The 72089-nt window shown below is 43.0% G+C and overlaps 1 protein-coding gene across 2 annotated transcripts; it reads left to right on the top strand.

Moving 5' to 3' along the window:
- Nucleotides 1-24240: 24240 nt before the first annotated feature.
- On the top strand, nt 24241-69963 carry LOC129838587 (titin homolog). Of its 2 annotated transcripts, none has more exons than XR_008756870.1 (2): nt 24241-24873; nt 69779-69963. XR_008756870.1 is itself a non-coding variant. In XM_055905661.1 (2 exons), the coding sequence occupies exon 2, from the start codon at nt 26342-26344 to the stop codon at nt 26954-26956; it is 615 nt and encodes a 204-aa protein (XP_055761636.1). In that variant the 5' UTR covers nt 24241-24873; nt 25625-26341; the 3' UTR covers nt 26957-27194. The 2 variants fall into 2 exon arrangements, 1 of the variants encoding a protein (XP_055761636.1); XM_055905661.1 differs by lacking the exon at nt 69779-69963 and adding an exon at nt 25625-27194.
- The last annotated feature ends 2126 nt before the right edge of the window (nt 69964-72089 follow it).

Genomic DNA, 72089 nt, shown 5'->3' with positions numbered 1-72089 from the left:
GTTTCAGGAGCTATGGTGTGTTGGGGGGGCTGTCTGCATAGCTGGTGAAGATGTTTCAGGAGATATGGTGTGTTGGGGGGGCTGTCTGCAAAGCTGGTGAAGATGTTCCAGGAGATATGGTGTGTTGGGGGGCTGTCTGTATAGCTGGGGAAGATGTTTCAGGAGATATGGTGTGTTGGGGGGGCTGTCTGTAAAGCTGGTAAAGATGTTTCAGGAGATATGGTGTGTTGGGGGGCTGTCTGCATAGCTGGTGAAGATGTTTCAGGAGATATGGTGTGTTGGGGGGGCTGTCTGTATAGCTGGTGGAGATGTTTCAGGAGATATGGTGTGTTGGGGGGCTGTCTGTACAGCTGGGGAAGATGTTTCAGGAGATATGGTGTGTTGGGGGGGCTGTCTGCATAGCTGGGGAAGATGTTTCAGGAGATATGGTGTGTTGGGGGACTGTCTATATAGCTGGGGAAGATGTTTCAGGAGATATGGTGTGTTGGGGGGTGCTGTCTGTACAGCTGGGGAAGATGTTTCAGGAGCTATGTTGTGTTGGGGGGGCTGTCTGTATAGCTGGGGAAGATGTTTCAGGAGATTTGGTGTGCTGGGGGGCTGTCTGCATAGCTGGGGAAGATGTTTCAGGAGATATGGTGTGTTGGGGGGGCTGTCTGCATAGCTGGGGAAGATGTTTCAGGAGCTATGGTGTGTTGGGGGGGCTGTCTGTATAGCTGGGGAAGATGTTTCAGGAGATATGGTGTGCTGGGGGGCTGTCTGCATAGCTGGGGAAGATGTTTCAGGAGATATGGTGTGTTGGGGGGCTGCCTGTATAGCTAGGGAAGATGTTTCAGGAGATATGGTGTGTTGGGGGACTGCCTGTATAGCTAGGGAAGATGTTTCAGGAGATATGGTGTGTTGGGGGACTGTCTGTACAGCTGGGGAAGATGTTTCAGGAGATATGGTGTGTTGGGGGGTCTGTCTGTACAGCTGGGGAAGATGTTTCAGGAGATATGGTGTGTTGGGGGGCTGTCTGTATAGCTAGGTAAGATGTTTCAGGAGCTATGGTGTGTTGGGGGGGCTGTCTGCATAGCTGGGGAAGATGTTCTGGATATACGGTTGTAATTTCTTTTTGCTTTTTGTGATGAGTGGTGTTGTTTTGTATCGTGTGGTAAAGGGAAAGGTGAGTATGGTACATGTATGCAGTACAGGATATATTTTGGTGTTTTATTTTAAGGGGGGATGAGGTTTTAATGAAATGAGAATGTTGAAAGAAAGTCAAAAAGTCTCTCTCTCTCTTTTCTATTCCAAAATAAACTGACCAACTGTGCTTTTCTTACGTGTGTATTTACAGTCGGACGTCTAAGGACGAGTCCATATAGAGGATAGTTTTTGGCCAGAAACTCAGACGTATACTCTGGGCCACACCTCATGCACACTTTCCTACAGGCCAATGCAGTGAATGTTTGAATACCGCCCGGCCCAGACTTGACTGAAACAAGCTTCTGTTGTAAAAACTCTGAAAGAAGAGTACTGCCTGGATGCTTAGTATCTTTACTGGTGTAACGATCGTCTTGAGGACAATGAGTGGACCAAGACGCAGCGGGTGATGAATACATAATGAATTTAATAAATGAAAGACGAAACACGAAGAACACTTGAATTGATTACAAAATAACAAACGACATAGACTGACCTGAACAAGAACTTACATAAACACGAAGAACGCATGAAACAGGAACAGACTACCAAAACGAACGAACAAACGAAACAGTCCCGTGTGGTGCACACAGACACAGACACAGGAACAATCACCCACAAACAAACAGTGAGAACAGCCTACCTTAATATGGTTCTCAATCAGAGGAAACGTCAAACACCTGCCTCTAATTGAGAACCATATCAGGCAACACATTTAACCCAACATAGAAACATATAACATAGAATGCCCACCCCAACTCACGCCCTGACTAACTAAACACATACAAAAACAACAGAAAACAGGTCAGGAACGTGACAACTGGATCTGAAATAGGCTAACAAATCGAATAAACTGGATGAAACGTGTTTTGGGTTAGTTGGCGGTCACAAGGCAAATGCATTGGTTCCCACTAACGCACCTTTCTATAATCCTGAAAAAAATACCTTTGTAATCCTTTCAGCTTTTTATAATGAATCGCCCTTTCTTTTTTATTAAAATAATAACTCTGAAACTGATCTGGGCCCAGTTATCACCTCGGTTGACAGAATCAGGGAGCATCAAAGGGAGTCTCCAGTGAGGCCACAACACCATTCCAACACTGCTGAGACACAGAGCATGGGGCCTTTCAAAGCGCAACACCAAAAGAGGTGCCGGTGCGCCTGCAAATGGTTTCCCCGCCTGGTGTTTTACAAACTAGCAAACTGGAAGCAGGAGCAGCAAACGCCTGCCTGATAACACACACACACATAAATACACACACACACCACTCTAAAAACCGGGAGCGAGGCCAAGAGTGATCGAGGGTAAATAAATGAAACGCTTCTCATAAATCTTTCCCAACTCTTCCGCCTGCGTGATTCGTTCACACAGCCCAAACGGCAAAGATGAGGACGTTAACAAATTGCCGCTTAAAATCGTGTCCCAATTACATCTAACTACCTGTACTACTCTGCTGAGTAGTGTGCTAGCTATGCTATTAGCAATATAGCAACACTTATGCTGGCCTGAAAGGATGGAAAGAGAAACTAAACTTCCCTTTTATTCTCTTCCTCCTCTCCCTGCACTCAGAAAGGCTTCCAACACTTTTCCAACACTACTTTAACTAACTACCCCCATTATCTTATTTTGAAGCATGTACGTTAACTGTATCGTTTGAGCTTGCACTAAAAAAGTTAACTTATCATGCTGTTTTTTCTCTCCCCGGAAGTGCAAATGCTGCAATATTTCTCAAGCGTTTCATGAGGTTTTCAATTTGGGGCTGCTTGGCCCCCACGGCTACATTCATCATCAGTCCTCTCTTCTCTTCCTCCTGATGAACTTAGATGATGTGACAGATCATAGGGCCCCTCTTCCTCCTCCTCCTCTTCTACTCATCTTTTAATGGAGAAAAGACATTTATCAGGGGATTTAAGTCACGCTCCAAGAAATCAATCAAAGCCACACTTCCCGGGACAACATACTTAATACGGCGCTGCCGAAAGATGAGGGGAAAATGTTTAACCTTTTACTGCAGTGGACTAAATCAGTGTCACAGAGAGTGTTTCTTGGTAGTTTTAAACAAATCTACTTTGAAACAAAAGTGTACACCTCACACACATTGTTATGGGCTTAGAAAAAAGAAGACACCTCGTCACGCCCTGACCTTAGTTATCTTTGTTTTCTTTATTCTTTTGGTTAGGTCAGGGTGTGACATGGGGGATGTATGTGTTTTGTCTTGTCTAGGGGTTTTGTATGTTTATGGGGTGTTCATTTGTCTAGGTGTTTGTAACTTGTCTAGGTGTTTGTATGTCTATGGTTGCCTAGATTGGTTCTCAATTAGAGGCAGCTGTTTATCGTTGTCTCTGATTGGGAACCATATTTAGTCCGGTAGTGTTCTTTGTTTTGGTTAGATAAATAAGAAGAATGTATTTATATCACGCTGTGCCTTGGTCCTCCTCTCTTCCACATTACGACGAACGTGACAGAATAACCCACCACAACCGGACCAAGCAGCGTGAAAGGAAGGAACAGCGCTTTGTGGAGCAATGGACTTGGGAGGAAATATTAGACGGCAAGGGACCATCGGAACAGCCGGGTGAATATCGCCGCCCCAAGGCAGAGCTGGAGGCAGCGAAAGCCGAGAGGAGGCATTATGAGGAGCTAGCTCGGCAGCGCGGCTGGAAGCCTGAGAGGCAGCCCCAAAACTTTCTTGGGGGATGCACAGTTCAGGTAGTGGCGAGTTCAGGTAGGAGACCTGCGCCAACTGATCGTGCTTACCGTGAGGAGCCTAAGATGGAACCAGAGCCAGTCGGGGTGGAATTGGAGGTGAGCAGGGGGAGTGAAACAGAGACTGTGAAGGAATTAATGGGGAAATTGGAGGAGAGTGAAATTAGGGAGTTGCTGTGTTGGTGCATGAGGCACGAAATCCGCCCGACAGAGCGTGTCCGGGATTTGATGTTACCTGAGTCAGCTCTCCATACTCGTCCTGAGGTGCGTGCTAACCATCTGGTAATGACAGTGCCAGTCCCACGCACCAGGCCTCTTGTGCACCTCCCTAGTCCTGCACCGCCTGTGGCAGCCCCACGTACTAGCTCTCCTGTGGCAGCCCCACGCACCAGCTCTCCTGTGGCAGACCCTCGCACCAGTCCTCCGGTGCCGGCGCCACGAACCAGGCCTCCAGTTCCAGCACCCCGCACTCGCCTTGAGGTGCGTGTCCCCAGCACAGTACTACCAGTGCCAACACCACGCACTAGGCTTCCTGTGTGTCTCCAGAGCCCGGTACGCTCTGTTTCTCCTCCCCGCACTCGCCCTGAGGTGCGTGTCCTCAGCCCGGTACCACCAGTGCCGGTACCACGCACCAGGCATCCAGTGCGTCTCCAGGGTCCAGTACTCCCTGTCCCTGCTCCTCGCACTCGCCTTGAGGTGCGTGTCCCCAGCCCGGTACCACCAGTTCCGGCACCACGCACCAGGCTTATAGTGCGCCCCGGCAGTCCAGTATGCCCTGTTCCTTCTCCCCTCACTTGCCTTGAGGTGCGTGTTCCCAGCCCAGTACCACCAGTTCCGGCACCGCCTGAGCTGCCAGTCTGTCCAGCGCCGCCTGAGCTGTCCGTCTGTCCAGCACCGCCTGAGCTGCCTGTCTGTCCAGCGCCGCCTGAGCCGCCCGTCTGTCCAGCACCGCCTGAGCCACCCGTCTGTCCAGCGCCGCCTGAGCCACCCGTCTGTCCAGCTCCGCCTGAGCCGCCCGTCTGTCCAGCGCCGCTTGACCCGCCCTTCTGTTCAGCGCCGCCTGAGCCGCCCATCTGTCCTGAGCCGTCGGAGCCGCCCGTCAGTCAGGATCCGCCAGAGCCGTCCATCAGTCAGGAACCGCCAGAGTCGCCCGCCAGTCAGGAGCCGCCAGAGCCGCCCGCCAGTCCGGAGCTGCCCTTCAGTCCGGAGCTGCCTTTCAGTCCGGAGCTGCCTTTCAGTCCGGAGCTGTCTTTCAGTCCGGAGCTGCCCGTCAGTCCGGAGCTGCCCCTCAGTCCTGAGCTACCCCTCAGTCCTGAGCTACCCCTCAGTCCTGAGCTGCCCCTCAGTCCGGAGCTGCCCCTCAGTCCAGAGCTGCCCCTCAGTCCGGAGCTACCACTCAGTCCGGAGCTGCCCCTCCGTCCAGTGGCGCCCTCTACGATGGTCTTCAGTCTGGGACTCGCTGCAAGGGTCCCCGCTCCAGAGGCGCCACCAAAGCGGGTAATGACTACGGTGGAGTGGGGTCCACGTCCCGAACCCGAGCCGCCGCCGTAAGAAGGCCCACCCGGACCCTCCCCTTCTGTGTCAGGTTTTGCGGCCAGAGTCCGCACCTTTGGGAAGGGGGGTACTGTCACGCCCTGACCTTAGTTATCTTTGTTTTCTTTATTATTTTGGTTAGGTCAGGTTGTGACATGGGGGATGTATGTGTTTAGCCTTGTCTAGGGGTTTTGTATGTTTATGGGGTGTTTACTTGTCTAGGTGTTTGTATGTCTATGGTTGCCTAGATTGGTTCTCAATTAGAGGCAGCTGTTTATTGTTGTCTCTGATTGGGAACCATATTTAGGCAGCCATATTCCGTTGGGTCTTTCGTGGGTTATTGTCTATGTGTAAGTTGCCTGTGTCTGCACTTATTGATTATATAGCGTTACGTTCGTTTGTTATTTTGATAGTGTGTTTAGTGTTCTTCGTTTCGTTAAATAAATAAGAAGAATGTATTTATATTACGCTGCTCCTTGGTCCTCCTCTCTTCCACATTACGACGAACGTGACACACCTGAACCATGTCAGATATAGAGTTGAAATGTATTACATTTTAAGTTTGCCTCCCAATATTACATTTTATATACATCACAGAAGACTGAAATATAACAAAACTGACATAGAAACACTGGATTTTTGGCGTAATTATAAAAAAATATTTTTTATTAATTATGAAATTATGAAAAACATGAATACCATTACACCACTAAAGGGAGCTTTGGTCATTTGACTTCAGAAAAGGGCTTCAATGCGGACATTCTAAATACTCAAACGTGTGTGTGTGTGTTCATGGGTGTTTGTGCATGTGTGTGTGTGTGCGTGTACGTGCATGTCACTGTGTCTCTGTGCATGTCAGTGTGTCTCTGTTGGCGCGTCGATGTGTGAGTTTCTTCGTGCATGCCTATCTGCGTGCTTGCATTCGTGTGTGCGAAGAATCCAGAAGAATTGTTAGAACTCAGTTGGTTAGAGCAAGGTGCTTGCAATGCCAGGGTTGTGGGTTCGATTCCCACGGGGGACCAGTACAAAAAAGGGTACAAAAAGGCATCCATTCTGTTGTGGAAATTCTAATCAATAATGAGGAGAGACAAGGTCAATCGCCAATCAGGACGATACTTTAAATGTATTAATAAGGAAAGCAGGACACACCACACACACAAGTGAGTGACGTGAGTGCTCTGCAATAACAATGGCTGGTCGACGAACCACCTTTAAATGATTCGTTGAGAGCCCCGACACAAAGAACACAAAGATCTTACATAGCAAAGATACACCCCTTTAGTCTACATGACAAACAAAAGATGTGTGGAATGGGTCACAAGGTTAGGATTCGTGTGAAATAAATAAATAATTTGCAGCAGACAGTATCTGCTGTAAAGACTGTTCTCAGTGTGTAGAAAGCAGGATCTGGCCCCCAAAACAAGGTTCCCCTCATCATTATCCATACCCGACCCATCTCCACCCTGCTACCTCCAGTACACAAACACCAGCTCATCCTATGGAATGCGGGTTCTGAGAGAGGACAAGACCGCCATAAATCAGTTGCTAGAGTTACGTCTCAGAAGTTCCTCTCAGTTCACACAGGCACAATAGAGTTCTAAGAACCCCCTATTCTGTTGCATAAAACAACCATTGATGCAATAACAGTATTAAAACATAATCTTGCAAGTTCCCCACCATAATTCACTACTGTAAGGCGCTCTGATACAGGCGTCTGCTAAATTACTCAAATGTGAATGTAAACTAGAATGACATTATTTACTGAGCATCTAAGAAAGAGAAACAGGGATACAGTACTAAATGTTTCTGAAGGGTGGACTGCAAGGACATAGGAGGGACAATCTATAGTTAGGCAGCTCATTCATGCTATGGTTGACAGATTAGACGATCATAACTGGCTGTACTGTAGTTAGCCTTTAGCGTAGCTCCTGTTGTCATGGACGGGAATAATGGAAAGATGAAAGGGACATCATATTATGTTGTATTTGGTTATTGTTCTATAGATATGAATAATGTGGACTGTTCTTTTATTATGTAAAGTAAGTGTTCCGTCTCCATCTCTTTTCCTCCATCTCTCACAATAAAGAATTTCAAGACTCATAGGGGGGTGGGGCGACGACATCTATAGGCTCACAACAGGACAGTAATTGGCGTCTGCAGCCAGTGTCCCCTGTGGTCATCACAGTCCCAGAGGGCCTCCCAAAACCTCCACACACACCCACGTCATCTCCCACAATGAGCTCCACAACAAAGGTACACGCCCCACAGCACCTGTAGAAAACACACCTGCCCTTCCTGTGTCAAATCACATTCTTCAAACTAATAATCTATTTCCTGAAAAACAGCCTAATATGATGACTGATCCACTGCCAACCAACCAGTGTCTCTTTGGTGTGATTGTAGTGGTCATATTTATCCTACATGTTTTCCCGTAAGGACGGTTTAGGATATGCTGTCGTTGTTTCATTACTAACAAAGTGAATTTATTCCCATGTCCCCCCGGGCAGTAACTGTGGTATACTGTACATAATGAAAAAGTCGGGAGACAGATGTGCTGACGCTGTTGTTATTATTGTGTCATATCCTGTCAGAAAACTCATGTTTCTTTTAATCTCTGTTCCGTTAGCGAAAGGTCAAGTTAAATCTTCTCTCCTCCAGGGAAGTCTTTTTGCATTTATTTAATTTCTCTCCCCTGAGGCATGGGAAATACAAAAGGAGGAAAGGAAGAGAGAGCGAGGGAAGGGAGAATAAGAAAGAGAGAGTGGGAGAGGAGAGAGAGAGATGGAGAGGGAGAGGGGAGATGGGAAAGAGGGAGGGATAGAGAGTGGGAAGGGAGCGGGAGGGAAGGGAGGGGAGAGAGGGAGGGAGAATAAGAAGGAGAGAGATGGAGAGGGGAGATGGGGAACCGTCACCACTCACACAAAGGTCAGGGGTCACAGCTACTTATATGCAATACCCCTGTCTAAAAATACTGCTGCCTAGCTGTTTGTGTGTTTGTGTGTGTGTGTGTGTGTGCGTGCGTGCGTGCGTGCGTGGGTGGGTGTGTGCGTGCATGTGATGTGTGTGTGTGTGTGCATTCATGCGTTTGTGTCCTTGCGTGCGAGAGACAGAATGACAGAAAGTTTTCTGGAGCTCCAATCCACCATCATGATGTGCTTGACTTACTTTTCTCATTGTTTTGGAGTAGAGGTTCTGTATTTGGGAAATCTGTCAAACATACAGACACCCAGGTCTCAGCGTTCAGTAAAAAAAACTTTAGCAGAGACTCTGAAAAGGCGTTTTTTTCCCTCAAATGACTCAGTATTTACCTGAGTGGTTTGACAGCGTGGAATGGAGCAGCAGCGGTTTCATCGTGTTTTCCAATACACCCTTGCCATCTCACAATAAAGCAGTGTTATTTCCCACCACGGTCAATGCCGGGCTCCTGTCTGAAATATAAAAACTCTGACAACTCACACAGTTTGAAGTAAAGACATGCTGGGTGTTACAGTACAAACATATATTTGTCCACAGTGGGCTCAGGGACAACAGATCAACAGATTTTCTACAGATTGAAAAGGGCCAGTGTGTATTGGGGACACTGCTTGTGCATGGGGACGATAATTGGAAAACATGTTTTGTGGGGCTGTCACCAGGTCAAAATAAGTACTGACTTCCAAACAGAGTGCTTTGCAAAGTGATTTAGTTCATGAAACAAATTAGTGCATTTTTTAAGAGACAAATTACATTGTATTCTGTGTATACAACTGTATAAGTGTGGAAGTGCTGTTTGGTGTTGGTTGCTGAAAATATAAGTGTTTACAATTTACTCATCCACAATAATGTTTTGTTGAGTTCCGGGAAATTGATGTAGTCATTAATAATCTTTTCATGTATTGACCTATTGAATGACAGGAGTGCTGGTTAGTGGCCGAGCTGAATCACTACAGAGTTCATGTGTTTGACACTTTGTTGCAGAGAGACAGAGAGAGGAAAAGAGCGTAAATAAAGGAACGTAACACTTGATTTGGATCGTCAACTCCGTGTCTGATGGAAAACATGCTTGGAGAGAGGAGAACTGGGGCAAGCAGGGAGGGAGGCAGGATGTTTGAGGTGCTGGTCAGGCACTGGGGGAGATTGGAAGCCTTTATTGGGGCTTTATGAAGGCTTTGACACAGAGCCAGGGATGGACCGGTCAGAGGGGGGAGGAGAGGATGAGGGGCTTAGGAGGACGAGGCAGATAACGTGGCAGGAGTGAGAGGAGGAGAGATCAGTAAGGGAGTGGAGGGAGGAAAGGGAGAGAGAGGAAGGGAGTGAGGGTGTGGTGAGGAGTGATGGGGTGGGGTGGGGGGGTGGAGGGGGGGAGACAACACTACAAAGAGTTCCACCAGGACTCCAAATCAAATTCAGCTCACATTCCATCCCTTTCTACATCTATCCATCTATCTCCCCCCCTGGCTCTATCCTTTCCTTTCATACATATCTCATGAATCCTCCTTCATTCCCCTCTTTACTTTATCTGCCCTGACACTGTTTATATTGACTAAACTTTCAATCGCCCTGTTTGGCTTATTAGAGATTCTCTATGAGAGTCCCATTGGTCCCTCCTCCTATCCTGTATGATAGAGTTGTCAGGAAGTGTTTGGGAGGTGCCGGTTGGCTGAGGGTTACTTTTTGAAGAGGGGATGAAAATTGCGAAGAGTACAGACCGAAAGATTTGGTCAAATAGGGAGAGAGTTAAAGGCGCAATACGAATTCAATAATTCAAAGATTTTAAACTTTCAGATAGCACATGACCACAATATAAAATAATAAGAGTAATTCATTTCCAAAAGCAGGGGAGTTCCAAGGTCTGGGAGGCGTAGAGGGAGGTGTCCTAAATTCAGGCCCACTCCAGGCTGTCATGGCTAGGGCGGCGAGGCTCGGAGGCCCTGAGCTACCCACGGTGGTACTGTGCATCAATGGTGACTGACATGGTCATTATGTGGACTTGGGAACGGCTGTCAGAGTAATGCAGCATACGGGTCCCAGCGGAGAAACACAGAGGCACTTGTGGAGGGAGGCAGGAACAGACACAGGAACCGAGGCTGTTTCTCAGCCTGATTGTTATTGCACAACAGTACACATAGAGTGCACACACATACATAGAGTGTTGATTGTGTGTGTGTGTGTGTGTGTGTGTGTGTGTGTGTGTGTGTGTGTGTGTGTGTGTGTGTGTGTGTGTGTGTGTGTGTGTGTGTGTGTGTGTGTGTGTGTGTGTGTGTGTGTGTGTGTGTTTGTGTGTGTGTGTGTGTGTGTGTGTGTGTGTGTGTGTGTGTGTGTGTGTGTGTGTGTGTGTGTGTGTGTGTGTGTGTGTGTGTGTGTGTGTGTGTGTGTGTGTGTGGCAACAATGAAATCTGTAGCTTTTTCCCTTGTAAAATGTTAGGCACCGTGGGAATAGAGTAGACTACCGCAAGGATGCAGACAAACATGGAAAAAGAGTGAAGAAAAGAGGGGAGGTGGAGAGACAAAGAGAGGTAGGCAAAGATTGACAAAATGAGGTTGAGACAGCAAGATAGATTGGTGATAGAAAGAGAGGTAGAGTGATAGAAAGAGATGTAGAGTGATAGATAGAGGTAGAGTGATAGAAAGAGAGGTAGAGTGATAGAAAGAGAGGTAGAGTGATAGAAAGAGAGGTAGAGTGATAGATAGAGAGGTAGGGTGATAGAAAGAGAGGTAGAGTGATAGATAGAGAGGTAGAGTGATAGAAAGAGAGGTAGAGTGATAGAAAGAGAGGTAGAGTGATAGAAAGAGAGGTAGAGTGATAGATAGAGAGGTAGGGTGATAGAAAGAGAGGTAGAGTGATAGATAGAGAGGTTGAGTGATAGATAGAGAGGTAGAGTGATAGAAAGAGAGGTAGAGTAATAGATAGAGAGGTAGAGTGATAGAAAGAGAGGTAGAGTGATATAAAGAGAGGTAGAGTGATAGAAAGAGAGGTGGAGTGATGGAAAGAGAGGTAGAGTGATAGAAAGAGAGGTAGAGTGATAGAAAGAGAGGTAGAGTGATAGAAAGAGAGGTAGGGTAATATAAAGAGAGGTAGAGTGATAGATAGAGAGGTAGAGTGATAGATAGAGAGGTAGAGTGATAGAAAGAGAGGTAGAGTGATAGAAAGAGAGGTAGAGTGATAGAAAGAGAGGTAGAGTGATAGGTAGAGTGGTAGAAAGAGAGGTAGAGTGATAGAAAGAGAGGTAGAGTGATAGAAAGAGAGGTAGAGTGATAGAAAGAGAGGTAGAGTGATAGAAATAGAGGTATAGTGATAGAAAGAACGGTAGAGTGATAGAAGAGAGGTAGAGTGATAGAAAGAGAGGTAGAGTGATAGAAAGAGCGGTAGAGTGAAAGATAGAGAGGTTGAGTGATAGAAAGAGAGGTAGAGTGATAGAGGAAGAGTGATATAAATATAATTTGAGGTAGTATCGCTAAGAGGGAGGGAGAGAGAGAAAAACTGATAGAAGGGTAGGTAGAAGGAGTGAAAGAAAGGAAAGTAAAGAGAGGTATAGAAAGATTGAAAGAGGTAAAGTGATAGAAAGAGAGATAGAGGTATATAGGTGGAGGGAAGCCTGCCAGAAACAGCAGAGACGGGGCAGGATTGATGCTTTGACCTTTGCCGAGCACGGCTGTGATTTCTTCTGTGTTTATAATCCTTAAACCTCATCTCCTCCTCCGTTCCTACTCCCCTCCTCAGTTCCTCCTCCCCAACTCTCCTGCTCCCTCGCTCCTAGAATAGATGAGCTGGGGCAATGGCGACAAAAACGGAAACGTGGTAAAACCACCCTCTCATCGGGGCTGAGAAGGAGAAGACAATCCTAATTGTCGTGCTATTTATAAAGAAATGTAGCTGTATTCTGAATGATAGACAGAGTAATGGATATACACAGTAATGGCCTTTCATATTGTATCAATATACACTAGGTGTACAAAACATTAGGAACACCTGGTCTTTCCATGACATAGACTGACCAGGTGAATCCAGTTGAAAGCTATGATCCCTTATTCCCTTCTACAATGTAGAAAATAGTACAAATAAAGAAAAATCCTTGAATGAGTAGGTGTGTCCAAACCTGTGACTGTTACTGTATATAAAGTGTACATTTGGGATGCAAACTCAAAATGTAATACATTTCAACTCTATATCTGACATGGTACAGGTGTTTTCTATTTTCTAAGCCCATAACAATGTGTGTGAGATGTATACTTTTGTTTCAATGTAGATTTGTTTAAGACTACCAAGAAACACTGTGTGACCCTGAGTTAGCTCACTGCAGTAAAATGTTAAAACATGGATTGGCATGTGTGCAATTAAGATGGTGAATGGGCAAGACAAAAGATTTAAGTGCCTTTGAACGGGGTATGGTAGTAGGTGCCAGGCGCACCGGTTTGAGTGTCTCAAGAACTGCAACGCTGCTGGGTTTTCATACTCAATGGTCCACCACCCAAAGGACATCCAGCCAACTTGACAACTGTGGGAAGCATTGGAGTCAACATGGGCCAGCATGCCTGTGGAACACTTTAAACACCTTGTGGAGTCCATGCCCTGACAAAACTGAGGCTGTTCTGAGGGGCTGCTCTGAAGGGCTGTTCTGAGGGGCTGTTCCGAGGGGCTGTTCCGAGGTACAGCAACACACTCACAACTCTGGCATGTTTACATTGATGTGATCACTGAAAAGGTTGATTATTGTGCACTGCAAATACGCACACTCAAACATGTTCCCGAACGCCCACACACTCACATAGGCCCTATTCAACCACCTAGCCTTTCCATACATACTACAAGCCTGTCAGACTAATAGTCCCATACTTAGTGAGAGGCATTAGGAGGAGTCCCAGCACTCCTGGTAATCAGGTCAGTCTCAGTCATTATCCATCATCCTCCAGATCCAATTTAAACCAGAGCCTTGTTAAACTCTCTCTCTCTCTCTCTCTCTCTCTCTTCCTAGCCTCACCATGCCTCATCCCTCTGTCTTTCTCTACACTCCATCTCTCTCTCTCGTCCTCCATAGCCATGCTTCCTTTCACACCATCCATTTAATGACAGTCTACCACTCACTCTTGCTTCCCTTCCTTCCCCCTCTCACTCTCTCCTTCCCTCACTCTATTCGTGTCAATCTGTTCTAAACCCTCCTTAGGCATTGTGTATTGTTTATGGCAGACTCCGTATGTCACCCTTTCTAATTCTCCCCCCTCCATTCAATGTATGTTCCCTCCCTTCTCTCTTCCCTTCTCCAGTCAGTCCAGGATGTCACATCACTGTCCTCTGTACTGTTTATGCTGTGGTCTTGTCTCAGAGAGTCTTCATTAATTATGCCTGCTCTGTCCCATCCCACACATAACTTAATCAACTGAACCTCTATTGGTCCTATTGTCCCTTATTGGCTATCAGAACAGAAAGGCCGCCACAAAACACTGACAACTACCACCTTCATAACACAGCACTACATTTATAAAGGCTACACACATAGAAGAAAAAAGGATACTTCGGCCGTCTCCCTTGTAGAACCCTTTGAAGAACCCTTTTGGGTTCCATGTGGGACCCTTTCCACAGAGGGTTCTACATGAAACCCAAAAGGGTTCTACCTGGGACCAAAAAGGGTTATCCCATGGGGACAGAGTGTACAGATGACCTAAAGATGTGTTATAGAATTGAACTCAACATGTCATCGAAAAGCCTGGAGTTGACTTTCTATCACAAAAGTCCTGTACTAGACTAAAGGACTTATTGAGAGAAGAGAAAGTGAATTGAAATTTCAGGACTGGCTTATCCTGACTGTTTGAGTTAAATGGAGCTCCTTCTCTCCAGTGGGACAGCCTCATGGGATTATTTACAGCAGTATGGCATCCTTTCTGGCAGAGAGATGGGGGTGTCCAGGCAGGCAGTTTGACTGACTAGTACTGTGCTTTCAGGAAGGTCATTCTCAATGCAATCATACATTGTGATAATAAATATTAGCAATAGCGATATTACTGTTAATGTAGATGTCTACTTTCTCCCGAGATTGCAAGAGAATTTGTATGTTCATGTAGTGCCCATCATGAATGTTTCAACCTCTGTGTTGAGCTGTCGTGTTTTTACCGCCTAGTTTCTGGTGCAAAAAGTAGTCTGTATCTTCCAATCCCAGAGCAGATACAAGTCACATGATCCGCATGTGTTCACCAACAGATCACGTCACTTGCATCTGCCCCGTGATTGGACGGTACGGCAGCTATCGAGCGGCATCATGTGCTCGCCAACAGATCACGTGACTTGCACCTGCCCTGTGACTGGACGACACAGTCCTCAATGCTGTATGGGAGGAGGAGTTTGTTTGCCTCCTCTTGCACCTTTGACTTTTATTTCATATATCTTAATTTTTTTAAGGACATTTCTAGTCTTTTGAATTAATGGTTCAACACTGTGATTTTTGTTTACCTATTCAACGATTGTCAGCACGATAACCAGCATGTTGCTGAAATGGGTATGCTAAAAAGGAGTGGCCGTGTCACTTCCTGTCACGACTTCCGCCGAGGCCGGCCCTTCTCCTTGTTCGGGTGGTGTTCGGCGGTCGACGTCACCGGCTTTCTAGTCACCATCGATCCATTTTTCAGTTTCGTTTTGTTTTGTCTGTATTATACACCTGGTTTCAATTCCCCCATCATGTTCCCTATTTAACCCTCTGGCTTTCATTTCTGTTTTGTCCGTGATTGTTTGTGCGTTAGTGGTTGTGATGATTACATGTGTGTTTGTGATTATTTCCATTATTTTTGGAACTTTTGCCCATATTTTGAGTAAAACACTGTGGTTTCGCTCAACACCTGTGTCCTGCGCTTGACTCCGATACTTCTCCGCACACAATCCTGACACTTCCAGAACCAAAACCAGAGAAAATAGGGGGGCAGCCCGATGGAGCCCTATTACAAGTCAGTCTATCCCACTTTCTCACCCTCACATTAAGGGCTGGATTCAATCCATATCATGGAAGATCTGCGGTATAGGTTGATTGAAATTTAAAGACGATGTTCCGTGTTTGCGGAGAATGCATTCACGGTAAACTCGGCTTATATTATGCCGGCTCAATCGTAAATTACCTTTAAATTTGAATGCGGTTCTTCTGTGATACTTCTGCGATACGGATTGAATCCAGCCTTGACGGTTTCTTTGTTTTTGTCTCAGTATGTCCATCTCTCTTACTAACTCTCTTTCTCTCTCACCCTCTCTCTCTTTCTCTCTCTACTACCTTATATCTCTCCCTCTCAATCTCTTCACCCTCCCATCACCAGGGCATCGGATAACAAAGCCAGACAGAGGGGTTCATCTCGAGAGCTGCTGCGATGCTCCAATCTGGGGTAGAGAGGGAGGCAGAGTGGCCCTCTCAGTGAAGCTGTGCTTGACTACGATGATGATGTAAGGAGAGTCTGAGGGTGATGTCTGAAGGTTTGTGCACTCCTTCGCACTTTCGAAATTGCATTCCTGTGTGTGTCACACTGTTATCCATCTCTCAAGTTCAATTAGGGATTTTAAACAGCTATTGTTTCAGTAAGAGTATCCCATACACACACAAAGTATAGGTCATAAGCTGATACAAAGAACATTTAACTTCACCGGTATCATGTTATGAACTCTCCATTAAATCTGAACCTACCTGAATGGTCAGACATGTCAGCAAAGACCAAGCATTGATTTTTATTTCAGTGTTTTCAAAGACTTTTAAAAGATCCAATGTAGTGGAACAGAATATGAGAGCAGGGTGGATGGGTTCATTGATGTGGGCTTATTTTGTTCGGTAGCCGTATTGAGTGGATAGTGTGTGTTGTTGTTTGTGTCAGGCCATTTCTCCTCTCTGTCTGGCTGACCTTTCCCTCTGTCAGTGATGTCAGAGTATAAAGCTCATACAGGACAAATGTTACCCCTGAACTCGGTTATAAACACTCTGGTCTGAGTGTCCTGCTGACCTCCTCTCAAGAGGAACACGAGGAACGCACTCAAGAGGAACGCACGGGCACACACGGAATGGGGTAGAGTTTAAACATCGGAATGGGATAGTGTTTAAACATCGGAATGGGATAGAGTTTAAACATCGCAATGGGATAGAGTTTAAACATCGGAATGGGATAGAGTTTAAACATCAGAATGGGATAGAGTTTAAACATCGCAATGGGATAGAGTTTAAACATCGGAATGGGATAGAGTTTAAACATCGGAATGGGATAGTGTTTAAACATCGGAATGGGATAGAGTTTAAACATCGCAATGGGATAGAGTTTAAACATCGGAATGGGATAGAGTTTAAACATCGCAATGGGATAGAGTTTAAACATCGCAATGGGATAGAGTTTAAACATCGCAATGGGATAGAGTTTAAACATCGGAATGGGATAGAGTTTAAACATCGCAATGGGATAGAGTTTAAACATCGGAATGGGATAGAGTTTAAACATCGGAATGGGATAGAGTTTAAACATCGCAATGGGATGGAGTTTAAACATCGGAATGGGATAGAGTTTAAACATCGCAATGGGATAGAGTTTAAACATCGCAATGGGATAGAGTTTAAACATCGTAATGGGATAGAGTTTAAACATCGAAATGGGATAGAGTTTAAACATAGGAATGGGATAGAGTTTAAACATCGGAATGGGATAGAGTTTACATCTTCTTGGACTGAAAGTCGAAATGAAAGTTAGGTACCTGAAGCATTTTTCTTCTCCTCTCCTCCTCTGCTTCTCTTCCCCCTCTCCTCTACTATGATTTTTAGTCTTCTCATATTCCTTTCCTCCTTTCAAGCATATCCAACGCCTTGGAACATTGCAAAACAGAGAGCGAGAGAGGTTGTGAAATGGAGAGAATGCAGAAAGAAAGAGAAAGAAAGAGTTCCCTGGCCCAGGCTGTAGATAGCTGCTTTCACATGCTAATTCGACACATTACTTAGCCCGTCCCAAAACTTCTGACAAGCACGGCCTCCTGATTATTCCCACCATGCATTATCCTTCCACAAATTACATTGCTCTGCACCACACAACTATCCCATCCATCCCCTCGCCGCTGTCAGCCCGGCTTGATTTGGAAATATTGTTTAATTATCCTCAGAGAGAAAGGGTTGTGTCCCAAATGGCACCCTATTCCCCATATAAGGCCCACGGGGCTCTGATCAAAAGTAGTGCACTAAATAGGGAATAGGGTGCCATTTGGGATGAAGCCGAGGCCTCTAATAGCAGCTAGGCTCAGATTGTGTTATCTCCAACCGCTCTGAAAAAAACCCATTCTTTATGCTCACAGCCAGCCATTATTGGCCCATATATCAGGTGGCACGAGTGAGAGCAGTGTAAAAACAGTCACACTAAATATACATCTATCACCAGCCGGCACGGACACGCCGTCTGCCTGCTGCAACACTGCCTGTCTGTGTTCAGAGGAAGGCCTTATATTGGAAACCATGGGGACTGGAGACAACAGGATTCGGAGTCTCCTATGCAGGTGGTTACAGAACTAGTCACATCCAGGCTCATGTATCAGATCAGAACTCTCTAGTGCATTGAGTTTTCTTATTTGTATTTATTAATTGCCGATACCCAACTCCCAACCCCATAGGATTCATTACCAAACTTTTCATGATAAAAGTGACTCTTTTTCTATTTCAGTTTTTCAAAGAGCACAAATTGTTATTCAGGAGTAAGAGCGTTTCTATTGGGAGGATGTGTTTGATATTCTGCTGAGCGCTGATGTTTAGGACACAGAACGACACTCTGGTCTGTCTGTTGAGACTACTGGAGCATGGATTTTGTATACACACACACACACACACACACACACACACACACACACACACACACACACACACAAGCACGCACGTACAACCACACATGCACGCACAACCACACATGCGCGTACGCACGCGCACATGCACACGTGCACACACAAACACACACGCTCTCTCTCTGCCGTCTGTCTACTGGGACTGTGAGGATGGCTCTTTAGGTAAACACACTCTCTAATTAGAGACGCATACGGACTATGAAGCACTCTGTGTCCTGCTAATGCTTGATTACATTTCATACACACACACACACACACACACACACACACACACACACACACACACACACACACACACACACACACACACACACACACACACACACACACACACACACACACACACACACACACACACACACACACACACACACACACTCACAAGCACACTTGCCTACTGTACTTGCATGTATCCCTGTGCAGTATGTGCTGTGTGCAGGACATATTATATTCCTGCACATGTGCATATACACTGCTCTTTCATACAGATAGAGACAATTCATATTTGACAAGTGACTGCAGGCTGTAAACCTCCAGTGACAGACAGCGAGTGTTTAAAGAGGTCAGCAGATCAGGTAGAGAAAGAACAAGCCCATTTCTGAACAATGAAGAACAAGTGAATGGAGATCAAAGCGTCTTCCAGATACGTTGAAACGGAAGATAAAAAGGCAGATCGTTAATAATCGTTCCATTGGAGCGTCGTTCACACCGTAATCATGTCTCTGTGCTCTCTACAGAGGTCAAACAGAAGCAGTGAAAGCTCATTCCACGAGTTTACAAACAGCTCTTGAACCTGTGGATCAAAGTTCAAAGGTCGCGATACATGCCCATAACGCCATCTGAAGGACTCGCCCGTTGACGATAGCGTGAGCGGAAGGAAAAGGGTGAAAGAGGAAAAGAAAGCGAGTGAAAGAGGAGTAGGAGGTGATGGTGGGTGGCCGTGTTACAACAACATAGGAATCAATATGGGCGTAGGCCAGGTTTCAATTCATTCCAAAACAACACGCATGAATTCTTTCCAATTTCCAGCTAATATTGCCTTTCTGCACGCCTGCACCCCCTCTGCCACCATCGCACTGCACAAATCCCCAGATATCTGTCAGAACCTGAAACCAAAAACAGATTGAAGGGGGAAAATAAGAAAAGGTAGTGAGAGAGAGAAAAACTGTTTTTTTTGTCTCTGTCGTCTGTAACAGAATGGAAAGTAGCCCCTTGATATAGATGCTAAGAGCGAGAACTTTTCATTTCATCTTTTTTCCTTTCTCTTCCAAGCCCCATAGCATTATTCAATTGTGGTGGAGGTGGTGTACAAAGAAAATGGTCGTAAAACAATAACGCAGTGTGTGTGTGTGTGTTTTGTAATATAATACAGGAAAGGCGATGGTCCTTGGCTGTATGATACACAGGCAGGATAAACTGTGTGCTGCTTTGAGAGAGAGAGAGAGAGCCTGATTGAATTTGAGGGATTGTCCAATATCACACTATTATTTTCCTATTCATTTTGCTGTGAGAGAGATGACAACAGAAACCCTCTCATTTCTGAAGGTCTGATCAAGCTGTCCAGAGGACCTTGTTCAGTAGGCAGCGCACTCTACAGTAGTCTATGCTCTGACGTCAATGCTGCTATCTCAAACAACACCAGGTGGACATTCTTTTAGGCGAGACATTAAAAATGTGGCAGATGTCACTCTTCCCATTTCTAATCATGTCTCTTCTACACAATGTAGTTCTATATCAGTGGAGGCTCCTCATAGGAGGAAGGGGAGGACCATCCTCCTCAGTGAATTTCATAAAATGTTTCATTATTAAACATTTAAAAAGTGATGCTTTTTAGATAAAACCATGCTAAATATAATCATGTCACCAAATAACTGATTAAAACACACTATTTTGCAAAGAAGGTCTACAGTAGCCTCAACATTTAGGCCAGCAGCATACTACTGCTGGCTTGCTTCTGAAGCTAAGCAGGGTTGGTCCTGGTCAGTCCCTGGATGGGAGACCAGATGCTGCTGGAAGTGGTGTTGGAGGGCCAGTAGGAGGCACTCTTTCCTCTGGTCTAAACAAAGATCCCAATGCCCCAGGGCAGTGATTGGGGACACTGCTCTGTGTAAGGTGTTGTGTTTCGGATGGGACGTTAAACGGGTGTCCTGACTCTCTGAGGTCATTAAAGATCCCATGGCACTTATCGTAAGAGTAGTGGTGTTAACCCCGGTGTCCTGGCTAAATTCCCAATCTGGCCCTCAACCATCACGGTCACCTAATAATCCCCAGTTTACAATTGGCTCATTCATCCATTTACATTACATTTACATTTAAGTCATTTAGCAGACGCTCTTATCCAGAGCGACTTACAAATTGGTGCATTCACCTAATGACATCCAGTGGAACAGCCACTTTACAATAGTGCATCTAAATCTTTTAAGGGGGGGGGGGGGGGGGGGGCAGAAGGATTGCTTTATCCTATCCTAGGTATTCCTTGAAGAGGTGGGGTTTCAGGTGTCTCCGGAAGGTGGTGATTGACTCCGCTGTCCTGGCGTCGTGAGGGAGTTTGTTCCACCATTGGGGTGCCAGAGCAGCGAACAGTTTTGACTGGGCTGAGCGGGAACTGTACTTCCTCAGTGGTAGGGAGGCGAGCAGGCCAGAGGTGGATGAACGCAGTGCCCTTGTTTGGGTGTAGGGCCTGATCAGAGCCTGAAGGTACTGAGGTGCCGTTCCCCTCACAGCTCCGTAGGCAAGCACCATGGTCTTGTAGCGGATGCGAGCTTCAACTGGAAGCCAGTGGAGAGAGCGGAGGAGCGGGGTGACGTGAGAGAACTTGGGAAGGTTGAACACCAGACGGGCTGCGGCGTTCTGGATGAGTTGTAGGGGTTTGATGGCACAGGCAGGGAGCCCAGCCAACAGCGAGTTGCAGTAATCCAGACGGGAGATGACAAGTGCCTGGATTAGGACCTGCGCCGCTTCCTGTGTGAGGCAGGGTCGTACTCTGCGGATGTTGTAGAGCATGAACCTACAGGAACGGGCCACCGCCTTGATGTTAGTTGAGAACGACAGGGTGTTGTCCAGGATCACGCCAAGGTTCTTAGCGCTCTGGGAGGAGGACACAATGGAGTTGTCAACCGTGATGGCGAGATCATGGAACGGGCAGTCCTTCCCCGGGAGGAAGAGCAGCTCCGTCTTGCCGAGGTTCAGCTTGAGGTGGTGATCCGTCATCCACACTGATATGTCTGCTAGACATGCAGAGATGCGATTCGCCACCTGGTCATCAGAAGGGGGAAAGGAGAAGATTAATTGTGTGTCGTCTGCATAGCAATGATAGGAGAGACCATGTGAGGTTATGACAGAGCCAAGTGACTTGGTGTATAGCGAGAATAGGAGAGGGCCTAGAACAGAGCCCTGGGGGACACCAGTGGTGAGAGCGCGTGGTGAGGAGACAGATTCTCGCCACGCCACCTGGTAGGAGCGACCTGTCAGGTAGGACGCAATCCAAGCGTGGGCCGCGCCGGAGATGCCCAACTCGGAGAGGGTGGAGAGGAGGATCTGATGGTTCACAGTATCGAAGGCAGCCGATAGGTCTAGAAGGATGAGAGCAGAGGAGAGAGAGTTAGCTTTAGCAGTGCGGAGCGCCTCCGTGATACAGAGAAGAGCAGTCTCAGTTGAGTGACTAGTCTTGAAACCTGACTGATTTGGATCAAGAAGGTCATTCTGAGAGAGATAGCAGGAGAGCTGGCCAAGGACGGCACGTTCAAGAGTTTTGGAGAGAAAAGAAAGAAGGGATACTGGTCTGTAGTTGTTGACATCGGAGGGATCGAGTGTAGGTTTCCCCCTCCTCTCCCCTGTAACTATTCCCCAGGTCGTTGCTGCAAATGAGAACGTGTTCTCAGTCAACTTACCTGGTAAAATAATGGATAAATAACATCACTCTGTAGGGTAGCACCATTGTGTAGCTGGAGGACAGATGGGTACATTGACTTCAATGTAAAACCTAGTAGGCTCATGGTTCTCACCCCCTTCCATAGACTTATACAGTAAGTATGACTACTTCAGGGTGATGTACCTCCAGCCTATCAGAGCTCTTCCATTAAGAACTGACATGATGTCCACCCAATCAAAGGATCAGAGAATAAATCTATTACTGAAAGCAAAAGCTACAGATAGCTAGCATTGCAGGTTTAACCTGTCTAGGATCAGCGTGGCGCTAGCGGCACACCCCCCCCCCCCCCCCACTGAAAAACCAGTGCCGCGAAATTCAAAAAAAATATTTTTTTTAAATATTTAACTTTCACACATTAAAGTCCAATACAGCTAATGAAAGACACAGATCTTGTGAATCCAGTCAACATTTCCGATTTTTAAAATGTTTTACAGGGAAGACACAATATGTAAAGATGTACATCTATTACCTAAAAACACATTAGCATAATCCACCATCTTTTATTTGTCCACCAACACCAGTAGCCATCACCAATTCGGCTAAACTAAGATATTTATAGCCCCTAACCAACAAAAAAACTCATTAGATGACAGTCTGATAACATATTTATGGTATGGGATAGGTTTTGTTAGAAAAAAGTGCATATTTCAGGTAGATGGCATAGGTTACAATTGCACCCACCGTCACAAATGGAATAGAAAAACTACTTAGAGCAACGTGTTTACCTACTTACTAATCATCAAACATTTCGTAAAAATACACAGCATACACGAATCGAAAGACACAGATCCTGTGAATACAGACAATATTTCAGATTTTCTAAGTGTCTTACAGCGAAAACACAATAAATCGTTATATTAGCTTAGCACATAGCAATTAGCAGCCCAGCATTGATTCTAGCCAAAGTGAGCGATAAAAGTCAACATCGCCAAAAGATATTAATTTTTTCACTAACCTTCTCAGAATTCTTCCGATGACACTCCTGTAACATCACATTACAACATGCATATACAGTTTGATCGAAAATGTTTATATTTAGCCACCAAAATCATGGTTAGACAATGTGAAATGTAGCTCAGTTGGTCAGAAAATTTCCTTGCGCCACTTAGACAGTGATCTACTCTTATACATAAATACTCATAAACGTGACTAAAAAATATAGGGTGGACAGGGATTGATAGACAATTTAATTCTTAATACAATTGCGTTATTACATTTTTTAATTTATCCTTACTTTTCAATACAGTTTGCGCCAAGCGAAGCTACGTCAAAAAACATGGCGTCCTAAGCCACTAAAATGTTTCGACAGAAACACGATTTATCATAATAAAAATGTCCTACCTTGAGCTGTTCTTCCATCAGTATCTTGGGCAAAGGATCCTTTCTTGGGAGGAATCGTCTTTTGGTGGAAAGCTGTCCTCTTGCCATGTGAAAATGCCAACTGCGTTCGGGATGAACTGAAAGCGTGCCCACCTATTCACAGCGTTAAAGAAATAAATGTCCCAAAATCGCACTAAACGGATATAAATTGCTATAAAACGCTTTAAATTAACTACCTTATGATGTTTTTAACTCCTATAACGAGTGAAAAGATGACCGGAGAAATATAACAGGCTAAACTAACGCTTGGAACAGGAGAGGGTCGGTGTCCTCCACGCGCGTTACGCAGCAAGAAAAGACTTGCTAGCTACAGGGTTTTTTCATTTGTAGTGCCTGTGAACTCGCAATCGACCCCATTGGAATCGTCATCACGTAAAGGCATCCAGGGGAAGACGTAAGAAGTGTCCGTATAGTCATAGCAAAATCAGTGCCCTTTTAACTGACTTCAGAACAGTGGCCAACATTTCTGAAATCTGAATCCATGTCAGGGAAATTGCTGTAGAATGGGCTCTGTTCCACTTAGAGACAAAATTTCAACTCCTATAGAAACTATAGACTGTTTTCTATCCAATAATAATAATAATATGCATATTGTACGATCAAGGATTTTGTGGGAAGCCGTTTCAAAAATTAGCCAAATTTGCATAAATAGTCTAAACAGCGCCCCCATCCCCAACAGGTTAAACTGTGGTGAGTAGTTGACTCAAAGAGAGAGAAAGACAGTTGTTGAACAGTTTTTAACAAATTCATTTCTTTCAAAATGAAGGAGAAACAAGAGATATATATATATATATGTATAGAGAGAGAGATTGTCATTTTTTTCACTTTCAGTTTCATTTACTTAGCTAGCAAATGCAGCTAGCTAGTTTAGCCTACTGAAACATCCTGCTCAAACGGAATGATGCTATGTTAGCTAGCAGGAAGTCAAGATAAGCTTTTGGTATTACTAATTTATTGCCACCGGGGCCCGTCGGTGTAACTGCTTACTGACTGCACACTAACATTATTGCGTGATTGCAGCCGGTTTACTAACGCGTTAGTTATATTACCTATGCTGACTAGGATGTCACTTTAGCTAATATGGTGACATCAATGTAGGCTGTTTGTAGAGGTTTGGCTTGGAAAGTTTTTTTGTCTGGTCACATAGCTGATTTGTCCAGAAGTCCACAAGCAAAGGGAAGAGAAGGAATACAACGTGGCTGTCATGAGCGTGAACTCTGTTTACGCGTGATCAGGAGTGTATTCATTCTGCCGATTCTGTTGAAAAATCTTTCTTAAACAGAAGAAAACGGAAGAAAACGGGGATAAACATACTAACCTCATGATGGGTCTAGGGAAAATGTGAGTATCATGTAGTAGCCTAAACCTATTGAACTGGGTGAATGAAATACGAATGAGAGTTATCCAACATGCTGTAGTAGAAAAAAATCTTCCTCCTCGTCTTAAACGGCACTGACCGCCATTGTTCAATAGTATATATATGCACTTTGTATATGTATCTGTCACCACTACCACCGATGTTGCTACAAGTGTTTACACTAATGATACTACAATACTACCCTGCTACTATATACCTGCCACGGCTATCATTACTTTTTTAGAGTACTGTATGTGCAGTGTCATCATTAGCACAGACTGACTGTGTCCTTATCATTGTGGAATTATCCGAACCAGGTCTGATACGTTACATAATCAATAGGATGCTTAGGGTGCAACGACCACCTCACAACCCATTACAATAGGATTCAATAAAACCCTTTTGAATAGACTCAGAACACTGTTGTGGTGAGACAATACGTTATGCATCAGCATCAAAGCGAACCGCTACAGTAGGCTAGCCTTTCTCTGTTCAGCACATTCTGTGCTTCTCGCACCCACCCACCCACCCACGCAGGCACCTAGAGGGTTGGGGGATATATTTTGTTTATGTTGATTTCCTGTGAATAGCCCAATTGGATTGTCAAACATTCCCTTTCGCTCTTGAACGGGTCCCATTGCTCCCTGAGGAGCCCAAGCCAATTTCAGCCATTTCATGAAAATTACACCGTTCAAAAAAGAGTTGTTTGATTGTCGTGTTTTATATTCATTCAAGGCTTGATCTCCTCTCCTCTCTACTCTTTCGGCTGGTGCAAAAAGCTCAATACACTCAGGCATAGGAAAGGCAGCTAGCGATCACTGGAAGGACAGCCTGACTCACTGAGAGGAGGTAATAATACACAAAACATGGCCGCCAAAAACATCTCTGTCTAGACTTGAGGGCCATGCCCTGACAGCTAAACTACTCAATGACTGTAAACAAACCTCTGGGATGAGAACATTTTAGTATGTTGGCTTGTGTATGGTCAATGAAATGACACTTGTACTTCGGGCAGCTAAGCGAAAATGGAGGAAAACTGAACTTCTGGACGACCTATTATCCTTTCACGTCCTCCTGCCTTTTCTTCCTCTGTATCCTCTGCTAAAGCCACTTTATTTCACTCTAAATGTCAAGCTTCTGCCTGTAACCCTAGGAAACTCTTTACCACCTCCTCAACCCTTAATCCTCTACCCCCTCCCTTCTCCCTCTGCGGACAACTTTGTCAACCATTTTGAAAAGAAGATTGACGACATCCGCTCCTCATTCACTCTGCCTATTGTGTCGACTGGTCCCACTCACACAGAACTAACCTACGCCTTGACCTCTTTCTCCCCTTTCTCTCTGGATCAAATCTTACTAGTGAGGTCTGGCTGACAGAGCCTGTCCATCAGAGCCTGTCCATCAGAGCCTGCCCATCAGAGCCCTGCCCATCAGAGCCTGTCCATCAGAGCCATGCCCATCAGAGCCCTGCCCATCAGAGCCTGTCCATCAGAGCCTGTCCATCAGAGCCTGCCCATCAGAGCCCTGCCCATCAGAGCCTGCCCATCAGAGCCATGCCCATCAGAGCCCTGCCCATCAGAGCCCTGCCCATCAGAGCCTGTCCATCAGAGCCTGTCCATCAGAGCCTGCCCATCAGAGCCTGCCCATCAGAGCCTGCCCATCAGAGCCCTGCCCATCAGAGCCTGCCCATCAGAGCCTGCCCATCAGAGCCTGTCCATCAGAGCCTGTCCATCAGAGCCTGTCCATCAGAGCCTGTCCATCAGAGCCTGTCCATCAGAGCCTGCCCATCAGAGCCTGCCCATCAGAGCCTGCCCATCAGAGCCTGCCCATCAGAGCCTGTCCATCAGAGCCTGTCCATCGGAGCCTGCCCATCAGAGCCTGCCCATCTTCCAAAAATCTCTGAAACGCTACATCTTCAAAGAGTATCTTAAACAATCCCACAGCACCCTACCTCACACCCTACCTCACACCCTACCTCACACCCTACCTCACACCCACTCCTCACCCCTGTTATTGATGAGCTATAACCTTCGGGGAAACAAAACTCTCTTTGTCACCAAATCCTAACTTCCCAACACATCTCTCATGTACTGCATGCCATCGACATCGACTAGGACAGTAATCAGTAATGCTAGTGAACTGGGCTAGTCCAGGGTAAAAGTCCAGGGTTAAATCAGTCCAGGGTTAAATCTTGATCAACCAGAGACAGACACTCGTCATCGCTGACTGGATACAATTACTTCTCCCTGTAATAGACTCAATGAACTCTCATTATTTTGAATCAAGTCAATTGTTACCTGGTCTATAAAGCTCAATTATGTTGAGAGAGAGAGAGAGAGAGAGAGAGAGAGAGAGAGAGAGAGAGAGAGAGAGAGAGAGAGAGAGAGAGAGAGAGAGAGAGAGAGAGAGAGAGAGAGAGAGAGAGAGAGTGTGTGTGTGTGTGTGTGTGTGTGTGTGTGTGTGTGTGTGTGTGTGTGTGTGTGTGTGTGTGTGTGTGTGTGTGTGTGTGTGTGTGTGTGTGTGTGTGTGTGTGTGTGTGTGTGTGTGTGTGTGTGTGTGTGTGTGTGTGTGTGTGTGTGTGGTGTCTATTTGTAGTGGATAATTTCATGTGCATCTTTTGTTTGCCTCTGTTGTTGAGTGATTAATTGACTCATTACTTTTCCAGTGAATGTGTACAGTAGATAGATTGTTGCCAGGTTATGAGCTGAGCTTAATAACAGCACCAGCACTTGCTTGCTTTCAAACTTTTTCTGAATACCACATTTGCCTCAGTTATTAGAGAGAGAGAGAGAGAGAGAGAGAGAGAGAGAGAGAGAGAGAGAGAGAGAGAGAGAGAGAGAGAGAGAGAGAGAGAGAGAGAGAGAGAGAGAGACAGAGAGAGACTCTCATATCTCCATCCCTCTCTTCCTCCATCCCTCTCTCCATGACCTCTCCATGCCTCTCTCCATGATCTCTTTATCCCTCTCTTCCTCCATCCCTCTCTCCATGGTCTCTCCATCCCTCTTTTCCTCACCTCTCTCTCCATGATCTCTCCATCCTTCTTTTCCTCTTCCCTCTCTCCATGGTCTCTCCATCCCTGCCTTCCTCCATCCTCTAATCCCTGGGTCCACTGCCCTGGTCTAACTACATATGTCGGTTCATTTATGCATGACCGTCTGAGCCTTTGTCTGAGACTGATTACATGTGTCTCTTTGTCAGTGTAAATGTGTTGGTGTCTATGTGTGTCCGTGCCTGAGTGTCTGTGTCAGGGTGTATGACAACGGGTGTGTTCGTAAATTCAAACTGGAGTGCCAGAGTGCCGTCAGTGTGCGCTCTGGGCGTTCGTAAATTCAGAGCGTTGTCTGATTGTCGATTCGTGAATTCAGAGCGTTGTCTGATTGTCCATTCGTGAATTCAGAGCGTGGTCTGATTGTCCATTCATAAATTCAGAGTGTTGTCTGATTGTCCATTTGTGAATTCAGAGCGTTGTCTGATTGTCCATTCGTGAATTCAGAGTGTTGTCTGATTGTCCATTCATGAATTCAAAGTGTTGTCTGATTGTCCATTCATAAATTCAGAGCGTTGCCTGATTGTCCATTCGTGAATTCAAAGCGTTGTCTGATTGTCCATTCGTGAATTCAAAGTGTTGTCTGATTGTCCATTCATAAATTCAGAGCGTTGTCTGATTGTCCATTCGTGAATTCAAAGTGTTGTCTGATTGTCCATTCATAAATTCAAAGTGTTGTCTGATTGTCCATTCATAAATTCAGAGTGTTGTCTGATTGTCCATTCGTGAATTCAAAGTGTTGTCTGATTGTCCATTCATGAATTCAAAGTGTTGTCTGATTGTCCATTCATAAATTCAGAGCGTTGTCTGATTGTCCATTCGTGAATTCAAAGTGTTGTCTGATTGTCCATTCATAAATTCAAAGTGTTGTCTGATTGCCCATTCATAAATTCAGAGCGTTGTCTGATTGTCCATTCGTGAATTCAAAGTGTTGTCTGATTGTCCATTCGTGAATTCAGAGTGTTGTCTGATTGTCCATTCATGAATTCAAAGTGTTGTCTGATTGTCCATTCATAAATTCAGAGCGTTGCCTGATTGTCCATTCGTGAATTCAAAGCGTTGTCTGATTGTCCATTCGTGAATTCAAAGTGTTGTCTGATTGTCCATTCATAAATTCAGAGCGTTGTCTGATTGTCCATTCGTGAATTCAAAGTGTTGTCTGATTGTCCATTCATAAATTCAAAGTGTTGTCTGATTGTCCATTCATAAATTCAGAGTGTTGTCTGATTGTCCATTCGTGAATTCAGAGCGTGGTCTGATTGTCCATTCATAAATTCAGAGCGTTGTCTGATTGTCCATTCGTGAATTCAAAGTGTTGTCTGATTGTCCATTCATAAATTCAGAGCGTTGTCTGATTGTCCATTCGTGAATTCAAAGTATTGTCTGATTGTCCATTCATAAATTCAAAGTGTTGTCTGATTGTCCATTCATAATTTCAGAGTGTTGTCTGATTGTCCATTTGTGAATTCAGATCATTGTCTGATTGTCCATTCGTGAATTCAGAGCATGGTCTGATTGTCCATTCGTGAATTCAGAGCGTGGTCTGATTGTCCATTCGTGAATTCAGATCATTGTCTGATTGTCCATTCGTGAATTTAGAGCATGGTCTGATTGTCCATTCGTGAATTCAGAGCGTGGTCTGATTGTCCATTCGTGAATTCAGAGCATTGTCTGATTGTCCATTCATGAATTCAGAGCGTTGTCTGATTGTCCATTCGTGAATTCAGAGCGTGGTCTGATTGTCCATTCGTGAATTCATAGCGTTGTCTGATTGTCCATTCGTGAATTAAAAGTGTTGTCTGATTGTCCATTCATGAATTCAAAGTGTTGTCTGATTGTCCATTCATAAATTCAGAGCGTTGTCTGATTGTCCATTCGTGAATTCAAAGTGTTGTCTGATTGTCCATTCATAAATTCAAAGTGTTGTCTGATTGCCCATTCATAAATTCAGAGCGTTGTCTGATTGTCCATTCGTGAATTCAAAGTGTTGTCTGATTGTCCATTCATAAATTCAAAGTGTTGTCTGATTGTCCATTCATAAATTCAGAGTGTTGTCTGATTGTCCATTCGTGAATTCAGAGCGTGGTCTGATTGTCCATTCATAAATTCAGAGCGTTGTCTGATTGTCCATTCGTGAATTCAAAGTATTGTCTGATTGTCCATTCATAAATTCAAAGTGTTGTCTGATTGTCCATTCATAAATTCAGAGTGTTGTCTGATTGTCCATTTGTGAATTCAGATCATTGTCTGATTGTCCATTCGTGAATTCAGAGCATGGTCTGATTGTCCATTCGTGAATTCAGAGCGTGGTCTGATTGTCCATTCGTGAATTCAGAGCGTGGTCTGATTGTCCATTCGTGAATTTAGAGCAGGCCTGATTGTCCATTCGTGAATTCAGAGCGTGGTCTGATTGTCCATTCGTGAATTCAGAGCATTGTCTGATTGTCCATTCATGAATTCAGATCATTGTCTGATTGTTCATTCGTGAATTCAGAGCATGGTCTGATTGTCCATTCGTGAATTCAGAGCGTTGACTGATTGTCCATTCGTGAATTCAAAGTGTTGTCTGATTGTCCATTCATGAATTCAAAGTTTTGAGAGAGATGTCCAATGCCATTGTGACATTTTATGTTGATTTCAAGTTGAGTACACGTTAGTGGACCACTCTACCAAATGTAAATCAAAACTAAACATTGAAATGGTGTCTGTGCCCAGTGGGATGGCTCTGAGAAACATAGCTTCTGCTCTGGCCATACCTTAGCTCTCTGAAAAGTCTCTGAAAGGTGTTTTAGGTGTATGCTCCACATTAAACGCCCTGGTAGAGACTAGGAGGATGGTGGGAGATGAGAGAGGCCAGACTTCATCTATATGCAGCAGGCAGCAGGCAGCAGGCAATAGCAGGTAATGATCAGTGATGCTCCTAGCTCCAGACTCGCTCTCTCACAGCAGGCCAGACAGAGCAGACCCTCTCCCTTCAACCCTCTCTCCACAGTCTCTCCATCCCTCTTCCTACATGCCTCTCTCCATGACCTCTCCATGCCTCTCTCCATGATCTCTTCCTCCATCCCTCTCTCCATGGTCTCTCCATCCCTCTCTCCATGACCTCTCCATGCCTCTCTCCATGATCTCTTCATCCCTCTCTTCCTCCATCCCTCTCTCCATGACCTCTCCATGCCTCTCTCCATGATCTCTTCATCCCTCTCTTCCTCCATCCCTCTCTCCATGGTCTCTCCATCCCTCTCTCCATGACCTCTCCATGCCTCTCTCCATGATCTCTTCATCCCTCTCTTCCTCCATCCCTCTCTCCATGACCTCTCCATGCCTCTCTCCATGATCTCTTCATCCCTCTCTTCCTCCATCTCTCTCTCCGTGGTCTCTCCATCCCTCTTTTCCTCACCTCTCTCTCCATGATCTCTCCATCCTTCTTTTCCTCTTCCCTCTCTCCATGGTCTCTCCATCCCTGCCTTCCTCCATCCTCTAATCCCTGGGTCCACTGCCCTGGTCTAACTACATATGTCGGTTAATTTATGCATGACCGTCTGAGCCTTTGTCTGAGACTGATTACATGTGTCTCTTTGTCAGTGTAAATGTGTTGGTGTCTATGTGTGTCCGTGCCTGAGTGTCTGTGTCAGGGTGTATGACAACGGGTGTGTTCGTAAATTCAAACTGGAGTGCCAGAGTGCCCTCAGTGTTCGCTCTGGGCGTTCGTAAATTCAGAGCGTTGTCTGATTGTCCATTCGTGAATTCAGAGCGTTGTCTGATTGTCCATTCGTGAATTCAGAGCGTGGTCTGATTGTCCATTCATAAATTCAGAGTGTTGTCTGATTGTCCATTTGTGAATTCAGAGCGTTGTCTGATTGTCCATTCGTGAATTCAGAGTGTTGTCTGATTGTCCATTCATGAATTCAAAGTGTTGTCTGATTGTCCATTCATAAATTCAGAGCGTTGTCTGATTGTCCATTCGTGAATTCAAAGTGTTGTCTGATTATCCATTCATAAATTCAAAGTGTTGTCTGATTGTCCATTCGTGAATTCAGAGTGTTGTCTGATTGTCCATTCATGAATTCAAAGTGTTGGCTGATTGTCCATTCATAAATTCAGAGCGTTGTCTGATTGTCCATTCGTGAATTCAAAGTGTTGTCTGATTATCCATTCATAAATTCAAAGTGTTGTCTGATTGTCCATTCATAAATTCAGAGTGTTGTCTGATTGTCCATTCGTGAATTCAGAGCGTGGTCTGATTGTCCATTCATAAATTCAGAGCGTTGTCTGATTGTCCATTTGTGAATTCAGAGCGTTGTCTGATTGTCCATTCGTGAATTCAGAGTGTTGTCTGATTGTCCATTCGTGAATTCAGAGTGTTGTCTAATTGTCCATTCATGAATTCAAAGTGTTGTCTGATTGTCCATTCATAAATTCAGAGAGTTGTCTGATTGTCCATTCGTAAATTCAGAGCGTTGTCTGATTGTCCATTTGTGAATTCAGAGCGTTGTCTGATTGTCCATTCGTGAATTCAAAGTATTGTCTGATTGTCCATTCATAAATTCAGAGTGTTGTCTGATTGTCCATTCGTGAATTCAGAGCGTGGTCTGATTGTCCATTCATAAATTCAGAGCGTTGTCTGATTGTCCATTTGTGAATTCAGAGCGTTGTCTGATTGTCCATTCGTGAATTCAGAGTGTTGTCTGATTGTCCATTCGTGAATTCGGAGTGTTGTCTAATTGTCCATTCATGAATTCAAAGTTTTGTGTGATTGTCCATTCATAAATTCAGAGTGTTGTCTGATTGTCCATTCATAAATTCAGAGTGTTGTCTGATTGTCCATTCATAAATTCAGAGCGTTGTCTGATTGTCCATTCATAAATTCAGAGCGTTGTCTGATTGTCCATTTGTGAATTCAGAGCGTTGTCTGATTGTCCATTCGTGAATTCAAAGTGTTGTCTGATTGTCCATTCGTGAATTCAGAGTGTTGTCTAATTGTCCATTCATGAATTCGAAGTGTTGTCTGATTGTCCATTCATAAATTCAGAGCGTTGTCTGATTGTCCATTTGTGAATGCAAAGTGTTGTCTGATTGTCCATTCATAAATTCAGAGCGTTGTCTGATTGTCCATTCGTGAATTCAAAGTGTTGTCTGATTGTCCATTCATAAATTCAGAGTGTTGTCTGATTGTCCATTCGTGAATTCAAAGTGTTGTCTGATTGTCCATTCATAAATTCAGAGCGTTGTCTGATTGTCCAATTGTGAATTCAGAGTGTTGTCTGATTGTCCATTCATGAATTCAAAAGTATTGTCTGATTGTCCATTCGTAAATTCAGAGCATTGTCTGATTGTACATTAATGAATTCAAAGTGCTGTCTGATTGTCCATTCGTGAATTCAGATCATTGTCTGATTGTCCATTCGTGAATTCAGAGCGTGGTCTGATTGTCCATTCGTGAATTCAGATCATTGTCTGATTGTCCATTCGTGAATTCAGAGCGTGGTCTGATTGTCCATTCGTGAATTCAGATCATTGTCTGATTGTCCATTCAAGAATTCAGAGCATTGTCTGATTGTCCATTCGTGAATTCAAAGTGTTGTCTGATTGTCCATTCGTAAATTCAGAGCGTTGTCTGATTGTCCATTCGTGAATTCAAAGTGTTGTCTGATTGTCCATTCATGAATTCAAAGTTTTGTCTGATTGTCCATTCGTAAATTCAGAGCGTTGTCTGATTGTCCATTCGTGAATTCAAAGTGTTGTCTGATTGTCCATTTGTAAATTCAGAGCGTTGTCTGATTGTCCATTCGTGAATTAAAAGTGTCGTCTGATTGTCCATTCGTGAATTCAAAGTGTTGTCTGATTGTCCATTCGTAAATTCAGAGTGTTGTCTGATTGTCCATTCATAAATTCAGAGTGTTGTCTGATTGTCCATTCATAAATTCAGAGTGTTGTGTGATTGTCCATTCGTGAATTCAGAGTGTTGTCTAATTGTCCATTCATGAATTCAAAGTGTTGTCTGATTGTCCATTCATAAATTCAGAGCGTTGTCTGATTGTCCATTCGTGAATTCAAAGTGTTGTCTGATTGTCCATTCATAAATTCAGAGCGTTGTCTGATTGTCCGTTCGTGAATTCAAATTGTTGTCTGATTGTCCATTCATAAATTCAGAGTGTTGTCTGATTGTCCATTCGTGAATTCAAAGTGTTGTCTGATTGTCCATTCATAAATTCAGAGCGTTGTGTGATTGTCCAATTGTGAATTCAGAGTGTTGTCTGATTGTCCATTCATGAATTCAAAAGTATTGTCTGATTGTCCATTCGTAAATTCAGAGCGTTGTGTGATTGTCCATTCACAATTCAGATCATTGTCTGATTGTCCATTCGTAAATTCAGAGCGTTGTCTGATTGTCCATTCATTAATTCAAAGTGTTGTCTGATTGTCCATTCGTGACTTCAGAGCGTGGTCTGATTGTCCATTCATAAATTCAGAGCGTTGTCTGATTGTCCATTTGTGAATTCAGAGCGTTGTCTGATTGTCCATTCGTGAATTCAGAGTGTTGTCTAATTGTCCATTCATGAATTCGAAGTGTTGTCTGATTGTCCATTCATAAATTCAGAGCGTTGTCTGACTGTCCATTTGTGAATGCAAAGTGTTGTCTGATTGTCCATTCATAAATTCAGAGCGTTGTCTGATTGTCCATTCGTGAATTCAAAGTGTTGTCTGATTGTCCATTCATAAATTCAGAGTGTTGTCTGATTGTCCATTCGTGAATTCAAAGTGTTGTCTGATTGTCCATTCATAAATTCAGAGCGTTGTCTGATTGTCCAATTGTGAATTCAGAGTGTTGTCTGATTGTCCATTCATGAATTCAAAAGTATTGTCTGATTGTCCATTCGTAAATTCAGAGCATTGTCTGATTGTACATTAATGAATTCAAAGTGTTGTCTGATTGTCCATTCGTGAATTCAGATCATTGTCTGATTGTCCATTCGTGAATTCAGAGCGTGGTCTGATTGTCCATTCGTGAATTCAGATCATTGTCTGATTGTCCATTCGTGAATTCAGAGCATGGTCTGATTGTCCATTCGTGAATTCAGAGCGTGGTCTGATTGTCCATTCGTGAATTCAGAGCATTGTCTGATTGTCCATTCATGAATTCAGAGCGTTGTCTGATTGTCCATTCGTGAATTCAGAGCGTGGTCTGATTGTCCATTCGTGAATTCAGAGCGTGGTCTGATTGTCCATTCGTGAATTCAAAGTGTTGTCTGATTGTCCATTCGTAAATTCAGAGCGTTGTCTGATTGTCCATTCGTGAATTCAAAGTGTTGTCTGATTGTCCATTCGTGAATTCAAAGTGTTGTCTGATTGTCCATTCATGAATTCAAAGTTTTGTCTGATTGTCCATTCGTAAATTCAAAGTGTTGTCTGATTGTCCTTTCGTGAATTCAAAGTGTTGTCTGATTGTCCATTCGTGAATTCAAAGTGTTGTCTGATTTTCCATTCGTGAATTCAGAGCATGGTCTGATTGTCCATTCGTGAATGCAGAGCATTGTCTGATTGTCCATTCATGAATTCAGAGCGTTGTCTGATTGTCCATTCGTGAATTCAGAGCGTGGTCTGATTGTCCATTCGTGAATTCAGAGCATTGTCTGATTGTCCATTCGTGAATTCAAAGTGTTGTCTGATTGTACATTCGTAAATTCAGAGCGTTGTCTGATTGTCCATTCGTGAATTCAAAGTGTTGTCTGATTGTCCATTCATGAATTCAAAGTTTTGTCTGATTGTCCATTCGTAAATTCAGAGCGTTGTCTGATTGTCCATTCGTGAATTCAAAGTGTTGTCTGATTGTCCATTTGTAAATTCAGAGCGTTGTCTGATTGTCCATTCGTGAATTAAAAGTGTCGTCTGATTGTCCATTCGTGAATTCAAAGTGTTGTCTGATTGTCCATTCGTAAATTCAGAGTGTTGTCTGATTGTCCATTCATAAATTCAGAGTGTTGTCTGATTGTCCATTCATAAATTCAGAGTGTTGTGTGATTGTCCATTCGTGAATTCAGAGTGTTGTCTAATTGTCCATTCATGAATTCAAAGTGTTGTCTGATTGTCCATTCATAAATTCAGAGCGTTGTCTGATTGTCCATTCGTGAATTCAAAGTGTTGTCTGATTGTCCATTCATAAATTCAGAGCGTTGTCTGATTGTCCGTTCGTGAATTCAAATTGTTGTCTGATTGTCCATTCATAAATTCAGAGTGTTGTCTGATTGTCCATTCGTGAATTCAAAGTGTTGTCTGATTGTCCATTCATAAATTCAGAGCGTTGTCTGATTGTCCATTCGTGAATTCAAAGTGTTGTCTGATTGTCCATTCATAAATTCAAAGTGTTGTCTGATTGTCCATTCATAAATTCAGAGTGTTGTCTGATTGTCCATTCGTGAATTCAGAGCGTGGTCTGATTGTCCATTCATAAATTCAGAGCGTTGTCTGATTGTCCATTCGTGAATTCAAAGTGTTGTCTGATTGTCCATTCATAAATTCAGAGCGTTGTCTGATTGTCCATTCGTGAATTCAAAGTATTGTCTGATTGTCCATTCATAAATTCAAAGTGTTGTCTGATTGTCCATTCATAATTTCAGAGTGTTGTCTGATTGTCCATTTGTGAATTCAGATCATTGTCTGATTGTCCATTCGTGAATTCAGAGCATGGTCTGATTGTCCATTCGTGAATTCAGAGCGTGGTCTGATTGTCCATTCGTGAATTCAGATCATTGTCTGATTGTCCATTCGTGAATTTAGAGCATGGTCTGATTGTCCATTCGTGAATTCAGAGCGTGGTCTGATTGTCCATTCGTGAATTCAGAGCATTGTCTGATTGTCCATTCATGAATTCAGAGCGTTGTCTGATTGTCCATTCGTGAATTCAGAGCGTGGTCTGATTGTCCATTCGTGAATTCATAGCGTTGTCTGATTGTCCATTCGTGAATTCAAAGTGTTGTCTGATTGTCCATTCATGAATTCAAAGTGTTGTCTGATTGTCCATTCATAAATTCAGAGCGTTGTCTGATTGTCCATTCGTGAATTCAAAGTGTTGTCTGATTGTCCATTCATAAATTCAAAGTGTTGTCTGATTGCCCATTCATAAATTCAGAGCGTTGTCTGATTGTCCATTCGTGAATTCAAAGTGTTGTCTTATTGTCCATTCATAAATTCAAAGTGTTGTCTGATTGTCCATTCATAAATTCAGAGTGTTGTCTGATTGTCCATTCGTGAATTCAGAGCGTGGTCTGATTGTCCATTCATAAATTCAGAGCGTTGTCTGATTGTCCATTCGTGAATTCAAAGTATTGTCTGATTGTCCATTCATAAATTCAAAGTGTTGTCTGATTGTCCATTCATAAATTCAGAGTGTTGTCTGATTGTCCATTTGTGAATTCAGATCATTGTCTGATTGTCCATTCGTGAATTCAGAGCATGGTCTGATTGTCCATTCGTGAATTAAGAGCGTGGTCTGATTGTCCATTCGTGAATTCAGAGCGTGGTCTGATTGTCCATTCGTGAATTTAGAGCAGGCCTGATTGTCCATTCGTGAATTCAGAGCGTGGTCTGATTGTCCATTCGTGAATTCAGAGCATTGTCTGATTGTCCATTCATGAATTCAGATCATTGTCTGATTGTCCATTCGTGAATTCAGAGCGTGGTCTGATTGTCCATTCGTGAATTCAGATCATTGTCTGATTGTCCATTCGTGAATTCAGAGCATTGTCTGATTGTCCATTCGTGAATTCAAAGTGTTGTCTGATTGTCCATTCGTAAATTCAGAGCGTTGTCTGATTGTCCATTCGTGAATTCAAAGTGTTGTCTGATTGTCCATTCATGAATTCAAAGTTTTGTCTGATTGTCCATTCGTAAATTCAGAGCGTTGTCTGATTGTCCATTCGTGAATTCAAAGTGTTGTCTGATTGTCCATTTGTAAATTCAGAGCGTTGTCTGATTGTCCATTCGTGAATTAAAAGTGTCGTCTGATTGTCCATTCGTGAATTCAAAGTTTTGTCTGATAGTCCATTCGTAAATTCAGAGTGTTGTCTGATTGTCCATTCATAAATTCAGAGTGTTGTCTGATTGTCCATTCATAAATTCAGAGTGTTGTGTGATTGTCCATTCGTGAATTCAGAGTGTTGTCTAATTGTCCATTCATGAATTCAAAGTGTTGTCTGATTGTCCATTCATAAATTCAGAGCGTTGTCTGATTGTCCATTCGTGAATTCAAAGTGTTGTCTGATTGTCCATTCATAAATTCAGAGCGTTGTCTGATTGTCCGTTCGTGAATTCAAATTGTTGTCTGATTGTCCATTCCTAAATTCAGAGTGTTGTCTGATTGTCCATTCGTGAATTCAAAGTGTTGTCTGATTGTCCATTCATAAATTCAGAGCGTTGTGTGATTGTCCAATTGTGAATTCAGAGTGTTGTCTGATTGTCCATTCATGAATTCAAAAGTATTGTCTGATTGTCCATTCGTAAATTCAGAGCGTTGTGTGATTGTCCATTCACAATTCAGATCATTGTCTGATTGTCCATTCGTAAATTCAGAGCGTTGTCTGATTGTCCATTCATTAATTCAAAGTGTTGTCTGATTGTCCATTCGTGACTTCAGAGCGTGGTCTGATTGTCCATTCATAAATTCAGAGCGTTGTCTGATTGTCCATTTGTGAATTCAGAGCGTTGTCTGATTGTCCATTCGTGAATTCAGAGTGTTGTCTAATTGTCCATTCATGAATTCGAAGTGTTGTCTGATTGTCCATTCATAAATTCAGAGCGTTGTCTGACTGTCCATTTGTGAATGCAAAGTGTTGTCTGATTGTCCATTCATAAATTCAGAGCGTTGTCTGATTGTCCATTCGTGAATTCAAAGTGTTGTCTGATTGTCCATTCATTAATTCAGAGTGTTGTCTGATTGTCCATTCGTGAATTCAAAGTGTTGTCTGATTGTCCATTCATAAATTCAGAGCGTTGTCTGATTGTCCAATTGTGAATTCAGAGTGTTGTCTGATTGTCCATTCATGAATTCAAAAGTATTGTCTGATTGTCCATTCGTAAATTCAGAGCATTGTCTGATTGTACATTAATGAATTCAAAGTGTTGTCTGATTGTCCATTCGTGAATTCAGATCATTGTCTGATTGTCCATTCGTGAATTCAGAGCGTGGTCTGATTGTCCATTCGTGAATTCAGATCATTGTCTGATTGTCCATTCGTGAATTCAGAGCATGGTCTGATTGTCCATTCGTGAATTCAGAGCGTGGTCTGATTGTCCATTCGTGAATTCAGAGCATTGTCTGATTGTCCATTCATGACTTCAGAGCGTTGTCTGATTGTCCATTCGTGAATTCAGAGCGTGGTCTGATTGTCCATTCGTGAATTCAGAGCGTGGTCTGATTGTCCATTCGTGAATTCAAAGTGTTGTCTGATTGTCCATTCGTAAATTCAGAGCGTTGTCTGATTGTCCATTCGTGAATTCAAAGTGTTGTCTGATTGTCCATTCGTGAATTCAAAGTGTTGTCTGATTGTCCATTCATGAATTCAAAGTTTTGTCTGATTGTCCATTCGTAAATTCAAAGTGTTGTCTGATTGTCCTTTCGTGAATTCAAAGTGTTGTCTGATTGTCCATTCGTGAATTCAAAGTGTTGTCTGATTTTCCATTCGTGAATTCAGAGCATGGTCTGATTGTCCATTCGTGAATGCAGAGCATTGTCTGATTGTCCATTCATGAATTCAGAGCGTTGTCTGATTGTCCATTCGTGAATTCAGAGCGTGGTCTGATTGTCCATTCGTGAATTCAGAGCATTGTCTGATTGTCCATTCGTGAATTCAAAGTGTTGTCTGATTGTACATTCGTAAATTCAGAGCGTTGTCTGATTGTCCATTCGTGAATTCAAAGTGTTGTCTGATTGTCCATTCATGAATTCAAAGTTTTGTCTGATTGTCCATTCGTAAATTCAGAGCGTTGTCTGATTGTCCATTCGTGATTTCAAAGTGTTGTCTGATTGTCCATTTGTAAATTCAGAGCGTTGTCTGATTGTCCATTCGTGAATTAAAAGTGTCGTCTGATTGTCCATTCGTGAATTCAAAGTGTTGTCTGATTGTCCATTCGTAAATTCAGAGTGTTGTCTGATTGTCCATTCATAAATTCAGAGTGTTGTCTGATTGTCCATTCATAAATTCAGAGTGTTGTGTGATTGTCCATTCGTGAATTCAGAGTGTTGTCTAATTGTCCATTCATGAATTCAAAGTGTTGTCTGATTGTCCATTCATAAATTCAGAGCGTTGTCTGATTGTCCATTCGTGAATTCAAAGTGTTGTCTGATTGTCCATTCATAAATTCAGAGCGTTGTCTGATTGTCCGTTCGTGAATTCAAATTGTTGTCTGATTGTCCATTCATAAATTCAGAGTGTTGTCTGATTGTCCATTCGTGAATTCAAAGTGTTGTCTGATTGTCCATTCATAAATTCAGAGCGTTGTCTGATTGTCCATTCGTGAATTCAAAGTGTTGTCTGATTGTCCATTCATAAATTCAAAGTGTTGTCTGATTGTCCATTCATAAATTCAGAGTGTTGTCTGATTGTCCATTCGTGAATTCAGAGCGTGGTCTGATTGTCCATTCATAAATTCAGAGCGTTGTCTGATTGTCCATTCGTGAATTCAAAGTGTTGTCTGATTGTCCATTCATAAATTCAGAGCGTTGTCTGATTGTCCATTCGTGAATTCAAAGTATTGTCTGATTGTCCATTCATAAATTCAAAGTGTTGTCTGATTGTCCATTCATAATTTCAGAGTGTTGTCTGATTGTCCATTTGTGAATTCAGATCATTGTCTGATTGTCCATTCGTGAATTCAGAGCATGGTCTGATTGTCCATTCGTGAATTCAGAGCGTGGTCTGATTGTCCATTCGTGAATTCAGATCATTGTCTGATTGTCCATTCGTGAATTTAGAGCATGGTCTGATTGTCCATTCGTGAATTCAGAGCGTGGTCTGATTGTCCATTCGTGAATTCAGAGCATTGTCTGATTGTCCATTCATGAATTCAGAGCGTTGTCTGATTGTCCATTCGTGAATTCAGAGCGTGGTCTGATTGTCCATTCGTGAATTCATAGCGTTGTCTGATTGTCCATTCGTGAATTCAAAGTGTTGTCTGATTGTCCATTCATGAATTCAAAGTGTTGTCTGATTGTCCATTCATAAATTCAGAGCGTTGTCTGATTGTCCATTCGTGAATTCAAAGTGTTGTCTGATTGTCCATTCATAAATTCAAAGTGTTGTCTGATTGCCCATTCATAAATTCAGAGCGTTGTCTGATTGTCCAGTCGTGAATTCAAAGTATTGTCTGATTGTCCATTCATAAATTCAAAGTGTTGTCTGATTGTCCATTCATAAATTCAGAGTGTTGTCTGATTGTCCATTTGTGAATTCAGATCATTGTCTGATTGTCCATTCGTGAATTCAGAGCATGGCCTGATTGTCCATTCGTGAATTCAGAGCGTGGTCTGATTGTCCATTCGTGAATTCAGAGCATTGTCTGATTTTCCATTCATGATTTCAGATCATTGTCTGATTGTTCATTCGTGAATTCAGAGCATGGTCTGATTGTCCATTCGTGAATTCAGAGCGTTGACTGATTGTCCATTCGTGAATTCAAAGTGTTGTCTGATTGTCCATTCATGAATTCAAAGTTTTGAGAGAGATGTCCAATGCCATTGTGACATTTTATGTTGATTTCAAGTTGAGTACACGTTAGTGGACCACTCTACCAAATGTAAATCAAAACTAAACATTGAAATGGTGTCTGTGCCCAGTGGGATGGCTCTGAGAAACATAGCTTCTGCTCTGGCCATACCTTAGCTCTCTGAAAAGTCTCTGAAAGGTGTTTTAGGTGTATGCTCCACATTAAACGCCCTGGTAGAGACTAGGAGGATGGTGGGAGATGAGAGAGGCCAGACTTCATCTATATGCAGCAGGCAGCAGGCAGCAGGCAATAGCAGGTAATGATCAGTGATGCTCCTAGCTCCAGACTCGCTCTCTCACAGCAGGCCAGACAGAGCAGACCCTCTCCCTTCAACCCTCTCTCCACAGTCTCTCCATCCCTCTTCCTACATGCCTCTCTCCATGATCTCTTCTTCCCTCTCTTCCTCCATCCCTCTCTCCATGGTCTCTCCATCCCTCTCTCCCTGACCTCTCCATGCCTCTCTCCATGATCTCTTCATCCCTCTCTTCCTCCATCCCTCTCTCCATGACCTCTCCATGCCTCTCTCCATGATCTCTTCATCCATCCCTTATCCACTCTTCAGAGTGTTGTCTGATTGTCCATTCATGAATTCAAAAGTATTGTCTGATTGTCCATTCGTAAATTCAGAGCGTTGTGTGATTGTCCATTCACAATTCAGTTCATTGTCTGATTGTCCATTCGTAAATTCAGAGCGTTGTCTGATTGTCCATTCATTAATTCAAAGTGTTGTCTGATTGTCCATTCGTGACTTCAGAGCGTGGTCTGATTGTCCATTCATAAATTCAGAGCGTTGTCTGATTGTCCATTTGTGAATTCAGAGCGTTGTCTGATTGTCCATTCGTGAATTCAGAGTGTTGTCTAATTGTCCATTCATGAATTCGAAGTGTTGTCTGATTGTCCATTCATAAATTCAGAGCGTTGTCTGACTGTCCATTTGTGAATGCAAAGTGTTGTCTGATTGTCCATTCATAAATTCAGAGCGTTGTCTGATTGTCCATTTGTGAATTCAGAGCGTTGTCTGATTGTCCATTCGTGAATTCAGAGTGTTGTCTAATTGTCCATTCATGAATTCGAAGTGTTGTCTGATTGTCCATTCATAAATTCAGAGCGTTGTCTGACTGTCCATTTGTGAATGCAAAGTGTTGTCTGATTGTCCATTCATAAATTCAGAGCGTTGTCTGATTGTCCATTCGTGAATTCAAAGTGTTGTCTGATTGTCCATTCATTAATTCAGAGTGTTGTCTGATTGTCCATTCGTGAATTCAAAGTGTTGTCTGATTGTCCATTCATAAATTCAGAGCGTTGTCTGATTGTCCAATTGTGAATTCAGAGTGTTGTCTGATTGTCCATTCATGAATTCAAAAGTATTGTCTGATTGTCCATTCGTAAATTCAGAGCATTGTCTGATTGTACATTAATGAATTCAAAGTGTTGTCTGATTGTCCATTCGTGAATTCAGATCATTGTCTGATTGTCCATTCGTGAATTCAGAGCGTGGTCTGATTGTCCATTCGTGAATTCATAGCGTTGTCTGATTGTCCATTCGTGAATTCAAAGTGTTGTCTGATTGTCCATCAATGAATTCAAAGTGTTGTCTGATTTTCCATTCATAAATTCAGAGCGTTGTCTGATTGTCCATTCGTGAATTCAAAGTGTTGTCTGATTGTCCATTCATAAATTCAAAGTGTTGTCTGATTGCCCATTCATAAATTCAGAGCGTTGTCTGATTGTCCATTCGTGAATTCAAAGTGTTGTCTGATTGTCCATTCATAAATTCAAAGTGTTGTCTGATTGTCCATTCATAAATTCAGAGTGTTGTCTGATTGTCCATTCGTGAATTCAGAGCGTGGTCTGATTGTCCATTCATAAATTCAGAGCGTTGTCTGATTCTCCATTCGTGAATTCAAAGTATTGTCTGATTGTCCATTCATAAATTCAAAGTGTTGTCTGATTGTCCATTCATAAATTCAGAGTGTTGTCTGATTGTCCATTTGTGAATTCAGATCATTGTCTGATTGTCCATTCGAGAATTCAGAGCATGGTCTGATTGTCCATTCGTGAATTCAGAGCGTGGTCTGATTGTCCATTCGTGAATTCAGAGCGTGGTCTGATTGTCCATTCGTGAATTTAGAGCAGGCCTGATTGTCCATTCGTGAATTCAGAGCGTGGTCTGATTGTCCATTCGTGAATTCAGAGCATTGTCTGATTGTCCATTCATGAATTCAGATCATTGTCTGATTGTTCATTCGTGAATTCAGAGCATGGTCTGATTGTCCATTCGTGAATTCAGAGCGTTGACTGATTGTCCATTCGTGAATTCAAAGTGTTGTCTGATTGTCCATTCATGAATTCAAAGTTTTGAGAGAGATGTCCAATGCCATTGTGACATTTTATGTTGATTTCAAGTTGAGTACACGTTAGTGGACCACTCTACCAAATGTAAATCAAAACTAAACATTGAAATGGTGTCTGTGCCCAGTGGGATGGCTCTGAGAAACATAGCTTCTGCTCTGGCCATACCTTAGCTCTCTGAAAAGTCTCTGAAAGGTGTTTTAGGTGTATGCTCCACATTAAACGCCCTGGTAGAGACTAGGAGGATGGTGGGAGATGAGAGAGGCCAGACTTCATCTATATGCAGCAGGCAGCAGGCAGCAGGCAATAGCAGGTAATGATCAGTGATGCTCCTAGCTCCAGACTCGCTCTCTCACAGCAGGCCAGACAGAGCAGACCCTCTCCCTTCAACCCTCTCTCCACAGTCTCTCCATCCCTCTTCCTACATGCCTCTCTCCATGATCTCTTCTTCCCTCTCTTCCTCCATCCCTCTCTCCATGGTCTCTCCATCCCTCTCTCCCTGACCTCTCCATGCCTCTCTCCATGATCTCTTCATCCCTCTCTTCCTCCATCCCTCTCTCCATGACCTCTCCATGCCTCTCTCCATGATCTCTTCATCCATCCCTTATCCACTCTTCAGAGTGTTGTCTGATTGTCCATTCATGAATTCAAAAGTATTGTCTGATTGTCCATTCGTAAATTCAGAGCGTTGTGTGATTGTCCATTCACAATTCAGTTCATTGTCTGATTGTCCATTCGTAAATTCAGAGCGTTGTCTGATTGTCCATTCATTAATTCAAAGTGTTGTCTGATTGTCCATTCGTGACTTCAGAGCGTGGTCTGATTGTCCATTCATAAATTCAGAGCGTTGTCTGATTGTCCATTTGTGAATTCAGAGCGTTGTCTGATTGTCCATTCGTGAATTCAGAGTGTTGTCTAATTGTCCATTCATGAATTCGAAGTGTTGTCTGATTGTCCATTCATAAATTCAGAGCGTTGTCTGACTGTCCATTTGTGAATGCAAAGTGTTGTCTGATTGTCCATTCATAAATTCAGAGCGTTGTCTGATTGTCCATTTGTGAATTCAGAGCGTTGTCTGATTGTCCATTCGTGAATTCAGAGTGTTGTCTAATTGTCCATTCATGAATTCGAAGTGTTGTCTGATTGTCCATTCATAAATTCAGAGCGTTGTCTGACTGTCCATTTGTGAATGCAAAGTGTTGTCTGATTGTCCATTCATAAATTCAGAGCGTTGTCTGATTGTCCATTCGTGAATTCAAAGTGTTGTCTGATTGTCCATTCATTAATTCAGAGTGTTGTCTGATTGTCCATTCGTGAATTCAAAGTGTTGTCTGATTGTCCATTCATAAATTCAGAGCGTTGTCTGATTGTCCAATTGTGAATTCAGAGTGTTGTCTGATTGTCCATTCATGAATTCAAAAGTATTGTCTGATTGTCCATTCGTAAATTCAGAGCATTGTCTGATTGTACATTAATGAATTCAAAGTGTTGTCTGATTGTCCATTCGTGAATTCAGATCATTGTCTGATTGTCCATTCGTGAATTCAGAGCGTGGTCTGATTGTCCATTCGTGAATTCAGATCATTGTCTGATTGTCCATTCGTGAATTCAGAGCATGGTCTGATTGTCCATTCGTGAATTCAGAGCGTGGTCTGATTGTCCATTCGTGAATTCAGAGCATTGTCTGATTGTCCATTCATGAATTCAGAGCGTTGTCTGATTGTCCATTCGTGAATTCAGAGCGTGGTCTGATTGTCCATTCGTGAATTCAGAGCGTGGTCTGATTGTCCATTCGTGAATTCAAAGTGTTGTCTGATTGTCCATTCGTAAATTCAAAGTGTTGTCTGATTGTCCATTCATAAATTCAGAGTGTTGTCTGATTGTCCATTTGTGAATTCAGATCATTGTCTGATTGTCCATTCGAGAATTCAGAGCATGGTCTGATTGTCCATTCGTGAATTCAGAGCGTGGTCTGATTGTCCATTCGTGAATTCAGAGCGTGGTCTGATTGTCCATTCGTGAATTTAGAGCAGGCCTGATTGTCCATTCGTGAATTCAGAGCGTGGTCTGATTGTCCATTCGTGAATTCAGAGCATTGTCTGATTGTCCATTCATGAATTCAGATCATTGTCTGATTGTTCATTCGTGAATTCAGAGCATGGTCTGATTGTCCATTCGTGAATTCAGAGCGTTGACTGATTGTCCATTCGTGAATTCAAAGTGTTGTCTGATTGTCCATTCATGAATTCAAAGTTTTGAGAGAGATGTCCAATGCCATTGTGACATTTTATGTTGATTTCAAGTTGAGTACACGTTAGTGGACCACTCTACCAAATGTAAATCAAAACTAAACATTGAAATGGTGTCTGTGCCCAGTGGGATGGCTCTGAGAAACATAGCTTCTGCTCTGGCCATACCTTAGCTCTCTGAAAAGTCTCTGAAAGGTGTTTTAGGTGTATGCTCCACATTAAACGCCCTGGTAGAGACTAGGAGGATGGTGGGAGATGAGAGAGGCCAGACTTCATCTATATGCAGCAGGCAGCAGGCAGCAGGCAATAGCAGGTAATGATCAGTGATGCTCCTAGCTCCAGACTCGCTCTCTCACAGCAGGCCAGACAGAGCAGACCCTCTCCCTTCAACCCTCTCTCCACAGTCTCTCCATCCCTCTTCCTACATGCCTCTCTCCATGATCTCTTCTTCCCTCTCTTCCTCCATCCCTCTCTCCATGGTCTCTCCATCCCTCTCTCCCTGACCTCTCCATGCCTCTCTCCATGATCTCTTCATCCCTCTCTTCCTCCATCCCTCTCTCCATGACCTCTCCATGCCTCTCTCCATGATCTCTTCATCCATCCCTTATCCACTCTTCAGAGTGTTGTCTGATTGTCCATTCATGAATTCAAAAGTATTGTCTGATTGTCCATTCGTAAATTCAGAGCGTTGTGTGATTGTCCATTCACAATTCAGTTCATTGTCTGATTGTCCATTCGTAAATTCAGAGCGTTGTCTGATTGTCCATTCATTAATTCAAAGTGTTGTCTGATTGTCCATTCGTGACTTCAGAGCGTGGTCTGATTGTCCATTCATAAATTCAGAGCGTTGTCTGATTGTCCATTTGTGAATTCAGAGCGTTGTCTGATTGTCCATTCGTGAATTCAGAGTGTTGTCTAATTGTCCATTCATGAATTCGAAGTGTTGTCTGATTGTCCATTCATAAATTCAGAGCGTTGTCTGACTGTCCATTTGTGAATGCAAAGTGTTGTCTGATTGTCCATTCATAAATTCAGAGCGTTGTCTGATTGTCCATTTGTGAATTCAGAGCGTTGTCTGATTGTCCATTCGTGAATTCAGAGTGTTGTCTAATTGTCCATTCATGAATTCGAAGTGTTGTCTGATTGTCCATTCATAAATTCAGAGCGTTGTCTGACTGTCCATTTGTGAATGCAAAGTGTTGTCTGATTGTCCATTCATAAATTCAGAGCGTTGTCTGATTGTCCATTCGTGAATTCAAAGTGTTGTCTGATTGTCCATTCATTAATTCAGAGTGTTGTCTGATTGTCCATTCGTGAATTCAAAGTGTTGTCTGATTGTCCATTCATAAATTCAGAGCGTTGTCTGATTGTCCAATTGTGAATTCAGAGTGTTGTCTGATTGTCCATTCATGAATTCAAAAGTATTGTCTGATTGTCCATTCGTAAATTCAGAGCATTGTCTGATTGTACATTAATGAATTCAAAGTGTTGTCTGATTGTCCATTCGTGAATTCAGATCATTGTCTGATTGTCCATTCGTGAATTCAGAGCGTGGTCTGATTGTCCATTCGTGAATTCAGATCATTGTCTGATTGTCCATTCGTGAATTCAGAGCATGGTCTGATTGTCCATTCGTGAATTCAGAGCGTGGTCTGATTGTCCATTCGTGAATTCAGAGCATTGTCTGATTGTCCATTCATGAATTCAGAGCGTTGTCTGATTGTCCATTCGTGAATTCAGAGCGTGGTCTGATTGTCCATTCGTGAATTCAGAGCGTGGTCTGATTGTCCATTCGTGAATTCAAAGTGTTGTCTGATTGTCCATTCGTAAATTCAGAGCGTTGTCTGATTGTCCATTCGTGAATTCAAAGTGTTGTCTGATTGTCCATTCGTGAATTCAAAGTGTTGTCTGATTGTCCATTCATGAATTCAAAGTTTTGTCTGATTGTCCATTCGTAAATTCAAAGTGTTGTCTGATTGTCCTTTCGTGAATTCAAAGTGTTGTCTGATTGTCCATTCGTGAATTCAAAGTGTTGTCTGATTTTCTATTCGTGAATTCAGAGCATGGTCTGATTGTCCATTCGTGAATGCAGAGCATTGTCTGATTGTCCATTCATGAATTCAGAGCGTTGTCTGATTGTCCATTCGTGAATTCAGAGCGTGGTCTGATTGTCCATTCGTGAATTCAGAGCATTGTCTGATTGTCCATTTGTGAATTCAAAGTGTTGTCTGATTGTCCATTCGTAAATTCAGAGCGTTGTCTGATTGTCCATTCGTGAATTCAAAGTGTTGTCTGATTGTCCATTCATGAATTCAAAGTTTTGTCTGATTGTCCATTCGTAAATTCAGAGCGTTGTCTGATTGTCCATTCGTGAATTCAAAGTGTTGTCTGATTGTCCATTTGTAAATTCAGAGCGTTGTCTGATTGTCCATTCGTGAATTAAAAGTGTCGTCTGATTGTCCATTCGTGAATTCAAAGTGTTGTCTGATTGTCCATTCGTAAATTCAGAGTGTTGTCTGATTGTCCATTCATAAATTCAGAGTGTTGTCTGATTGTCCATTCATAAATTCAGAGTGTTGTGTGATTGTCCATTCGTGAATTCAGAGTGTTGTCTAATTGTCCATTCATGAATTCAAAGTGTTGTCTGATTGTCCATTCATAAATTCAGAGCGTTGTCTGATTGTCCATTCGTGAATTCAAAGTGTTGTCTGATTGTCCATTCATAAATTCAGAGCGTTGTCTGATTGTCCGTTCGTGAATTCAAATTGTTGTCTGATTGTCCATTCATAAATTCAGAGTGTTGTCTGATTGTCCATTCGTGAATTCAAAGTGTTGTCTGATTGTCCATTCATAAATTCAGAGCGTTGTGTGATTGTCCAATTGTGAATTCAGAGTGTTGTCTGATTGTCCATTCATGAATTCAAAAGTATTGTCTGATTGTCCATTCGTAAATTCAGAGCGTTGTCTGATTGTCCATTCACAATTCAGATCATTGTCTGATTGTCCATTCGTAAATTCAGAGCGTTGTCTGATTGTCCATTCATTAATTCAAAGTGTTGTCTGATTGTCCATTCGTGACTTCAGAGCGTGGTCTGATTGTCCATTCATAAATTCAGAGCGTTGTCTGATTGTCCATTTGTGAATTCAGAGCGTTGTCTGATTGTCCATTCGTGAATTCAGAGTGTTGTCTGATTGTCCATTCGTGAATTCAGAGTGTTGTCTAATTGTCCATTCATGAATTCAAAGTGTTGTCTGATTGTCCATTCATAAATTCAGAGTGTTGTCTGATTGTCCATTCATAAATTCAGAGCGTGGTCTGATTGTCCATTCGTAAATTCAAAGTGTTGTCTGATTGTCCATTCGTGAATTCAGAGTGTTGTCTAATTGTCCATTCATGAATTCAAAGTGTTGTCTGATTGTCCATTCGTGAATTCAGAGTGTTGTCTGATTGTCCATTCGTAAATTCAAAGTGTTGTCTGATTGTCCATTCGTGAATTCAGAGTGTTGTCTAATTGTCCATTCATGAATTCGAAGTGTTGTCTGATTGTCCATTCATAAATTCAGAGCGTTGTCTGATTGTCCATTTGTGAATGCAAAGTGTTGTCTGATTGTCCATTCATAAATTCAGAGTGTTGTCTGATTGTCCATTCGTGAATTCAAAGTGTTGTCTGATTGACCATTCATAAATTCAAAGTTTTGTCTGATTGTCCATTCGTAAATTCAGAGCGTTGTCTGATTGTCCATTCGTAAATTCAAAGTGTTGTCTGATTGTCCATTCGTGAATTCAAAGTGTTGTCTGATTGTCCATTCGTGAATTCAGAGCATGGTCTGATTTTCCATTCGTGAATTCAGAGGATGGTCTGATTGTCCATTCGTGAATTCAGAGCATTGTCTGATTGTCCATTCATGAATTCAGAGCGTTGTCTGATTGTCCATTCGTGAATTCAGAGCGTGGTCTGATTGTCCATTCGTGAATTCAGAGCGTTGTCTGATTGTCCATTCGTGAATTCAAAGTGTTGTCTGATTGTCCATTCATAAATTCAGAGTGTTGTCTGATTGTCCATTCGTAAATTCAGAGCGTGGTCTGATTGTCCATTCGTAAATTCAAAGTGTTGTCTGATTGTCCATTCGTGAATTCAGAGTGTTGTCTAATTGTCCATTCATGAATTCAAAGTGTTGTCTGATTGTCCATTCGTGAATTCAGAGTGTTGTCTGATTGTCCATTCGTAAATTCAAAGTGTTGTCTGATTGTCCATTCGTGAATTCAGAGTGTTGTCTAATTGTCCATTCATGAATTCGAAGTGTTGTCTGATTGTCCATTCATAAATTCAGAGCGTTGTCTGATTGTCCATTTGTGAATGCAAAGTGTTGTCTGATTGTCCATTCATAAATTCAGAGTGTTGTCTGATTGTCCATTCGTGAATTCAAAGTGTTGTCTGATTGACCATTCATAAATTCAGAGCGTTGTCTGATTGTCCAATTGTGAATTCAGAGTGTTGTCTGATTGTCCATTCATGAATTCAAAAGTATTGTCTGATTGTCCATTCGTAAATTCAGAGCGTTGTCTGATTGAACATTCATGAATTCAAAGTGTTGTCTGATTGTCCATTCGTGAATTCAGATCATTGTCTGATTGTCCATTCGTGAATTCAGAGCGTGGTCTGATTGTCCATTCGTGAATTCAGAGCGTTGTCTGATTGTCCATTCGTGAATTCAGAGCATGGTCTGATTGTCCATTCGTGAATTCAGAGCGTGGTCTGATTGTCCATTCGTGAATTCAGAGCATTGTCTGATTGTCCATTCATGAATTCAGAGCGTTGTCTGATTGTCCATTCGTGAATTCAAAGTGTTGTCTGATTGTCCATTCGTAAATTCAGAGCGTTGTCTAATTGTCCATTCGTGAATTCAAAGTGTTGTCTGATTGTCCATTCATGAATTCAAAGTTTTGTCTGATTGTCCATTCGTAAATTCAGAGCGTTGTCTGATTGTCCATTCGTAAATTCAAAGTGTTGTCTGATTGTCCATTTGTGAATTCAAAGTGTTGTCTGATTGTCCTTTCGTGAATTCAGAGCATGGTCTGATTTTCCATTCGTGAATTCAGAGCATGGTCTGATTGTCCATTCGTGAATTCAGAGCATTGTCTGATTGTCCATTCATGAATTCAGAGCGTTGTCTGATTGTCCATTCGTGAATTCAGAGCGTGGTCTGATTGTCCATTCGTGAATTCAGAGCGTTGTCTGATTGTCCATTCGTGAATTCAAAGTGTTGTCTGATTGTCCATTTGTAAATTCAGAGGGTTGTCTGATTGTCCATTCGTGAATTCGAAGTGTTGTCTGATTGTCCATTCATGAATTCAAAGTTTTGTCTGATTGTCCATTCGTGAATTCAAAGTATTGTCTGATTGTCCATTCGTGAATTCGAAGTGTTGTCTGATTGTCCATTCATGAATTCAAAGTTTTGTCTGATTGTCCATTCGTGAATTCAAAGTGTTGTCTGATTGTCCATTCGTGAATTCAAAGTATTGTCTGATTGTCCATTCATAAATTCAAAGTGTTGTCTGATTGTCCATTCATAATTTCAGAGTGTTGTCTGATTGTCCATTTGTGAATTCAGATCATTGTCTGATTGTCCATTCGTGAATTCAGAGCATGGTCTGATTGTCCATTCGTGAATTCAGAGCGTGGTCTGATTGTCCATTCGTGAATTCAGATCATTGTGTGATTGTCCATTCGTGAATTTAGAGCATGGTCTGATTGTCCATTCGTGAATTCAGAGCGTGGTCTGATTGTCCATTCGTGAATTCAGAGCATTGTCTGATTGTCCATTCATGAATTCAGAGCGTTGTCTGATTGTCCATTCGTGAATTCAGAGCGTGGTCTGATTGTCCATTCGTGAATTCATAGCGTTGTCTGATTGTCCATTCGTGAATTCAAAGTGTTGTCTGATTGTCCATCAATGAATTCAAAGTGTTGTCTGATTTTCCATTCATAAATTCAGAGCGTTGTCTGATTGTCCATTCGTGAATTCAAAGTGTTGTCTGATTGTCCATTCATAAATTCAAAGTGTTGTCTGATTGCCCATTCATAAATTCAGAGCGTTGTCTGATTGTCCATTCGTGAATTCAAAGTGTTGTCTGATTGTCCATTCATAAATTCAAAGTGTTGTCTGATTGTCCATTCATAAATTCAGAGTGTTGTCTGATTGTCCATTCGTGAATTCAGAGCGTGGTCTGATTGTCCATTCATAAATTCAGAGCGTTGTCTGATTCTCCATTCGTGAATTCAAAGTATTGTCTGATTGTCCATTCATAAATTCAAAGTGTTGTCTGATTGTCCATTCATAAATTCAGAGTGTTGTCTGATTGTCCATTTGTGAATTCAGATCATTGTCTGATTGTCCATTCGTGAATTCAGAGCATGGTCTGATTGTCCATTCGTGAATTCAGAGCGTGGTCTGATTGTCCATTCGTGAATTCAGAGCGTGGTCTGATTGTCCATTCGTGAATTTAGAGCAGGCCTGATTGTCCATTCGTGAATTCAGAGCGTGGTCTGATTGTCCATTCGTGAATTCAGAGCATTGTCTGATTGTCCATTCATGAATTCAGATCATTGTCTGATTGTTCATTCGTGAATTCAGAGCATGGTCTGATTGTCCATTCGTGAATTCAGAGCGTTGACTGATTGTCCATTCGTGAATTCAAAGTGTTGTCTGATTGTCCATTCATGAATTCAAAGTTTTGAGAGAGATGTCCAATGCCATTGTGACATTTTATGTTGATTTCAAGTTGAGTACACGTTAGTGGACCACTCTACCAAATGTAAATCAAAACTAAATATTGAAATGGTGTCTGTGCCCAGTGGGATGGCTCTGAGAAACATAGCTTCTGCTCTGGCCATACCTTAGCTCTCTGAAAAGTCTCTGAAAGGTGTTTTAGGTGTATGCTCCACATTAAACGCCCTGGTAGAGACTAGGAGGATGGTGGGAGATGAGAGAGGCCAGACTTCATCTATATGCAGCAGGCAGCAGGCAGCAGGCAATAGCAGGTAATGATCAGTGATGCTCCTAGCTCCAGACTCGCTCTCTCACAGCAGGCCAGACAGAGCAGACCCTCTCCCTTCAACCCTCTCTCCACAGTCTCTCCATCCCTCTTCCTACATGCCTCTCTCCATGATCTCTTCTTCCCTCTCTTCCTCCATCCCTCTCTCCATGGTCTCTCCATCCCTCTCTCCCTGACCTCTCCATGCCTCTCTCCATGATCTCTTCATCCCTCTCTTCCTCCATCCCTCTCTCCATGACCTCTCCATGCCTCTCTCCATGATCTCTTCATCCATCCCTTATCCACTCTTCAGAGTGTTGTCTGATTGTCCATTCATGAATTCAAAAGTATTGTCTGATTGTCCATTCGTAAATTCAGAGCGTTGTGTGATTGTCCATTCACAATTCAGTTCATTGTCTGATTGTCCATTCGTAAATTCAGAGCGTTGTCTGATTGTCCATTCATTAATTCAAAGTGTTGTCTGATTGTCCATTCGTGACTTCAGAGCGTGGTCTGATTGTCCATTCATAAATTCAGAGCGTTGTCTGATTGTCCATTTGTGAATTCAGAGCGTTGTCTGATTGTCCATTCGTGAATTCAGAGTGTTGTCTAATTGTCCATTCATGAATTCGAAGTGTTGTCTGATTGTCCATTCATAAATTCAGAGCGTTGTCTGACTGTCCATTTGTGAATGCAAAGTGTTGTCTGATTGTCCATTCATAAATTCAGAGCGTTGTCTGATTGTCCATTTGTGAATTCAGAGCGTTGTCTGATTGTCCATTCGTGAATTCAGAGTGTTGTCTAATTGTCCATTCATGAATTCGAAGTGTTGTCTGATTGTCCATTCATAAATTCAGAGCGTTGTCTGACTGTCCATTTGTGAATGCAAAGTGTTGTCTGATTGTCCATTCATAAATTCAGAGCGTTGTCTGATTGTCCATTCGTGAATTCAAAGTGTTGTCTGATTGTCCATTCATTAATTCAGAGTGTTGTCTGATTGTCAATTCGTGAATTCAAAGTGTTGTCTGATTGTCCATTCATAAATTCAGAGCGTTGTCTGATTGTCCAATTGTGAATTCAGAGTGTTGTCTGATTGTCCATTCATGAATTCAAAAGTATTGTCTGATTGTCCATTCGTAAATTCAGAGCATTGTCTGATTGTACATTAATGAATTCAAAGTGTTGTCTGATTGTCCATTCGTGAATTCAGATCATTGTCTGATTGTCCATTCGTGAATTCAGAGCGTGGTCTGATTGTCCATTCGTGAATTCAGATCATTGTCTGATTGTCCATTCGTGAATTCAGAGCATGGTCTGATTGTCCATTCGTGAATTCAGAGCGTGGTCTGATTGTCCATTCGTGAATTCAGAGCATTGTCTGATTGTCCATTCATGAATTCAGAGCGTTGTCTGATTGTCCATTCGTGAATTCAGAGCGTGGTCTGATTGTCCATTCGTGAATTCAGAGCGTGGTCTGATTGTCCATTCGTGAATTCAAAGTGTTGTCTGATTGTCCATTCGTAAATTCAGAGCGTTGTCTGATTGTCCATTCGTGAATTCAAAGTGTTGTCTGATTGTCCATTAGTGAATTCAAAGTGTTGTCTGATTGTCCATTCATGAATTCAAAGTTTTGTCTGATTGTCCATTCGTAAATTCAAAGTGTTGTCTGATTGTCCTTTCGTGAATTCAAAGTGTTGTCTGATTGTCCATTCGTGAATTCAAAGTGTTGTCTGATTTTCTATTCGTGAATTCAGAGCATGGTCTGATTGTCCATTCGTGAATGCAGAGCATTGTCTGATTGTCCATTCATGAATTCAGAGCGTTGTCTGATTGTCCATTCGTGAATTCAGAGCGTGGTCTGATTGTCCATTCGTGAATTCAGAGCATTGTCTGATTGTCCATTTGTGAATTCAAAGTGTTGTCTGATTGTCCATTCGTAAATTCAGAGCGTTGTCTGATTGTCCATTCGTGAATTCAAAGTGTTGTCTGATTGTCCATTCATGAATTCAAAGTTTTGTCTGATTGTCCATTCGTAAATTCAGAGCGTTGTCTGATTGTCCATTCGTGAATGGTCTCTCCATCCCTCTCTCCCTGACCTCTCCATGCCTCTCTCCATGATCTCTTCATCCCTCTCTTCCTCCATCCCTCTCTCCATGACCTCTCCATGCCTCTCTCCATGATCTCTTCATCCATCCCTTATCCACTCTTCAGAGTGTTGTCTGATTGTCCATTCATGAATTCAAAAGTATTGTCTGATTGTCCATTCGTAAATTCAGAGCGTTGTGTGATTGTCCATTCACAATTCAGTTCATTGTCTGATTGTCCATTCGTAAATTCAGAGCGTTGTCTGATTGTCCATTCATTAATTCAAAGTGTTGTCTGATTGTCCATTCGTGACTTCAGAGCGTGGTCTGATTGTCCATTCATAAATTCAGAGCGTTGTCTGATTGTCCATTTGTGAATTCAGAGCGTTGTCTGATTGTCCATTCGTGAATTCAGAGTGTTGTCTAATTGTCCATTCATGAATTCGAAGTGTTGTCTGATTGTCCATTCATAAATTCAGAGCGTTGTCTGACTGTCCATTTGTGAATGCAAAGTGTTGTCTGATTGTCCATTCATAAATTCAGAGCGTTGTCTGATTGTCCATTTGTGAATTCAGAGCGTTGTCTGATTGTCCATTCGTGAATTCAGAGTGTTGTCTAATTGTCCATTCATGAATTCGAAGTGTTGTCTGATTGTCCATTCATAAATTCAGAGCGTTGTCTGACTGTCCATTTGTGAATGCAAAGTGTTGTCTGATTGTCCATTCATAAATTCAGAGCGTTGTCTGATTGTCCATTCGTGAATTCAAAGTGTTGTCTGATTGTCCATTCATTAATTCAGAGTGTTGTCTGATTGTCAATTCGTGAATTCAAAGTGTTGTCTGATTGTCCATTCATAAATTCAGAGCGTTGTCTGATTGTCCAATTGTGAATTCAGAGTGTTGTCTGATTGTCCATTCATGAATTCAAAAGTATTGTCTGATTGTCCATTCGTAAATTCAGAGCATTGTCTGATTGTACATTAATGAATTCAAAGTGTTGTCTGATTGTCCATTCGTGAATTCAGATCATTGTCTGATTGTCCATTCGTGAATTCAGAGCGTGGTCTGATTGTCCATTCGTGAATTCAGATCATTGTCTGATTGTCCATTCGTGAATTCAGAGCATGGTCTGATTGTCCATTCGTGAATTCAGAGCGTGGTCTGATTGTCCATTCGTGAATTCAGAGCATTGTCTGATTGTCCATTCATGAATTCAGAGCGTTGTCTGATTGTCCATTCGTGAATTCAGAGCGTGGTCTGATTGTCCATTCGTGAATTCAGAGCGTGGTCTGATTGTCCATTCGTGAATTCAAAGTGTTGTCTGATTGTCCATTCGTAAATTCAGAGCGTTGTCTGATTGTCCATTCGTGAATTCAAAGTGTTGTCTGATTGTCCATTAGTGAATTCAAAGTGTTGTCTGATTGTCCATTCATGAATTCAAAGTTTTGTCTGATTGTCCATTCGTAAATTCAAAGTGTTGTCTGATTGTCCTTTCGTGAATTCAAAGTGTTGTCTGATTGTCCATTCGTGAATTCAAAGTGTTGTCTGATTTTCTATTCGTGAATTCAGAGCATGGTCTGATTGTCCATTCGTGAATGCAGAGCATTGTCTGATTGTCCATTCATGAATTCAGAGCGTTGTCTGATTGTCCATTCGTGAATTCAGAGCGTGGTCTGATTGTCCATTCGTGAATTCAGAGCATTGTCTGATTGTCCATTTGTGAATTCAAAGTGTTGTCTGATTGTCCATTCGTAAATTCAGAGCGTTGTCTGATTGTCCATTCGTGAATTCAAAGTGTTGTCTGATTGTCCATTCATGAATTCAAAGTTTTGTCTGATTGTCCATTCGTAAATTCAGAGCGTTGTCTGATTGTCCATTCGTGAATTCAAAGTGTTGTCTGATTGTCCATTTGTAAATTCAGAGCGTTGTCTGATTGTCCATTCGTGAATTAAAAGTGTCGTCTGATTGTCCATTCGTGAATTCAAAGTGTTGTCTGATTGTCCATTCGTAAATTCAGAGTGTTGTCTGATTGTCCATTCATAAATTCAGAGTGTTGTCTGATTGTCCATTCATAAATTCAGAGTGTTGTGTGTTTGTCCATTCGTGAATTCAGAGTGTTGTCTAATTGTCCAATCATGAATTCAAAGTGTTGTCTGATTGTCCATTCATAAATTCAGAGCGTTGTCTGATTGTCCGTTCGTGAATTCAAATTGTTGTCTGATTGTCCATTCATAAATTCAGAGTGTTGTCTGATTGTCCATTCGTGAATTCAAAGTGTTGTCTGATTGTCCATTCATAAATTCAGAGCGTTGTGTGATTGTCCAATTGTGAATTCAGAGTGTTGTCTGATTGTCCATTCATGAATTCAAAGTATTGTCTGATTGTCCATTCGTAAATTCAGAGCGTTGTCTGATTGTCCATTCACAATTCAGATCATTGTCTGATTGTCCATTCGTAAATTCAGAGCGTTGTCCGATTGTCCATTCATTAATTCAAAGTGTTGTCTGATTGTCCATTCGTGACTTCAGAGCGTGGTCTGATTGTCCATTCATAAATTCAGAGCGTTGTCTGATTGTCCATTTGTGAATTCAGAGCGTTGTCTGATTGTCCATTCGTGAATTCAGAGTGTTGTCTGATTGTCCATTCGTGAGTTCAGAGTGTTGTCTAATTGTCCATTCATGAATTCAAAGTGTTGTCTGATTGTCCATTCATAAATTCAGAGCGTGGTCTGATTGTCCATTCGTAAATTCAGAGCGTGGTCTGATTGTCCATTCGTAAATTCAAAGTGTTGTCTGATTGTCCATTCGTGAATTCAGAGTGTTGTCTAATTGTCCATTCATGAATTCAAAGTGTTGTCTGATTGTCCATTCGTGAATTCAGAGTGTTGTCTGATTGTCCATTCGTAAATTCAAAGTGTTGTCTGATTGTCCATTCGTGAATTCAGAGTGTTGTCTAATTGTCCATTCATGAATTCGAAGTGTTGTCTGATTGTCCATTCATAAATTCAGAGCGTTGTCTGATTGTCCATTTGTGAATGCAAAGTGTTGTCTGATTGTCCATTCATAAATTCAGAGTGTTGTCTGATTGTCCATTCGTGAATTCAAAGTGTTGTCTGATTGACCATTCATAAATTCAAAGTTTTGTCTGATTGTCCATTCGTAAATTCAGAGCGTTGTCTGATTGTCCATTCGTAAATTCAAAGTGTTGTCTGATTGTCCATTCGTGAATTCAAAGTGTTGTCTGATTGTCCATCCGTGAATTCAGAGCATGGTCTGATTTTCCATTCGTGAATTCAGAGGATGGTCTGATTGTCCATTCGTGAATTCAGAGCATTGTCTGATTGTCCATTCATGAATTCAGAGCGTTGTCTGATTGTCCATTCGTGAATTCAGAGCGTGGTCTGATTGTCCATTCGTGAATTCAGAGCGTTGTCTGATTGTCCATTCGTGAATTCAGAGTGTTGTCTGATTGTCCATTCATAAATTCAGAGTGTTGTCTGATTGTCCATTCGTAAATTCAGAGCGTGGTCTGATTGTCCATTCGTAAATTCAAAGTGTTGTCTGATTGTCCATTCGTGAATTCAGAGTGTTGTCTAATTGTCCATTCATGAATTCAAAGTGTTGTCTGATTGTCCATTCGTGAATTCAGAGTGTTGTCTGATTGTCCATTCGTAAATTCAAAGTGTTGTCTGATTGTCCATTCGTGAATTCAGAGTGTTGTCTAATTGTCCATTCATGAATTCGAAGTGTTGTCTGATTGTCCATTCATAAATTCAGAGCGTTGTCTGATTGTCCATTTGTGAATGCAAAGTGTTGTCTGATTGTCCATTCATAAATTCAGAGTGTTGTCTGATTGTCCATTCGTGAATTCAAAGTGTTGTCTGATTGACCATTCATAAATTCAGAGCGTTGTCTGATTGTCCAATTGTGAATTCAGAGTGTTGTCTGATTGTCCATTCATGAATTCAAAAGTATTGTCTGATTGTCCATTCGTAAATTCAGAGCGTTGTCTGATTGAACATTCATGAATTCAAAGTGTTGTCTGATTGTCCATTCGTGAATTCAGATCATTGTCTGATTGTCCATTCGTGAATTCAGAGCGTGGTCTGATTGTCCATTCGTGAATTCAGAGCGTTGTCTGATTGTCCATTCGTGAATTCAGAGCATGGTCTGATTGTCCATTCGTGAATTCAGAGCGTGGTCTGATTGTCCATTCGTGAATTCAGAGCATTGTCTGATTGTCCATTCATGAATTCAGAGCGTTGTCTGATTGTCCATTCGTGAATTCAAAGTGTTGTCTGATTGTCCATTCGTAAATTCAGAGCGTTGTCTAATTGTCCATTCGTGAATTCAAAGTGTTGTCTGATTGTCCATTCATGAATTCAAAGTTTTGTCTGATTGTCCATTCGTAAATTCAGAGCGTTGTCTGATTGTCCATTCGTAAATTCAAAGTGTTGTCTGATTGTCCATTTGTGAATTCAAAGTGTTGTCTGATTGTCCTTTCGTGAATTCAGAGCATGGTCTGATTTTCCATTCGTGAATTCAGAGCATGGTCTGATTGTCCATTCGTGAATTCAGAGCATTGTCTGATTGTCCATTCATGAATTCAGAGCGTTGTCTGATTGTCCATTCGTGAATTCAGAGCGTGGTCTGATTGTCCATTCGTGAATTCAGAGCGTTGACTGATTGTCCATTCGTGAATTCAAAGTGTTGTCTGATTGTCCATTTGCAAATTCAGAGGGTTGTCTGATTGTCCATTCGTGAATTCAAAGTGTTGTCTGATTGTCCATTCATGAATTCAAAGTTTTGTCTGATTGTCCATTCGTAAATTCAGAGCGTTGTCTGATTGTCCATTCGTGATTTCAAAGTGTTGTCTGATTGTCCATTTGTAAATTCAGAGCGTTGTCTGATTGTCCATTCGTGAATTCAAAGTGTTGTCTGATTGTCCATTCGTGAATTCAAAGTGTTGTCTGATTTTCCATTCATAAATTCAGAGTGTTGTCTGATTGACCATTCATAAATTCAGAGTGTTGTCTGATTGACCATTCATAAATTCAGAGTGTTGTCTGATTGTCCATTCATAAATTCAGAGTGTTGTCTGATTGTCCATTCGTGAATTCAAAGTGTTGTCTGATTGTCCATTCATAAATTCAGAGTATTGTCTGATTGTCCATTCGTAAATTCAGAGCGTTGTCTGATTGAACATTCATGAATTCAAAGTGTTGTCTGATTGTTCATTCGTGAATTCAGATCATTGTCTGATTGTCCATTCGTGAATTCAGAGCGTGGTCTGATTGTCCATTCGTGAATTCAGATCATTGTCTGATTGTCCATTCGTGAATTCAGAGCATGGTCTGATTGTCCATTCGTGAATTCAGAGCGTGGTCTGATTGTCCAATCGTGAATTCAGAGCATTGTCTGATTGTCCATTCATGAATTCAGAGCGTTGTCTGATTGTCCATTCGTGAATTCAAAGTGTTGTCTGATTGTCCATTCGTAAATTCAGAGCGTTGTCTGATTGTCCATTCGTGAATTCAAAGTTTTGTCTGATTGTCCATTCATGAATTCAAAGTTTTGTCTGATTGTCCATTCGTAAATTCAGAGCGTTGTCTGATTGTCCATTCGTAAATTCAAAGTGTTGTCTGATTGTCCATTCGTGAATTCAAAGTGTTGTCTGATTGTCCATTCGTGAATTCAGACCATGGTCTGATTTTCCATTCGTGAATTCAGAGCATGGTCTGATTGTCCATTCGTGAATTCAGAGCATTGTCTGATTGTCCATTCGTGAATTCAGAGCGTTGTCTGATTGTCCATTCGTGAATTCAGAGCGTAGTCTGATTGTCCATTCGTGAATTCAGAGCGTTGTCTGATTGTCCATTCGTGAATTCAAAGTGTTGTCTGATTGTCCATTTGTAAATTCAGAGGGTTGTCTGATTGTCCATTCGTGAATTCAAAGTGTTGTCTGATTGTCCATTCATGAATTCAAAGTTTTGTCTGATTGTCCATTCGTAAATTCAGAGCGTTGTCTGATTGTCCATTCGTGATTTCAAAGTGTTGTCTGATTGTCCATTTGTAAATTCAGAGCGTTGTCTGATTGTCCATTCGTTAATTAAAAGTGTTGTCTGATTGTCCATTCGTGAATTCAAAATGTTGTCTGATTTTCCATTCGTAAATTCAGAGTGTTGTCTGATTGTCCATTCATAAATTCAGAGTGTTGTCTGATTGTCCATTCATAAATTCAGAGTGTTGTCTGATTGTCCATTCATAAATTCAGAGTGTTGTCTGATTGTCCATTCGTGAATTCAAAGTGTAGTCTGATTGTCCATTCGTGAATTCAGAGTGTTGTCTAATTGTCCATTCATGAATTCAAAGTGTTGTCTGATTGTCCATTCATAAATTCAGAGCGTTGTCTGATTGTCCATTCGTGAATTCAAAGTGTTGTCTGATTGTCCATTCATAAATTCAGAGCGTTGTCTGATTGTCCGTTCGTGAATTCAAAGTGTTGTCTGATTGTCCATTTGTAAATTCAGAGTGTTGTCTGATTGTCCATTCGTGAATTCAAAGTGTTGTCTGATTGTCCATTCATAAATTCAGAGCGTTGTCTGATTGTCCAATTGTGAATTCAGAGTGTTGTCTGATTGTCCATTCGTGAATTCAGATCATTGTCTGATTGTCCATTCGTAAATTCAGAGCGTTGTCTGATTGTCCATTCATTAATTCAAAGTGTTGTCTGATTGTCCATTCGTGAATTCAGATCATTGTCTGATTGTCCATTCGTGAATTCAGAGCGTGGTCTGATTGTCCATTCGTGAATTCAGATCATTGTCTGATTGTCCATTCGTGAATTCAGAGCATGGTCTGATTGTCCATTCGTGAATTCAGAGCGTGGTCTGATTGTCCATTCGTGAATTCAGAGCATTGTCTGATTGTCCATTCATGAATTCAGAGCGTGGTCTGATTGTCCATTCGTGAATTCAGAGCGTTGTCTGATTGTCCATTCGTGAATTCAAGTGTTGTCTGATTGTCCATTCGTAAATTCAGAGCGTTGTCTTATTGTCCATTCGTGAATTCAAAGTGTTGTCTGATTGTCCATTCATGAATTCAAAGTTTTGTCTGATTGTCCATTCGTAAATTCAGAGCGTTGTCTGATTGTCCATTCGTGAATTCAAAGTGTTGTCTGATTGTCCATTAGTAAATTCAGAGAGTTGTCTGATTGTCCATTCGTGAATTCAAAGTGTTGTCTGATTGTCCATTCGTGAATTCAAAGTGTTGTCTGATTGTCCATTCGTAAATTCAGAGTGTTGTCTGATTGTCCATTCATAAATTCAGAGTGTTGTCTGATTGTCCATTCATAAATTCAGAGTGTTGTCTGATTGTCCATTCATAAATTCAGAGTGTTGTCTGATTGTCCATTCATAAATTCAGAGTGCTCAGAGTGCACACTGGATGCTCTTGCCAAGGAGTAAGGTTGATCCAAGCGAGCACCAGACACAAATGAGAGAACAGCTCACTAGGACTATTTAACTCGCCCTAGCAGAGCTGGTTAGGCTATTTTCATATTATCCAGAGCGTTGGTGACTGTGACTGTGCTGCTGGCAACAATTTAATTACGCTTTTTTCCCCCGACGTTTACGGACACCGGCGATGTTCAACGGGTGTTGAGCATTCGTAAATTCATCAGTTGCTCTGCGCGCTGGCACACTCAGACAAGAGTGCTCTGGAATTACGGTCGATAGCCAGAGTGAATTTAGGAACGCACCCAAAATATAGGCTATATCCATTTATCATGGCATGTTACTTGGTTCTAACATGACATGCTTGACATGCTACGGATGTGTCAACCTGGGTCCTTGTAGCCTACATGTCAGCATCCAGTCATATGTATTTGTACCCGTCTGTCCTCAATGTATCTCTCATCACTCAAAAGAAAGCCTATATCTCTGATCATGTTGACATAAACTGTAGTTTTAGCGTAGTAGAGGAAGAGGAGCCCATAAGCTAAGGAGGTTTATCTAGAATCATGACACAGGATTTACATTAGAGCCAAAATGGCTGCCTCTTTTAAAGCCAGACTCTCCTCTCTCTGTGAGGAGCTCTTGAGAGCAGGCGACAGCGCTTGACAAACAAACAAAACACATCTGAGAGGAACAATATCCCATTGGAGAGGAGGAGAGGAAAGGGGGATTAGACAAACGACTTGAGTTTAGAACACCCCCTGCGTTCCTCCGTTCTCTGCATTCTAATGCTCTGCAAATAAAAAGGAGAGCAGAGAAAGCAGGCCCTAAACCCAGGCAGATGACAATGATAGAACACGGTATTAAAGTCTCTCTCTCTCTGTCTCTGTCTCTGTCTCTGTCTCTGTCTCTGTCTCTGTCTCTGTCTCTGTCTCTCTCTCTCTCTCTCTCTCTCTCTCTCTCTCTCTCTCTCTCTCTCTCTCTCTCTCTCTCTCTCTCTCTCTCTCTCTCTCTCTCTCTCTCTCTCTCTCTCTCTCTCTCTCTCTCTCTCTCTCTCTCTCTCTCTCTCTCTCTCTCTCTCTCTCTCTCTCTCTCTCTCTCTCTCTCTCTCTCTCTCTCTCTCTCTCTCTCTCTCTCTCTCTCATAGTCCCGAGGGAAATCTTAATTGGGCATGGGACACAAGCTAAGGCTTGATCACCCTTTAGCTGGCCACCTTTGATGAGGGTGTTTAGTGATTAAAGGCCGAAACACCCACTGATTCGAAGGCACACTACTGAGGATGTGTCCCAAAATTGACATCTTAACCCAGTCTAAGAAATAAACCTCCCATGCCACTCTGTCAACATCAAGGCAAATCTCATGTGAGTGCATACCATCTATTGGCACAATGGACAGTTTTAACATCTCGTCTCGTGTGTTATGATTCTGATTATCTGGACTTGTCCAGTGACTGCTGTGAAAGGACAGCTGACAACATAGGAAAGTCTGTGTTACAGCTTGGAGAGACAGCTGACCGGAGAGAATAGACCCCAATGGGGCTGTAATGGGCTAGCTACCCATGTTGGCAGTCTCCGACGCTGCTTCAGTATGTTGGAGACACCCGCTAAGTGCTACTGAAAGTCAACAAAGGAACATACCCCCCTGGAGCTTGCGAGAGCTGGGGCGCAAGATGGCTCAACGACTGATCACACGGCTACGGACCCAGGAATGGAAACGACTATGAGTAGGAACACAGCACATGAGACAACCATAACAGCAGCAGGACACACACTTCAGGTGTGCAGCTGTGGTTGGGAGAGAGTAACATCGGCAAGGGGGTTAAGGATCCATCAAGGGAGGAAAAGGTGCTTGGTAGAGCAGAGACAGGGACCTCGCATTGACCAGTACTTCTTACGAAGCAGCCAGTCAAATCAGTCGAATGAAGCACAGCGACGGGACGCAAACCAAAGTTCGCAGAGCATCAGCACCCCTGTAACGGAGGAGGATAACACAAGCACAGAAATGCCGGTGGATGAACTCACCCAACCACAGAGACCTCCAACCACAGAGACCTCTGACAAAAATCTTGGAACAACAGGTAGGAACAGCAGAGAAAAAGCTTGAAAGGATGGGAGACATTATCTACCACTACGGAGAATATCGCTTTGGAGTAAACGAAAGAAGTGGCAAGACACCACCCGCGCCAGCCAAATATAGGAGGCAGCAAGAGATCGAGATACTTGTCAGAGAGAGAAGGCAGCTGAGAAAGCAGTGGAAGAAGGCCTCTGATGCAGAGAGAGAAGGTCTCATGCTACTCCAAGCAGACATCAAATGTCGGCTGGCAACCTTGCGAAGAGCGGAAAACTTAAGGAAACTTCGCAGGAAGAAGGAACACTCAATAACACGGTTCTATAAAAACCCATTTAAGTTTGTTAAAGACCTCTTCACAAAGGAAAAGTGCAGAATCCTAAAAACTCCAAAGCCAGAACTGGAAGAACATCTGGAAAAGGTCCACCAGGACACGAAAAGGCATAAGCAGATAATCATCCCACATGACATCCCACCTATTCAACCACCAGAATTCAATCTGGACACTGACCCTCCAAAATGGAAGGAAGTAGAGAACGTTGTTCCTGACGGGCAAGAGCGGCCTCGGCTCCTGGGCCTAATGGAGTACCATACAAGCTCTACAAGAACGCCCCGGATGTTCTACGCTTTCTTTGGAGGCTCATGAGGATAGTGTGGCAGAAGGAAATAATACCAAAGGCATGGCGAAGGGCTGGTGGTGTGCTAATCCCGAAAGAGAAGGATGCGACAGACATCAGTCAATTCCGACCAATCTCCCTTCTCAACGTCGAAGGGAAGATCTTTTTCAGTATAATAGCACAGAGGCTGTCCACTTACCTGGAAAGGAACAAGTACATTGATACATCTGTACAGAAAGCAGGCATTCCTGGTTTCTCTGGTTGCCTGGAACATACTAGTATGATTTGGCACCAGATCCAAACAGCTAAGAAAGACAAGAGAGACCTCTATGTCATCTTCCTCGACCTGGCCAATGCCTTTGGCTCAGTTCCCCATAAACTCCTCTGGGAATCCTTCAACTTTTTCCACGTACCAGAACCCATCACTACACTGGTAAAGGCCTATTTCCAAGACCTGCAATTGTGTTTCACAACACCTGACTTCACAACAACATGGCAGCGCTTGGAAGTGGGCATAATGGCAGGCTGTACAATTTCACCTCTGGCCTTCACTATGGCCATGGAAGTCATCATCAGGGCATCGAGATGGGTGGTCGGCGGTGAGAGAACTAAGGAAGGGCTCCGTCTCCCACCTATCCGAGCATACATGGATGACATGACTACACTGACCACCACTGCAGCATGCCCCATGCGGCTACTTGCAAAACTGCAGGATAACATCAAGTGGGCCCGGATGAAAATCAAGCCAAGCAAATCTTGAAGCATCTCCATAGTCAAGGGACAGCTTAAAGATGTGAGGTTCTGCATTGGAGATGACCCGATACAAACTGTGTCTGAGCAACCCGTCAAGAGCCTGGGTAGATGGTACAACGAAAGCCTCCGGGATAAAGATCAAGTGCAGCAAGTAAGACAGGACATCGCCGACGGTCTTGAGAACATCAACAAGACCCTATTGCCTGGGCAGCTCAAGCTTTGGTGCCTACAGTTTGGACTTCTCCCCCGGGTAATGTGGCCACTCACCGTCTATGAGGTCCCAATAACAACAGTGGAGAAGATGGAGCGAACCATTACCTCATACGTGAAGAAATGGCTGGGTGTCCCACGATGCCTGAGTAACATCGGCCTCTATGGCAAAGGGGTCCTTGAACTACCACTTACAAGTCTAACGGAGGAGTACAAGTGCTCTAAAGTAAGACGTCAGATGACATTGAAGGACTCCAAAGACCAGACCATTAGCAAGGCTGCACCTCCCCTACAAACTGGATGGAAATGGATATCATCCAAGGCTGTGCAGCAAGCAACATCAGCCTTGAGACACCAAGACATTGTGGGGAATATCCAGCATGGAAGAGGAGGCTTTGGCCTGGCAGCAAGCAAACCAACGTTCCATAAGGCAACAACATCTGAACGCAGGAAGCTGGTGGTCGAGGAGGTGCGCAGACAGGAGGAGACTGCAAGAATTGCAAAGGCTGTCTCTCTTGCTAAACAAGGGCAATGGACGCGGTGGGAAGGCCTGGAGAGGAGAAAGATCAACTGGAGTGAGCTTTGGCAAATGGAGGCAAGCAACATCAGCTTCATCCTAAGAGCTGTTTATGATGTGCTTCCATCACCAAAAAACCTACATAAATGGTATGGCGAGTACCCGACCTGCCCCCTCTGCCAAGCTCCAGTGACTCTCAGGCATATAATGACAGGTTGCAAGACCAGCCTCTCACAAGGCTGCTACACCTGGAGGCACAATCAGGTCCTCAAGAGCCTGGCTGCAGCACTTGAGACCAAGAGGAGTGCAACCAATTCATTACCTCCAAAAATAAGCAATCCCGTCAAAACAACAACATTCATCCGGGAGGGACAGAAAAGGCCAAAGCATACTCCTACAGAGCCAGAAACTGGACACCTAGGCATGGCCCGGTACTGGAAGATGCTTGTCGATAGTGGCCAGCAACTCATTTTTCCACCTGAGATTGCTTCTACCAACCTTAGGCCAGACATGGTTCTCTGGTCCCCTTCACAAAAGGCCGTGTACATCATAGAGCTCACAGTCCCGTGGGAAAACTCTGTTGAAGAGGCGTACGAGCGTAAGAAACTGCGTTACACAGAGTTGGCAGCAGACGCAACTCAGAGTGGCTGGAATGCAAAAGTCTGGCCCGCTAATTATCCTAATCCATAAAAGACCCGTTAAATACTACAACCACCTTAAAGGAAGCGATTCCAAACCTTCCACAACAAAACCCTCACCTACAGAGAGATGAATCTGGAGAACAGTCCCCTAAGCAAGCTGGTCCTAGGGCTCTGTTCACAAACACAAACACACCCCACAGAGCCCCAGGACAGCAACACAATTAGACCCAACCAAATCATAGAAAATAAAAAGATAATTACTTGACACATTTGAAAGAATTTACAAAAAAACAGGCCCTAAACAGAGAGTACACAGTGGCAGAATACTTGACCCCTGTGACTGACCCAAACTCAAGGAAAGCTTTGACTATGTACAGACAGAGAAAGGCCACCGTAGGCAAACCTGGCTCTCAAGAGAAGACAGGCTATGTGCACACTGCCCACAAAATGAGTTGGAAACTGAGCTGCACTTCCTAACCTCCTGCCAAATGTATGACCATATTAGAGACACATATTTCCCTCAGATTACACAGCTGCGCAAAGAATTCGAAAACAAATCTGATTTTGATAAACTCCCACATCTATTGGGTGAAATACCACAGTGTGCCATCACAGCAGCAATATGTGTGACCTGTTGCCACAAGAAAAGAGCAACCAGTGAAGAACAAATACTATTGTAAATACAACCCATATTTATGTTTATTTATTTTCCCTTTTGTACTTAAACCATTTGCACCATTTGTTACAACACTGCATATATACATAATATGACATTTGTAATGTCTTTATTCTTTTGAAACTTCTGTGAGTGTAATGTTTACTGTTCATTTGTATTGTTTATTTCACTTTTGTTTATTATCTACTTCACTTGCTTAGGCAATGTTAACATATGTTTCCCATGCCAATAAAGCCCCATTAATTGAATTGAATTGAATTTAAATTGAATTGAGAGAGAGAGCGAGAGAGAAAGTGTAACGGCGTTCCTCTCTCTCTTCATAAGAAGAGGAGGAGTAGTGATCAAGCCAAGGCGCAGCGGGTTGTGAATATATGATGAATTTTATTTACAAGACAAAACGAAACAAACTATACTTGAATAAACTAACAAAATAACAAAACGAAAGTAGACAGACTTAGTACGACGAACTGACATAACACACGCAGAACGAACGAACAAGTACTTACTACAAAAACGCACGAACAAACCGAAACAATCCCGTATGGTGTAACATCGACACAGACACAGGAGACAATCACCCACAAACAAACAGTGAGAACACCCTACCTAAATATGACTCTTAATTAGAGGAGAACGCAAAACACCTGCCTCTAATTAAGAGCCATACCAGGCAACCAAAATCAACATAGAAACAGATAACATAGACTGCCCACCCAAAACACATGCCCTGACCTAAACACATACAAAAACAACATAAAACAGGTCAGGACCGTTACAGAAAGTATATACTGTATAGAGAGAGAGAGAGAGAACAGAGGATGTGAATAGGGGATAACACAGAACTAGAAATGGGGTAGGGAGGAGAGGAAAAGAGGAGAACAATGGAAATCAAGTGGTTTTAAAACAGAGCGCCTGATCTCATTGTTGCCGTGACACCTCCTGCTGCGACCAGTTAGAAAACACCGTTCAGTCAGTCTGCCGCGCCCGCCTATCGCTCCTGCTTCCCACCTCTCTCCCCCGCCTCCCGCCTCTCTCCCCCGCCTTTCAACTTTCTCCCCCGCCTCCCGCCCCTCTCCCCCGCCTTCCATCTCCAGACATCCCCTGGGTGCCTCACGTCTCCCTCTATTCCCTCTCTTCACTCAATGAGAACTCATCTGCACCGATTTCAATGGCAACTATTTCTCATGGTGTTCAACAAAGAGCTAGGAGAAGAAATCTATAATACATTTGAATGGTTAAAATACGTCTTACGGGATGGTGTGTGTGTGTTGGGAGAGGTCCATACTACAGTATGATACAATAGAGGGGGAATGAAGCACCCAATGGCTCTCATGTATTAATCCACCAGTCCTTGTTTGTCGACTCTCAGCCTTTACAGACCGCCTTCATTTTTCTCCAGTATTATCATTACGTATCTCCTCTTCTCTACAGCACCGACCAGAGAACAGGACTGCTGCCACGACCTTCACGGGGTTCATTTTGTTTTAGGATTCTACCCACGCGCACCCGTCAATCCCCCACGCGCACGTTAGAGCGCACACTAAAGACTAAAGCGAAGAGATGAGAGTACAGAGGAGAGAGCCAACATGTTCTGAATTACACGCTACCCCTCTCCTCCTCCCCCCCCCCCGCCACCCCCCTCCGTCGCCACACCCGCCCGCCCTCGTTTATCTTAATGAAAGAGAGCGATGAGATCTCTTCTCTTCCATTTGGAATTCGCCTCATCGGAGATAAATCGACACCGTCAGCCTATCATAATAATGCAGATCAATGACACTCTATCAGGTCTCTGTCAGGGAGAGGGGGAGCGAAGGAGGAGAGAGAAAGAGAGAGATCTTTCATCCTGCGCTGAGTGGAAGTGCCTGTGTGATGTTGACTAACTGTCCGTCAATCTCCTAAGGGGTCTGGAAGAAGTCTAACACAATCAGAGGCCAGACACAGAGAAATGTCTCATTATGAGAGAGAGAGAGAGAGAGAGAGAGAGAGAGAGAGAGAGAGAGAGAGAGAGAGAGAGAGAGAGAGAGAGAGAGAGAGAGAGAGAGAGAGAGAGAGAGAGAGAGAGAGAGAGAGAGAGAGAGAGAGAGAGAGAGAGAGAGAGCGAGAGAGAGAGGAGGAGAGAGAGAGAGAGAGAGAGAGAGAGAGAGAGAGAATCAGTAACATGAATTGGACGTGAGAAAGTAGAGGAAAAGGTACCAGAAAAAAAGAAAGAAATGAAAAGAAATGCGGCAGAAGACTTAAAGAAATAGAGAAACAGAGAAAGTGAATGAGATAGAGGGAGTGGTAACGACAGACAGAGAAAGATGAAGAGGAGGAAGATGATGAAAGGTTCCGTTGAGATTCGCTAGTTGGCTCTGTCTTCCTGTAGATTCCCTTAACATTTCTCCTGGGTTCAGACTGTGTTCAGTTTGTATTGAGGCTGTCACAGATGCACAGCAGTTAGCAGGGCTGGCAGGCAGGCAGAGAACACATACCTCTATCCTGGCTGTGGTGTGGCCACTGACAGAGACATCCAGCATGCACGGTGGAAGTGGGACAGTAGAGAGGAAATGGGTCTGGCACAGTTTGATGATAATGATTGATACATTTTAGGATCCTCTCTACGCAAAGCAGAAAAGCCATTACACAGCTCTGATTGAAACCCACAGACGGGTGACCAGACCAGTACGCAAGATGGGCCAGGGTAGGGGACAGAGGAGGAAGGGAGTGGGGATGAGGTGTTGGGGGGAGAAAGAGTGGGGGCAGCTATAGCAGGAGAGAGGGGAGAGGAAGACGGTTGAGCGAGGTGGAAGTAACAGAAGAAAATTAAGGGGGGAGGAGGGCAGGAGGAGAGAGGGGAGAGATGGGGGAGGAGCGTTGGAAAGAGATGAAAAGAGATGAGAATGAAGTGTGGGAGCAGGAAGGAGCCAAGAGGAGAGAGGTGCACCGAGAAGCCCACGTGGGAATGAAGAGGGCAAAGGAAGGGAGGAACCATCAAGAGGAGAGAGGTGCACCGAGAAGCCCACGTGGGAATGAAGAGGGCAGAGGAAGGGAGGAACCATCAAGAGGAGAGAGGTGCACCGAGAAGCCCACGTGGGAATGAAGGGGGCAAAGGAAGGGAGGAACCATCAAGAGGAGAGAGATGCACCGAGAAGCCCACGTGGGAATGAAGGGGGCAAAGGAAGGGAGGAACCATCAAGAGGAGAGAGGTGCACCGAGAAGCCCACGTGGGAATGAAGGGGGCAAAGGAAGGGAGGAACCATCAAGAGGAGAGAGGTGCACCGAGAAGCCCACGTGGGAATGAAGGGGGCAAAGGAGGGGACTCACCCACAAACAGGACCAAGCCTGACCTGCTAAGGAGTGACGGACTCCATCCTACCTGGAGGGGTGCTCTCATCTTATCTACCAACATAGACAGGGCTCTAACTCCTTTAGCCCCACAATGAAATAGGGTGCAGGCCAGGCAGCAGGCTGTTAGCCAACCTGCCAGCTTAGTGGAGTCTGCCAATAGCACAGTCAGTGTAGTCAGCTCAGCCATACCCATTGAGACTGTGTCTGTGCCTCGACCTAGGTTGGGCAAAACTAAACATGGCGGTGTTCGCCTTAGCAATCTTATTAGGATAAAGACCTCCTCCATTCCTGCCATTATTGAAAGAGATCGTGATACCTCACATCTCAAAATAGGGTTACTTAATGTTAGATCCCTCACTTCCAAGGGAGTTATAGTCAATGAACTAATCACTGATCATAATCTTGATGTGATTGG

The sequence above is a fragment of the Salvelinus fontinalis genome, chromosome 39 (assembly GCF_029448725.1).
Source record: "Salvelinus fontinalis isolate EN_2023a chromosome 39, ASM2944872v1, whole genome shotgun sequence".
In the NCBI taxonomy this organism is placed as follows: domain Eukaryota; kingdom Metazoa; phylum Chordata; class Actinopteri; order Salmoniformes; family Salmonidae; genus Salvelinus; species Salvelinus fontinalis.
Note: the sequence above shows the minus strand (reverse complement) of the source record. Positions and strands in the feature narration are given on the sequence as shown.

What these genes read in the sequence shown, in the direction of transcription:
- LOC129838587 (XM_055905661.1), top strand. Translation starts at nt 26,342, where the DNA reads ATGCCCATCAGAGCCCTGCCCATCAGAGCCTGTCCATCAGAGCCTGTC.